At 39.9% G+C, this 56,557-nt stretch overlaps 1 protein-coding gene across 4 annotated transcripts; it reads right to left on the bottom strand.

Annotated features, from left to right (window-relative positions):
• Positions 1-6,117: 6,117 nt before the first annotated feature.
• Positions 6,118-39,457, bottom strand: RAP1B (RAP1B, member of RAS oncogene family). Of its 4 annotated transcripts, none has more exons than XM_086610846.1 (8): positions 39,383-39,457; positions 18,731-18,815; positions 17,252-17,320; positions 14,412-14,468; positions 12,856-12,996; positions 10,652-10,795; positions 8,765-8,880; positions 6,118-7,345 (listed from the first exon to the last, which is right to left on the bottom strand). In XM_086610846.1, the coding sequence occupies exons 2-7, from the start codon at positions 18,785-18,787 to the stop codon at positions 8,794-8,796; spliced, it is 555 nt and encodes a 184-aa protein (XP_086466972.1). In that variant the 5' UTR covers positions 18,788-18,815; positions 39,383-39,457; the 3' UTR covers positions 6,118-7,345; positions 8,765-8,793. The 4 variants fall into 4 exon arrangements, with proteins under 4 accessions (XP_086466972.1, XP_086466969.1, XP_086466970.1 ...); XM_086610843.1 differs by lacking the exon at positions 39,383-39,457 and adding an exon at positions 37,451-37,494; XM_086610844.1 differs by lacking the exon at positions 39,383-39,457 and adding an exon at positions 36,320-36,723.
• Between the last annotated feature and the right edge of the window lie 17,100 nt (positions 39,458-56,557).

Raw genomic sequence — 56,557 nt, 5'->3', positions numbered from 1 at the left:
CATCACCACCGTGCAGGATCACTCAGCCCTTATCTCCCTGGACAGACTAACAAAGTTACGGAACTACCTCTCCCTCCCCAAAAGGGATTTGGTGCTCTTTTTAACAGCTGGAAAATACTATGGCTACCCTGTCAGTTCAGGGTACCCTGTCAGGCTGTGCTACTGACAATAGTTCATTTAACTTGTGCTCTAGTACAAGGAAAACTGTCCAAACTGCGTTTGTAGCGAAGGCAGGCAAGTTCTGAAAAAACACTTGAAAGTACTCAGGTGTATTTATTTGGTTCTATAAAGGAGGTACTTGGAGCAAGTTAGGCATTTAAGTTCCTCATACAGAGAGATGCATCTGAAAACAGCTACAAAAGGCAGCAGAACTGCAAGACGTCATCTAAAGTCCGTGACTTGCTTAAGATGCTGATAAAACGCTGTGGCCCCCAACCTCGGTGGCTCACTGAAGCTGCTGGAAAGCCTAACCTCAGAAGGCTTCACAAGAAGAAGAAAGCTGAGAAGGCTGATGAAGATGGGGTATGCGAGAACACAAGCCAGCAGAAGACCCTTAGAGAGTAGATCAGTCACCCAGGAAATGTGGTTTTGGATTTAAAAAAAAAAATAAAGTCAGTTTTTTACGTGATAGGACATCATGAACGCTTAAGTGAAGGCAACAACTTCCATTACAGCAGAAAACTAAAAGAACGTTAAAGGAACTATTATATCCTAATTCAGTACTACATATTTAATAGACTTTACCTCTCAGCACATCCTCATGAAACTGTAGCATTGTTGTCTCTGTAGAGAGTAATGCACAAATTACTATCTGGTTCAATTCTTTGCCAACAGCTCAAGGTGTCAGGCTAGTCCTTTCTCAGGGCAGGAAAGTGTAAACAAATAAGAGATGTAATGACAGAGAAAACACTTCCTTTGTGTGCTGCCTCAAAATTATTGAAAGTAATGACAGATGAGAAGAAAGCAAAAGAAATAAAGCTGAAGAGAAATTAAGAGGACAATATACTGCTTTTGTTTTAAAACAAATTTAAAAAAAAAACCAAAACCCACACGGAAAATCCACACCAACAAACCTGTAAACGAAAAAGATTTAAGGCCCTTGAGAGAACTTGTCTTAGTATGTACAATAAACACAGGCTAGGGGAGCACCTGAGAGGCTTCAAGGTGCCTCCGGCAAGGGGGCAAGGAAGGGAACAGGGCAAATAATCTGAGGTGCATTTTCAGGCAGTATATTTTGACTATCATCCTACTTCATATTTATCCAACCGGAGGGAAAGAGGAGAAAAAAGAACTGGAACTCTCAGGCAAGCATCTTACACTTCCAAGCAGAAGGGAATGCAAATTTTTCAGTCAATTCTTACATATAATGTTCCTTTAGCATGATATAAAGGACTCAAATTTATAATTAAATATTATAAATCCATCTTAAGTTTCACATATTTGCATCAACGCTGATCTTAACTGCAGCCGTGTTTTCAGAATCTCATGAGGGGTAGTAACACTCCATGCTTGGAGGCAGGACAAGCAGAGACAACTCGGCACAACTAATACAGAAACACGGTGGGTTTATGGCCAACGCCTAAGATTGCTCTGCTCTCTACTAGCTTTCTGTGAAGTTAGTGGGGTTTACAGGATATACTCTGTTCAAAGATCAAGATATACTAGATTAAAATTAAGTAAACTAACTCAAAACTCCAGTTACCCTTTACAAAATGTGTTAATATTGACAGCTCACAAATCAAGTAAATTGCCCTAATGCATTGCTAAGCTGCATACATGACATCTGCATATACAAAATTGTTGTCTTAAATCAGAACTATCAAAAGCAAGGGCATGACAGAGTTCTTCGGCGATGTGTGACAGCAGCACAACTGCATTAAGTACAAAGAAAACCATGAAACCTGCCCTACACCTTGAATTTTTGTAAGAGAAGGAAGCAAGCTCACGCTTTAGCTCATCTTTTCTTAGTTGAAACACATTCCCCGAGTGTGTAACTTTTCACTCTTTAATGTTTAAATGTAAGGAAACTTTGTTTAAAAAACCAATCTCAATAATTTAACTCAAGTGTTTACGTGCTTGCTTAGTATTAAAACACCTGTGTTGACTCGCAAATTAATGTTTTCTGGAGGCCTTACCCTAAACAAATTGATTCCTGTGCCTAGTCTCATTGAGGAAGTTCAGTTAAAACCCCTTTTTTATTAAAAAGGAAAAAGAAAGAGACAAATTTGTTAACTCTCATTTTATTTACTTGCGCCTCAAAAATCATGACAGTAGTGCCACGGGTCTTCGTTGTACTGGGCATGTTACAAGCAGTAAACCCAGTTTATGAGAGTTGGGATTTCACATGAAGACTTTTGTACTTAGTATGGGAGTGAAGTTACTGACTCCTCCCTGTTAGATTTAGGAGTATAAGGCAAAAATGCCACAGAATATGAAAAGGTAAAGTATATGGACCAAAGAAGGAACTGCAACTTCTACTATAATTTCACTCTGTATCCAAGATTGCAGACCTGCCCCCACCTCGCAAGTTTATGGTAGCTAAAAGAACTTACATTCATTAATTACAAATTACAATGTCTTTCAAATGAAGTAGTTCATGCCTGCCACAATCACAATGAAAAAAAAAAATCCTGGTGGCAGTGAACTTTCTTGAAACATCAAACTGTAGAGCTTGTTGTTCAGCAGTAATAATATTTCTTCAGGCTGAGGTGAGTACAGTGGAATTATGAAGACATTCCTTTCTCCATTCACAAATCTCTCCCTAAAGAACATCTCACTGAAAACAGGAAGCCACCCTCTGCTCGATGATTCAGAATTCTGAGAAGTGGTGTTGGAAGGTATTTAAAAAAGAAAAGAAAAAGAAAAGCAAAAAAGAAGCAAAATCCATCTTTGAAGCCCAAATTATACAACACTAGAATCAAGACTACGAACCACCTTTGCTTAGAGTTCCAGACTACAAATGTAAAGTCTGCAGCAAATGTAAATATCATTCCAGAGTTTTACTTTCTAGAACAGAGAAGTTAAATGAGGTTTAAAGAATCTTCAAGTTGTTCATAAACCTTTCAAAAGTATAAGGTGCTTGAGACCCAGATACAACAACCTAATTTGATTAAGAGCTCTGCTTCTCTACTGGTACCTTAGAGAACTATGTCCAACTGCACTTTGTTACGCATTTGAGCAACTTTTTATTTGCTTTTATTCTCCTGCCCATACATGGGCAAAATAAAAGTTGTAAATTGAAGGATAAGCCTACTGCTGTTGGGACAGAAGTTTAACATTGGGCAAAAAGCTTTCTGTCTACGCTGATGCTTGCCTACATCTTCAGATTACAATTCAAAAAGTGAACGTTGCAGACAGCTATGTATAGACTACTATTTTTGACCATTCACACCTGGAAATAACTTTCTATTCTTCATTTGTCTAAACTGAAGTCTATCTAGAATTAGCACAGTATTGTGGCAAAATTTCTCCCCCTCTAAGTTATTCCCAAAACTGGCAAAAATTAGAAAACTTTGGAAGAAAACCCAAGAAGTTTGATTCATTTGTAGTTTGTTTAGCGTTTTAAAAGAAGAAAATTCTCATCTTTAGTGTTCACCCGCAACGAAACAGTTACACCAGACAACTCTAGTTACACCAGATAAGGAGAAAAAAAAAATGCAGTTTAATCCAAATCCAACAGGATTCTTCTCCCACCTCCCCTTTCTACCATCGCAGTATCAGTACATATTATGAAAAAAACTTAGAATCTAACTCTACAATACTTTTACAGAAATTATGTTCTCTTATGTAGAAGAGCAATACTAGTTTGAGTTTACAGTGTGTTCGTTTGGGCATCTGAAAACATCCTGCAAAGTCTCAAAATAGTCTTTGAAGTTGTGCAAGTAGACATTCATTTCACAGAATAAATTGAGAATGAAAGAGGGCATTAGTAACAAGGTAAGGTATAAGAAAAAAGTTACACTGCAAGGAAAGACTCCTAAGAGGAAGAGTGCAATTCCATTAAATAATGCTTCTATATTTCAGGACATAAATATTACTTTTTTCATAGAAAGCGCAGCCATTTAAATACTGACATCTATCAATTTCATGTTAGGGTGGAAATAAAGCAGTCACAACCTTTGCGTGCACTGTAAGCGCAAGCTAACTTTACAAGCAGTAATACATGTGTATTAAGACTGAATTTGGAAAATTACTGCATTAGTTCTCAAAATATGAATTATGCATGTTTTCATCCAGAGCTTTATGAGAAGTGTTCTGTTTCTGTACAAGTAGTTCAAGCATGAACTTCTTAAGCGCTGGTACACAAAGCAGTTATAAAGATATGTAAAAGTTCATTCAAAAATTTCAGACAGGATTCTTTTCTAGAATTGGTAACTGCTTACATAGTTCCAATTCCTGTGAGGAACTGGACGTTCACTTCCTCAGTGGGAACAGCTTCTTAAAGCTGCAATTACTTAGATATGAAGGAAGTTCTTTCATGTGTTTTTCCTCACGTTTTATGTCCATCACTTCCTCATCATTTCATCATGCATCTTCAACCACTGGGACACTGCTCCCTTGAAGCCTGCCTAAGTTTTCAAGGAGAAAAATACTGGGGTTTAGGTATTACCTAGGTTATGATGTGTTGATTTTACAAATGTGGCCTAAATTCTAAATATGCGGGGGGGGGGGAAGCGTATTTCACTTTTTTTTAGCACAATCTTTAGATGGTAAAGTCTAGAGTTTCTAAAAATTTTACTTTCCTGGGGTTTGATCAAACTGACTACCTCCAGTACTGAGGAACTGTACATATACTATTTCACAGAGCAACCAAGAATGCTTCACTACAGAGCTTCTAGGACAAAGCCTGATGTTCCCTGTGGTCAGTACTCTTTGGCTGGGCACTAAGACCAGACCAGGGCTCCTTCCCTGATGTGAGCGAAGAATTTTCTCTCCCTCCCACCCAATGCCATCTGTACAGCTGCCTGGAAAGGAAACACATTAAAAAGAGCACAGCTAAAAGGACAATTGGGACATAAAAGTGTTATAAGACCTGAACAAGCAGAGGTTGAAAGTGAAGGGAGGAAAAATACTGATTAGCTCATCAAGGAGGAAGGTAGCTAGTGAAAAAGTAACTAGAGCATTCAGTGCTCCAGTCTCGTCTGCCCTGGGGACCAATCAGCATGCAGAGTGTAGCAAAAGAGATATTTATGGGCATCATCAACCACATGCTCTGGTTTTTAATGATAAATGAAAAGGAATTTCAGTCTTAACTCCAACTCTGCACTGTGAAAGAGTGCATTACCTCCATTGAACAACAGTGATGACTGATGAAATTACCAGCAGGAAAGATCAGCTGGGCTCCTTAATTCACTTTGGGCAACATAAACTATCTCAAAGCTTACTGGTATTAGCTAACCTAATCTGATTGAATTTGCAGGAATGGATTAGAACAAGCTCTGATAATTCTGTGCCAGAGAAACAGGAGGTACCAAGTATTTGGGTGTGACATTAATTTTCAGCAGCACAGCCAAGATCAGGAAATCATCCACAGTCCACGCATTCCACTTCACAGTCCAACAGTATTAACAGATATTTAAAGTCTGCAAAACTCTACACCTAATACTGCAAGAATGCTCTTCTGTACATTTCCTTGAAACCAAACAAATACGCTTTAATCATGCAGAAAAATCATATTTTCTCTCCAGATTTTTCTTTTTTTCTTTTTTTTTTTTTTTTTTTTAGCTACACTAAGTCAATTTTAACAATGAATTCTTCCTGGAAAGAAGGAAAATAGCAGGCAACATATTTTCAAGTTTCCAAAACAGCCACTGATAGTCTAACCTTTGAAGACAGATATTTTTCTGTTAGACTCTCCCTTACGTTAGAACTTGGAATATTCCAAGTCCAAAACTGTAAGTGGAATTTCATTCAGTCAGAAATTCATCCACCCTAGCATATGGGATGCTATTAGAAGAAATATCCACGGCATGTGTTTGTCAGAAGACAAAGTCATAACGGTTCCGTTTTGTCCTAAGATGTATGAATCTGCACTGTGCAAGAGATTTAAAAATCAATATTTACTATCACTACTAAAACACAAAACATTCAAGTAGTATATAACTGTAATGCAAGCCCTTGCATGGCAATCCAAATTTATTGAACTACTGATGCTAAGTCATACAAAATTGCACCACTTTAATTAAGGCTTTTAGTTTACATTTGGCCACCTCAAAGCAGTTGTAACATTAGGTTGGTCAATTTAAATACTGTGGCTCCCTGTTGGATATACACACAATCTTTACACCCAAACGTTAATGCATACAAAGCAACAAGGCATTGTTAAATAAATCAGCAAAAGTTAATTACTGCAACTTAGGCCCTGTGACCAATTACACATGATTAAAATTACTTCCCACATTCACATCCACAGTACTCTTCCACCATTTAACATCTCAACCAAAACGTTACACATGTAAAACAATCACTAACAGGCAAAAGTACTAAACCTGTATATTTGGTATTGCAAATACACTTATGCATGAGCAAGCAAGGGAATTCACAGTGAGAATCTACAGCTGCAGAAGCCCAAAAATGATTTACAAAAAATTGTTAAATCATTAAAAAATCGTTTTAAAATATACACTTCTTGTTGTAGACCCCCACTGTACACACAACTATAAACATTGTTCCCTATGTAAACAAGGAAAAGGAAACATACAATAAAAGGTTGAAAAGTCTGGACATTTCCTTCCCAACAGATATTAAAGGCCATGTCTTTAGTCAGACGTTATACTGAAAGGACTCTTAAAGACTAGATCACTGTCTCCACAGGTTTTTCCTAAAATTAAAAAACTATATAGCTGTTGTGTTAATCAAAGCGCTTTTGTACAATACGATGATGATGATGATCCTGTATTTCTTTAAAAAAGTTACAATAAGCTACAAATACCGATGAAGCAAAGTTATCTGGAGTAGTCTATATAGGAGCTCTTTGGACTTTCTTTTATTATGCTAAAATAGTGGTGCTTTTAGGATTTACATTATTGTACTCTCCAATAGAAAGTGGGGATTGTTGAAGTATACAGTACACAGTTTTCATACATGTACAACATTGGTGGATGAACAATGTCTCTTATCAGTAATACTGGATGTAGGCTCTGGTTTTACCAGTTGCATACACTTAGAATATTTATAAGTAAAAATCTCTCGTGACACTGGAAAGTGATTAGAATGTGCAAACTGATGTAGTAGCTTTCATCCATTTCTTAAAGGGTACCACCACAGGAAAGTCCATTTAAGATGTTGGTAGGTTTAATAAAGTTGGAATGCTGGCACTGTTGAATTGGGCAACAGTTCTTCAGACCTGTAACAACAAAACAAGAGGTTAGTATTAGTAACAGCTATTTGTCATTGCTCTTCAGTTAAAACAACTACAGCAGGAATTACTGAAGTTCTTGGCAAACAGAAAATAACCTTATCGCTTCTCCTCAACTAATATAATTTCTACTGTACACACACAAATAACAGATTATCTCAATTAGTAAAACTGAATTTGGATATATATGGTAATCCAAGCTGAACTGTGGAAATAGTATTTGATGGATGGGACTAGTTTTGCTTACAGCACGACAGTTCCAGTGGCTTGAAAAACACACATTTGGAGGATCAAAGCATCTGAATCAAAAGCCCTGTTAAGGAAACGCAGCAGCCATTTCTGCCATCCTCAGCTAATGCTTTTGGAACTCTGTTTTGCTTTCAACTGATTCAAATGTTCAATTAAGTAAGTTTTAATATTGATACCAAAAAGAGTTAAACATAGCACTATCTGCATATTAATGAAAGCCATCAATTTTTGACAGTGAAATGTCCTACCAGGATCCTCCAGTATGTCAAATAGGTCTATTGGATGACAAAATAATGTATCATGGCACTGAAGCACCCAAATCACCATATGCCCAGTAAAACTGAAGGGAATCAACATGAACAGGCAACTTGCATGATGTCAGGTCAATCAAGAGAGACCTCTATCCATACTAAGGCTCAGAGGTAGAAAGGGGGAAACAAACTTCCCAAGAACCAGTTGCAGAAAAAAAAAAATTCATGCCTGCTAACTTCTGAAAAGGCTTGCTAAAGAGCAGGCTGGAGCTTGCTTGAGCCTTCAGCAGCATTCTTAAAGCATGGATTTAGTCAAGTAGAACATTAGATGACTACCGATGAGTAAGAAATGGATCTAGTAACCAATAGCTCCAGGTCAAATATTTGGAGTGTGACAATGATCACTTCACTGTTCTCTTCCAAATGTACTAATTACAATGCAGCCTATAAAATACCCCTAATGCCCAAAGAAAGCAAGCTAAATTCCTAAGAAATCATGCAAATATATGCAGGAGTTCAAAGCAGGAACTAACATTTTAGCATGCAAACTGCAGTATTTTACAATGTGTATTCCTGGTAATTGAGCTCTTGCAGTATATTCTATCAGCCTTTAAAAAAGAAAATCCTGTTTCCAAAAGCTGAAGTTTTTAAGTATCAGAACGAACATCCTTAATTTGAGTTCTATCAACACCTTAAAGCTTGGAAAAAAAAAATCACACTAGTGTGAACAGTGTATCTTGCACATATTTGTAGTTTTGACTTTGGAACAGCAAAATAAAGACCATAAAAATTTCTATGGTAAGGTAAATCAAGAATTATCAAAGCTGTTCTGCATCAACAGCTACCACAGTTGTTGTTTTGTTTGTATTTAATAGTCACAATACACAGAAAATTTTAAAATATTTACCTGGCTCAGAGCTACAGTACAGCTATGTATTAAAGTAGCTGACATGATGACTTTTTGCGTGCTTTTCCAGGCACTGGAGTTTTTCTGTTAATTTGTCGCACAAGGTCATAAAAGATCTGGGAATATAAAAATCAGTTGGTTATTGGAATTAAGAAGCTTCTCTCCTTAACCTTAAGCTTTGAATCTTCAAACATAAGGTACTCACATACTCAAGAACCCCTGTAAATAGTTATCACAAATCCAGAAAGTTAAATTGTGTACTTAATACCTGTTTATTTTCTAAGATAATTGTCTCTTGAGGCTTTTCTGCTTTCAATGAAGCAAACTGGAAAGGCATCTATAATCTGCAGCTGTTTAATCTCTGGGTCAAATTTATCTGAACATATATGATACATGTCACAAGGATCAACTACTATACGCTATTACTTTGCAATTTAGCACCACGGTCAAGAAACAGGCCACAGCTTTCTAACTCAGATCACTCTAAAAATATTCTTTTTAAAAGACTTCTAGTAAGTTTTAAGTTTTTCGTGCTAACTCAAGTACACCGCATATTCTACAATAGTCTCTTGTATTCAAATGCAATCATGCATTTCCAGATACTTTGAAAATACTAAAGTCTAGAGAATGAATTCAGCAGCCTTTCTAGGACTACAGCATGACATAAGTGTAACGTTTCCTAGAAAAGTAAGTTATGTATGAGACTCTCACACTTTGAATCTCCTAAAATTCTAATTAGAACATGATTTTGTTGAAAGGCTAATTTGAGACAAGTCTACATACTACAATTAAACAGCATCTGTTTCGTTCGTAAGTGACACTGTTCCAATTATTTCTGCGTCTCCTAAATCAAGGAAGTCCTCACACTAAAGCCATTCTAGCAGTTTCCTAAGCACTGGCTGCAAAGCAGCAAATATTCCAACAAGGGCTTTTAGTATTTGATGAAAGTAAGTTCTAGTTTATTAAACATATGACTTTTATATAGTTAAGCTGATTAATATGTATTTGAGAAAAAAGGAATAGTTTCCAGAAATTCCCAACTAATTAAACACACATTACTCATTTTTAAAATCAGCTGTTCTTAAAACCCCTGTACTAATTTGATTACATGCAGGTCTTGCACAGAGACCCTTTCAGCTTGACTGATGCTGCCAACAATGTTTTCCAGAAGACACAATGAATTGCCAGATTTATAACAATACTCAAGCTGTTCCAGAAATGTAAACACTTACACAGCTTCTTTTCCTAAAAATTTTTGCATTCCTTTCTTCATGCTGGCAACCCCACTGGATAAGGAGGCATGTGCTATGGCCAAGTCCCAAAAATGCATGTGTTTGATCACCTAGCTCCTGCTAAATAAATAGGTAGCTAGATAGTAGAGAGGCTTTTGCCTCACTTTTCCTTTACAGAGCACCTATTTAGGTCTCTTCTCTGATCAGCTGCTAATTTGGACAAAACCCTTAAGAGTTTTTGTCCTTACCATCTCAAATAATTAACACTAAATAACTTAAATCAATTAGTTTTAAGGACTTAAATCTTTCAAAGGTTTTTTAAAAAAGCGGTCTAGCAGTGCATTCTCAGTGGATAGAGATTATATCAACCAGGGAATGTAACATGAAACAAGTATTTATCTCAAACTCATATGAATATATTAATTTTAGTACAATTAGTTTGCAAATTATAATTTTAAAAAGTCCTAAGCCAAAGCTAACTACATCCCTTAATAGAAACATCTCACAAATTCTCACAATAGTTTTGTCCATTATCGTGAATGTTAGTCATAATTTTGTTAGTTTTTCTTGACAAATGGTAATGTTTGGCTACCAGAACACAGTGTCCCATCCTTCTCTCCCTGCCACCCCCTCCCCCATAGGTGGTATGCCTTACCTCATTAACATTTATCTTTGATTTTGCAGAAGACTCTAAGAACGCACAGTTATTCCATTGCCTTGCTAGGTTCTGACCTTGTTCCTTTCCCACAACTCTTTCATCTTCCAAGTCACACTTATTGCCAACCAGAATCATAGGCACCTAAAAGCGATTTAATACCAGCAAAGAATTAATTACAATTTTGGGAAGGCACAATGTGAATGCACACTTAAACCCCTATCTGAATCCTTAGCGGATCCTGACCTCCAGAAGAATCAACCTCTGGTATAACAGAGACTTAAGTTTACAGTTGTGTGAGACTTTAATCTTCAAACCAAAGTGCCTGCGTTTTTTTGCCTGCTGTTTGGCAGAGTGCTGGGGGGAATGGTTTGAGGAGTCAGTATGCTGCCAATTTAGAAAATTTTACATCTTCTAGAAGACCTAATGAGATTTCATTTTCAGATGTTTAAGGAATCAAGAAGTCCACTGAAGAATCTGCTACAAAAGCCTTACATATTCAGAAATCCTGGAAAAAGTGGCCTGTACTGGGCAGCATGATGAAGGACACTAAAGCTCCTTTCCACCATTCCTCTGCTTCCAGCATATCTGCAGTCATTTCAAGAGCAGTTTGTTCACCCAGTTCTTATTAGTAAGCTGATGCACACAGAGGAAAGAAACATGCTAGCTTATCAAAATTACTAACTACAGAAAACACTGAATTGACCTTTGTGGCAAGAAAAGGCAATCATATGAAGTTTATTTTTTTTTTCCTTTCTTTCTTTTCTTCCTTTTACTAATTTAAGGACATAGCTAAGTTTCTCCCAAATTCAAGTGTTGGAAAAGGTTTATAATGTTTTGATCATTTAATTTCCCCCTACTGAGAAAGCAGGTCATGCCTAAGCTTTGGCATAGAAAAAGCTTTATATAAATTTTGTTGAGAACTAAAGTTACGACTTGAAGCTCACTATCTTTCTCCTGATACTATGGAATGGCTTTCAAGACTGAGGGAAGTGTTCTAAAGAGAAATACAATTCCAAGGAAATACTTCCAAAGTAAGCTTATGCAAATCAGCATAAATATACCATGTAAACTAAGGTTTCAAATATAGTCACATTTACCTCGATTTTAGGCTACAAAATAAACTTGATGCTAAACAAGGCTATAATTTGGGAGGTTCTGGATGGGTAAGGCACATGCAACTTAAATGCTACCCTTTTGAGACATGTTTGTGATAACGAGTAATAAAATCACTTCTAGAAGAAATCTACAGAACATAAGACCTGCAAATGCTTACGCTTAAGAGAGTGCAAGGTGGTTTGTATTACAAGAGTCACAGTGAACTGCCTTGAAATTGAAACATTTAATACATTCTGTGTCTGCTGACAACAGAAGCATACACGGGTACATGCAGTAAAGAATGGATCAAAGTTTCCATAAGCACTGTTTAAATGAGATGAGCATACGTAAGAAAAACTGTTCATTGCTAACATTTTTTTTTTTTCCCAAGGAAGGTTTTCTGTCAGATGGCTACCACCTACAAGGTGTTTCTGTTAAAAAAAAAAACCACACTGTTGCTGCTGTTTCACACTTGAAAGACCTTTCTTCCCTTCATTAAGGGACTAAGTAGTCACTTGCTACAACCTAAGGTGTTTTTTTAGTCAATTATAAACTGGAATGTTTTAGCCTCTCTTTCTAGCTTTAATAATGCTAAAAGGGACATATTGAAATTGTGTAGAAACAGTATGATCAAACTTACTTGCAAGCACACACACAATATACAAAAGCTACATAACACACAAGTTTAAAGCTTAGAGAACTGTCTTCCGTAGGAATTTAGAATTTTGTGCTTTTAAAATACCATAAACAGTAAGCATATTGAAGAGAAAAAATGAACTGTAGGTTTTTTTAAACCTTCATTGATAGTAATTGAGGTAGAGTTACTTTAGAAATATCTTCTGCAGTACTAGTGAATAAGGTTATATACAGTTTCAAATAGGGTATTTTAAAGGAAGAGATCAAAAAAGATAATTATCCTTCTATACCATGTGACAATTTACAATTTCTCCAGTTTGTCTTAAGAGTTCCATTTCTGTACTATGCATCTACTCGTTGATTTGTCTCATAATTTAAAGCTTGGATGCTATCTGATCACAGTGTATGGATTACAACATCTATAATGAAAACTGTAAATATAAGCATTAAGCATTTTTAGAGATGCTTACATCATCAGTGTCTTTGACTCGAAGAATCTGTTCTCTTAGATCCTGTAAATCATTAAACGTGGACTGTGCTGTGATGGAATATACTAATGCAAAACCTTGTCCATTTTTCATGTATAGGTCTCTCATTGCTGTAAACTGTTCCTGTAATTAAAGAAGAGATATAGATGTTGGATTCAGTTTGCACTTTTCTTACACAAACTGCCATACACTCCAGGTCACAAGTGGATCACAACTACAATGCATTTGTGCTCTCCCCGTCTGTTTAAACTGACCAGTATTTTACTGTTTGACTATATGCATTACAGTAAACTGAGCCGCTTTTAAATAAATCTGGTTTGGAATATTATCTGGGGTGGCTGAACAATATCTAGATATTTCCAAGGGGTATACCTTGGGGAAAAAAAGAAATATAAATCACAGAAACTAAAGTAATTTCAAAAGAGACGCAGTACAGTAGAAGGTACAGTGTAATCTGCAGATTACTTAAGTTACACTCCTCTCGAATCCTTCCTTACATACGAACTTTTTCCCATCTCCTGACCATTCTTTAAAACGCATCGCGAAGTAAATGCATCCCTTTTCAGCCTCCATTTTGTAATCTAGGCACTTTACTATGTTAAACTCTACTTTCATTTTCCAGGAGACTGACTAGAGGATGGAGACACTCAAAAGACTTGTCATATTTCCTAGACTTCAGTGACAGCTGTGATATTGCATATGAAGACTCACTGGCGCACTGCACAGCAGCATTAGGACTTCTCTGCTCCCTGTTTGAAAACTCCCACCAGTGTGACTGTGGAACAGCATTTGCCTTTCTTGCATTGGTGACTTTGCCATCTTGTGACTGATCAATCACTCACCAAGTCCCTTGCTGTATGTTGGATGAAAAGTGCAATATATTTTGAGAGAACAGCCACTCCATCTTTGTGTGGTTTTATACGGCCTCACTCTAATATTGGACCAGATTACTATTATAGCTCAGAGAACACATGCTACGCTCCAAGGGTCTTGAGCTTGCACTTACTGGAATCAATGACGGAAATTACTGGTTTCAGTAGATTTCAGAACAAGTCACAAAAAAAATCTGACCAGTATGCAAAGGGTCAGCACAATCCCTGCACTTTGAGTTCACGTAAGCTGACTAAAGCGATACTATTTTTATCCCAATGTCAGAGTACATCTCATACACAAAAGAAAAAGGAGAAGAAAGCACGTATTCTCTACAGCAACAGAAATCAAACCCAAGTAACTATTGGGCCTAAATTTTCCTCTGGGCAATATAAACTTAAAACAGCAGCACAACTTCTTTTAAAATTCTCAATCTCATGTTTCCCCTATTACAGAACATGAGCTCACAGGAAACTTGCAATTCATTTTCTGCTGCAATACTCAAGTTTTGCTTAAATACTAGTACATTAAGGAACATCCTTTAATCCGACGCACTGACTACAGTTACTCTTTAGAGAATTAGGAAGGAAATGTGTCATTTGCATCCCTACAGCTTTTGATAGTTTTAACACTGTACATCAGTATTTAGGAAAGATGGGTTTACATACCGTTCCTGCAGTATCTAAGATTTCAAGCATACACTGTTGTGCATCTACTTCAACTTGCTGTCAAGAGAGAAAGATGTGGTTAGAATTTTTCCTCTTGCAACTCCCCCCTCTGAAGACACCAGGAATTGTGTGATTTTATAAACAAATTCATAATGCATAAAGCAACATAATGGCTTAAGAAGTTTATACGGATATACACTTTGAAAACAGCAGGAAGAAGCCTTTCGAAGAGCCCTAGTGACATTTTCAAAAGCAGCACTAGCAGCCAAGTACCACTTTGCAAAGTGATTAGGGATTTTTGATTATTAAAAAGGAGGCTGCTAAATTTGTAATGATGGTTATCAGCAACTGGCACAACTAATTTCTACCTGTTTCAGGGATCATTCACAGATTGAAAGAAAAGTACACGTGAAAGCTAGAAAGTTGATTGGCACCCTAATGCTCATTTAATACTAATTTAAATCAACAAGAGAATACGTAGTACACAGCAAACCGTAAACCAAGCAAACTATGAACAGTAGTGTCCCCAAAACAAGCTTTTCATGACAGTAATTAGGAAACTGATCTAACTTAGAAAAATTTGCAAAAAAAATAGGTTTAAGAAGCCGAATCAGTTTCTGTATCTATTTCAGAGTTGCTCTATCTAGTTTCTACCTCAAAAAAAAACTCACCAACAAAAAAAAAAACAGCCTTGAGGGCACTAAAGGACATGGATGTGTCCTCAAGCTGTTTCAAGCAGGCAACAAGCATTTTTTTTTCTCTCCTTTCAAGCTATTGGTACACTTCCCTGTTTCCATTTGCACGTAAAATTCCTAGTTGGCAGATCAACACTCAGAACTTCATGTCCCCTATTCCCAATATATGGATTATCACTAGTTTAACTTTAAGCTTTTCTTTTGTTACTTGATTTGAGCTTTAGGGGCAGGCAAGAGGAGTATTTCCTCTCCTCTCACATCTCCTCCATGTCCCCTAGGGATGGAGATTCTTTCAGTAGCCACTATTGTAGCAAGTATTGCTGACAAAGTTATTCAGCTAATTAAGCAGCATCTATTCTCTTTATGAAGAAATATTTGGGGATTAAACCAAGGTGTTAAGTTTCAAGACTTCATGCTCAAATTATTTAGTTCCAGACAAGCTTAAAATATTTCAAGCCACATCCTCTCAACTTCAATTATTATACAATTAGATTTAAGATTAATAGTACAGAACTGCAACTGCCAAACCAATACATTTTAAAGTCACCCAAGTCAAGCAGCAAGTTAGAACTGTAACTAGCAGTGAGGGGAAAAAAATCACTGCATAAAGTGTACAGACTTCAGCAAAACTTCAACAATTCGTCTAATTCGAAAAGAATACACAGATATATTCCTAGTCATTTCAGGACCAAACCCTGAATGAAACATTGCAAGATCTTTGCTTAAAAAATGAATTAGCAAAAGGCAAAATTTCTTGAGATGGCTTTACTTTTTCAGGCTCCATGGAAACAGTTTTTGGAAAAATTCGCCCAGCAAACATCATGAATCTAGTACGACCTGAAGAATGTAAATACATAACAAAGGAAATGTTTCCCTTTAGTACAGCTTATGAATATTTTTGGAGTCGTTTATTGGGCCTGACCCAGCAAAGGCCTGCACCAAACATCAGGATAGGATCCAAAATTCCTGTTCCTCTAATAAAAAAAGAAATAAGTGGCTATATAGAATTTTTTTGTGGCTGTTGTCTCTTTTATTAAAGTTCTAGCTTTGGCTGGAAGCCCACACGCTTAAGACAGACTAGGATTCTTCCATTATACAAGGTCAAAGAAAACAAGTATGAAATTATAGTTTTGCTCTCACTAATTCCTCTTCTGTTCAGAAGAGATTTTGGTAACTATAGGCTGCAACAGTTAATGCAGCCTCTTTATTCCAATATAAATGTAGCCCAGTGCTGAAAGAGGGGGTTTCTGCCCACTCCCTAGGGTCTGTCCATCTTTCCTCCCTTGTGTAGACACCGGCATTTTTGTGGCCACATGGTGAGCTACACATAGAATCAACGAATTTGAAAAGTAATTCAGCTAAAAAAAGAAAGAAGGATTAAGAAACTGACAGAGCCAAAAACTCATCTGCTTCACTAAATGGTTAACTCTTCTGGTAGCAGTCCAGAGGTAAACTGTCTTAGCCTGGAATATTAATCATGGTCTCAGCTGAAACTGAAAAGTGAGCAATACGGAGATTCAAGATGATGCAAGCAGAGTCAGACCTTTCAGCCTGTCACGCTGAAGATGGGAAGAGAGAAACTAACAGGCCACTGTGTTTGTTCATTTATGATAGGTTTGTGTTAACTTGTTAATAAAACAACAACCCATCTAATGGAAGCATATCAAGCTATCAGTTAAATTGTTAGGAATACAATATGATGCCTCCAGTGTTCTAAAGGTGAGCGTGAAGTTGTTTTTAGCAGACATTCCTAGTAGCAAAGCAGCTTACCCTCCAATATGCAAGTCCAAATCTATCTGAGATACTAACACATACACAAACTATTAATAGATATTATAAAATGTGGTAGCATTTTTAAAAAACAAAACAAAAAACAAACAAAACAACAGTGTTCCCAATTCTCACAACGAAATTAACCATTTTTTACTGACTAGCTAGTAAGGTATTATGCTTAATTAAAAAGCTAGTCTTGAATTATTCCTTTTAGACAGAGTTTAAGAGCACCTTTTATATTTCAAACTTGTTAAGTTACCGGTATTATGTGGCATGACCAGGCATACCCTTTTCAAGCAATGACTCAAATATTTGACAGTATGTAGTGCAGTCTTAAGTTTCGGTAACACTAGAGAGGTGTTTTGCATATACCTTTCTGTAGGAGTCTTCTATCGTAGGATCGTATTTTTCAACAAATATTCCTTGAACAAACTGTACAGTCTGCAACACAAAAGTTCTTGTAAGATTCTTCTTGTATAGTGACATTTTGTAAACACTGTAGACAAATTACTGTTCTAGGTGTATACTCAGTTATCCATTACATTTCTGAAGGCAAAGTAAGTGACTGACATAACTATAAATTATAAGAAACAACAGGAAGTTAGATAGATGTGTACGCCTATTTGACTAAGTATTGTTAGATGAAGCAATGCTACATCCTCCTTTATCTACTCTCGCTTGGAGCGTAAGAATTAAAACATGCATTCATTTAAGGTTTGTCTAACTGTTAGAATCATTATTAGTTTCTAGTTGAATAGGATACTGTACAGCTGCATGGCTTTTACATTTGTATTTAGAACTACTGCAGCTTCTGCTACTTATCTGCCAGGACAGGAATTAGTCAAAAAACAACTGCCAGCATTTACTAGTCTTAACTAGACTCAGTAGGGATATTCCTGTGTACCTAGCACGTAGGACGTTTTTAGCACAAGTCAAGTGGAACTTTAAGACTCAATGGCCAAGTCTGAGAAGACAGGTTCAAATCCAGAAACGCTGCAGTAAGATAAAGAATTCAGAGGTGAAGGAAAAAGTTCTTTCACAATCTAAGATGATTTGTCATTCAAGTTTCCCTTTATGAACCGCTTTGTAAGAGAATAGTTCTTACCTGACAGAGCGGACTTCTAGACCTTACTTTATGATAAGGTACGCAATTAAACTGAAAAACGTAAAGTTCTTAGGTGGGCTGAGAACATCCTATTCTGTGAGCTTTCTCAGTACTAGTCTAGGTCAGACTAAACTTTTCCGTCACCATTTAACTAAAATGCATGAGCTCTTTGGTATACAAGCACCTACCTGCTGTGGCTACTTGCAGGCAGAGATATAGAAAACATGCTAAACTTTCTACAAACATGCAAACATATATTTGCATTAAAAAAAAAAAAATAGTGCTTTAGAGACTGCTATCAAGCACTGAGCAAACAGCACCCTGAAGACCTTTCTAGAGCCAGGAGTTACCAAGGCCAGACACAGGCAAACCAGTTCATTGTGCGAGTTTCATGAAGCAGCTTGATCTCCCACAGACCTATAGCTGGGTTAGCCAGTGAAGCCATAGACTTTCATAATGCTGTGGCTATGCGCTTCTCTGTGTTGGACAGACAGAGATCTGACCAAGCACCATCCATCAGGCCCATACAAAAATATCAGCATCTGAGAGCGCATCAACAGATGTGGATACACCAGTAAAGGATGTACCTATTCCAGCCAGGAAGTCTCAGTAGTCAGTAATTATATTTATGTTTATTTGTGCACAGTTACATAAATGAAAGATGGGTTAGTAGAGAGTGTATTAGAGAGAAAAAAAAGACATGAGAAGCCTAAGAAAACATACTTGAACTGCCTCAGAGTACTTACCAGAGCAGACTTTCCAACACCTCCAGAACCAAGAACCACTAGCTTGTATTCACGCATGATGCAAGAGATAAATCACCCTCAATACCTAAAACACACAATAAATTATTCACCATTTTGATCAACAGGACAACTGTTTTAGTATTACTACAGCCACTGTTAAGATTGCATATATAACAAGACATGAAGAGTTAAACATTGGTATCAACTGATAAATGCAGGAGATATACCATTATAATCAGGCATAACCTAAGCAGGATGTCACTTTAACTATTACACAATATGGAAACTATGGATATTTATTCAAGACACAGTGACTGCTGAACGATGCCACTTTTTCATCTAGCACACATAAAGTACCTTTAAGGTTTTCTTGTTACCAGGATTTTAACAATTAAAGAACCATTTTCATGTGTTATCTAACCTAACTTCATAGTCAAGGTAGTATAGACTTGGAAAGTTTTTTAAATGGAGATTTTTATATCCCATGAAACAGTAATTTAGAAAAAAGGCAAGAACAGATTAAGACTCTGTAATAAAGACCTCAGTATCACAATCTTGCCAAAATATCATAGGTGTTTCAAAGAAAGCACGCATGTATCTGGAAGGAACTGCTCACACCCATGTGTATGTATCACTTCCTTAGAGACCTCTGGATGGATTCATGTCCTTTAACTTACAGCAAGGAAGAATCAGGCATAGAAATTAATTTACTCCAAATGATAGGCCAATTACTGGGATTACAGCGTACCATCCAGTCAGGTGTTCATCTCATAACATCTTCCAGAAACTGACAAAATCTCTTCTAGTCATGCAAACAAGTCCATAGCATCTCTCAGCTATAGACACAGTAGGCATTAAAGTATTTCACAGATTTCTCAAGACCTTTCACTCACTCACAACAAGTTGCTTGCACTATGTATTTTGCAACAAGAGCTTGCAGTTTTACAACCCCTATGTTCACAGTATTGAATAGGTTTATCAGGTAAACAGCTGCTACCATTTGTTACCTACGGTACCGATACAGTAATTCTAAGAACATGTCTCAAATGTCACAAACTACTACATCCTCTCCTGATCCACCCCTCAAATTTATTTCATATCACACAAAAGTTTTTGTAATTTCATATATACACACACATAAATGATTTTGCTTATACAAGCTGACATGCATGAAATATCTCCACTCTACCCTGATGAGCTGAAAGCATCAGCATGTTGACAAAAAAACCCAGAAACTTCTTTAGGCAACAGCATCTCTTTATTTGTATTGTCATTTACTTGAAATAACATCAAAAGTTTGTATCTACTGTCTCAAAGTTTGATCTAAATGCAGAAAGTACAAGCATGGCACTACAATGTCATTCACTAAACAGCGTTTGATAGAAGGACTTAGTTGGTTTTTTTTTTTAATATAGTGGCCATTTTCAAACTATCAACTCTTAATGCAGCTACAATAAAATGCTGCAAACCATCAGATACAGTATTTCCTCTACCTCACTACTGTTACCCCGTAAAGAAATATTGAATAAATACTACTATAGTAAAGCTAACAGTTACTACTGATAAGAAACAATTATCCAAGAGGATATAGCATGCATTTTCTCATTCTGAAACACTTAAATGCTAAATAAAGAATCAGAGACTTGTGTAAGAAAATTAAACCTACCTCTTCCCAGCAAACAAACATTTCTCAAAAAGAACAGCAGGATCCCAGAAGTCAGTTTTAAAAAAAAACCCTGCTTAAGTCTGAAAGTTGTGTAGTGTTTTGCTAGATATCTAACTGCAGTTATAATGACTGTAGTTTCATGAATAACTAGGGGCAACTAAAATATTCTTTTGAGACCATTCCTCTCCAAGCTAGATCTGTTCCCCTGTTCCATGCTAGCTAGTGTGGCTGCCTATAGCAGTCTGTCAGATCTGCTTGCTCATCTTTGTCGAAAACTGACCAAGCAAAACCAAAACAAGGCCACAGATTTTTAGGACGTGTCTTTAGGTGACGCTTCTCAAGAAAACACACCTCTTACAGTCCTGTGACTGACCGAGCTAACAGGACTATTACTGCTGCCCTGGGAGGAAGGGCTCCCTTCCTTTCCTGCACTGGCTCCAGTACTTGTCAGATTGAGTTACATTTTCTCCCCTCTCTGTTCCCTCAGAAAGATGAAACCCTTCCCAACTGACAAATAATTTGAGGGTTAGGAAAGAGGGGAAGTGCAGGGAATCCAACACAGGCACTTGTACAAGGTAAGCAGCTGAAGCAAGGTAAGAAAGACCCGTCTCATCAGCAGTAATCTCACAGCATCTCTGGGAGTCACACCATCTGTCAAGTGTTTAGCACAAAACGCTACGATGATTTACATAGAAATTAGAGCACCTCCATGTTAGTGTCCATCGTTGCCATCACTGATTAACTGCACATTGTCAAAAGGCTGAGAAATGAAGAGGCCAGGTTCTATTTAATTGTCTTCTTGCAAACACATAATGAGCAATCTTTCACTTATCTAAACCATTTCTTGCACTTTAAGCAAGCATGCAAGAGGAAAGCCATGAGCAAATAACATTGATCTGATGCCTAGCAAAGCAGGTCTCTCCACAGGCTTTTGTTGCCAATAAATGTAGAGACTATTCAGTGATTTTCACATCTAATAGAACATCTTTTCACTCCTGGCTTTAGAAACTACATTTCCCTCCCTGCACAGATTTTTTTTTTTTAAAAAAAAACAAACACCATGGACCACCAGAATCATTCACATCACGAGTTTAATCTATTTGGCACCACCGTAAGTGTTCAATTAGATCCACAAACCTGTACGTTGTCCAGTTTTTCTACAAACAATAGGAAAAAGGATTGTCTCTAACTGTACTGAAATGCAACTTTCAAACTCATGACAAGTTAAGCCTGTAACTACATCATCTGTCATTTCTTTAAAACAAACGTTCAGTTATGCCTTTATTTTCGGAAAGGTGTCACTAGAATGACATAAACATAGTGGGCGTAGGGGAAATCCCAGTAAAGTAATCTGAGTGAACTGCAGCAATTTCACTGTCTTGAAAAGAACAGTTTAAGCTGAATTTTTCAGTCTTCAGTTTGAAGTTAACAACTAAATATGGAGATGTCAATAATGAAGGCTGACAGTAATTTAGAAGTAACAGAACTTAAGCAGAAGCTACGAAGTGTCTGCTGTTTTACCTACTGTTTTGAGTCACTTGTGACTTTTTCTTACCAAATGATCTACAATTCCTTAGAGAAAATTCCAAATCCTGAAATAAAGAGTCAACAACTTGATTTCAGTGAGAAACTGGCAATTCCATTTTGGCTCTCAAACAGGGATTCAGGAATTTAACACAAGTCAAAGCTTCTTTCAGCATCCAAATTTTGAAGTTCAGCCCTAAATATCCAGTCGCTGTAACACATTCTGGAGCCGATTTCACTACTTTAAGTGGTGGTACATAATTAAAGCATATATATACACACACTATTACGGCTTGGTTAGCCAGTCGTCTGAAGCACCTAAGGAAAAAGCTTTTTTTAAGATCTCTGAAGGTGACAAAGCCAGACTGCAGCACACTCAAACGTTTCTCTGACCTTCCCTCCAAACTCTGGCAATGATCAACGTAAGTACTAACTTCCTCTTTCTGCTTGACATCTGTTTTGTCTTTTGTAGAGTTACTCCTTAACTCACCAAGAGCACACACTAATCCTTTATATATACACACACCTCTGCAGCAAAGAGGTAGCTTGGCATCTGATCCTGCCTGAACTTGACTTTCCAGTGATTCCAAACTGGCCTGACCTGACTGCTCTAGCTCAAACCTATTCTTCCACATCACATGTTGTACAGACTGCTTCCATTCTAAACCTCGATCTTACTCTTACTTTTCAGATTGACACAGCGCTTGACTCTGGAAATAATATCATATTCAGCTCCATCCAGTGCCAACACAAATTCCTTTTGACTCATTTAGGACAAATGAGTGGGGGCACAGGAGGAAGATGACAAAGTATAAAAGAGGAGGTATAAGCCATAAAGCACGCTATACTTCAGTTACCTGATAGTATTTGAAACAACAGAAGCCATTAAGCTTCAAGCAAGACATTAAAGTTCAACTGCTGAAAGAGAGACAAACTGTAAAACCTGAGACGGAAGCTCAAACTTCTGGTGTATTTCCTTTGCTGCCTGAATGCACTTCTCTAGCTATTCTGAAACAGACTGGACTTAGTGCATGCAATCATAGATTCATAGAACGGTTTGGGTTGGAAGGGACCTTAAAGATCATCTAGATCCAACCTCCCTGCCATGGGCCAAGGGACACCTTCCACTAGATCAAGTTGCTCAAAACTTCATCCAACCTGGCCTTGAACACTTCCAGGGATGGGGCATCCACAACTCTGGGCAACCTGTTCCACTGCTTCACTACCCTCAGAGTAAGGAATTTTTTCCTTAGGTCTAATCAAAATCTACCCTGTTTCAGTTTAAAGTCATTACTCCTTGTCCTATCACTACACACTCATGTAAAAAGTCCCTCCGGCAGCTTTTCTGTAGGCTCCCTTTAAGTACTGGAAGGCTGTGATAAGATCATCCTCCAGTCTTCTCTTCTCCAGGCTGAACAACAACTCTCTCAGCCTGTCTTCATAACAGAGGTGCTCCAGCCCTCGGATCGTCTTTGCGGCCCTCCTCTGGACCCGCTCCAACAGCTCCAATGTCTCTTTATGAAGTCTGTGCCTTGCATTTCACATTGTCTTCCCCTCTCACCTCCCAAAAAAAAGAAGTTACTAGAAGAATATGTAATTATGTAACCATTTGTACAGTCAAGAGAGTCCAACGTAGCACCTTAAGAATAATTTTCAGCAGTCTACACTACCCAGTCATTTCAATGATACTCTTCAGTTCTAAAGCTATCAGAAAGTAATCGTATTAACCAGAACGGAGGAAAACGGGTCATTAGATTGCACGATCTCAGTCATTCAAAAAAGCAGACAGGTTTACATGTTTCCTTGTCTTGTCCCCCCGATTCATTGGACAGTTGATGAGAAGCATCCACCCAAGAATTACACGCAACTACCTTTAAACTTATTCCTACCAAATAAACCAAGTAACCTGTTTGAATCCCTCTTCATTTAGTGGAGTCTGTTTTAAGAGACAAATTTTGCTTTGGAGGCCAGCTACCTTTAAGGTGACAGACCTGCAAGGAGTGCAAGCAATGCCAACTTCCTTTGCTTTTCAGGAAAAAGTTTCTGCTCCTCCATCTTTGGGCAAGCAAATACTGTAAACTGTGGTCTCTATGTGGGTGGTAAAGAACAAGAAGATAGGAAGCATGCAAAAAGTAAGGCCTTTTTTTCCCCTCTTAATTGGAGCGGGTGCTGGCTTTAAACAGCTGAGTCAAGTATTTATATGCACAGATACTTGACATAACTGTGAACTCTGGAAATATCTAATGCAAGATGTAGCTAGAAAGATTAAAACAAGGGAAGCTACTCTTAAGAAATAGCGTTTTCACATAAATCGAATTCCAATGCTGTCCCAAGTATACAATCTCTCAGAAGTACAGAGCTCACTTTCAGATTATCTGCCTCCATTAACTGTGAGTGGCACTTCAGTAACTGCCTGGCATGCTTCCTGAAATGTAGTAGTCCATAAAACCACCATGTCCGTGCAGCCTTTCTCACTAACCTGTTCATACTACCTTTTCTAATTAATGCATGTATTAATGTATTAGTGCAGTGTACCAAAGTAACTGGTTAATTCTACTTTTTCATGGCACACTTCCTAAAATTAAAGTATTTGACAAAACTAGGAGCAAGAGCTTTATATGCACATGGGCACTTTTTCCAATAAAGATTCTCCTTGAAGGATGAGCAGATCTTTGAATAAACACCATTTGAACAGAAGGAAAGAAAGGTTAACTAAGACAACACACTAGAAATTAAGTATTTTAAAAGCTTCCGATCTGTCAAGACCACGAACACAGATGGAACTTGCTTCCCACTTCTGCCCTTTTCAGATGAACCGGGAAAAGGTGCCTCCTGGACATTTTCTTGAACCATGTCTCCAGAAAAAGGCAAATCAAAGTGATGATGCTATGACAGTTGAGGAATAAGAAACCCTATTTTGGCAGTGAATGAGGAAACTGCACACTCACTGTAAGGCTTTCCTGAAAAGCAACCAGGCAATGAAGAATTCCGGAAAGTTCAAATACCATTGGTAATTGGGTTGACAGGACAGTTACGAAAGTGGTCTTTTTTTTTTTTTTTGGTAGAATTTACTTGTCTTTCAACTCCTTCAGCTTCAAATTTTGTTTTCTAATTCAACTTTCTTACCTGTCTGAGGAATGGGAAAGCTAATAATCCAGTCTTTCCAAGTGATATGAAACCAAATGAAGCTGTAACTGAGGCTCAGCCTCAGGCCAAAGACATGAACTAAATACAGTCACTACTTGAAGATATCCCCGAGACCTGCTTATGTGAACTAGTTGTTCAGGTATGGAATTAAATAAATACTCGCTCCCAGAAGCATAATAATTTTCAGAAGGGATCATGATTATTCAGCACTTTATAGACACTGTAATTATTGTTCAGACCCTGACATTCTGGTTGTATTGTGAAGTTGCAGTGTATTCACTAAAATTTTCATAATGCTTCTGCCCCAGCACATTTACCTCTCTGGGAGAGAAGCTTTGTTAGCACCACCTTGGCAATAACACTCCTAAATTAATATCAACTGTTCGCATGAGAAAAAAAAAGTTTCAAACATTAGAATGACATATCAAGCAAATTAACTGACTGGTTTACCTGCTTTACAATTAGCAGTAGAGGGGGAAAAAAGTCAAAAAAAACACCCTGCTTCTCAGAGAAGGGATACTATCCTTGAGGTGGAACAAGACAATGATGGTCAGACATTTAGAAAAAGAGCTCTAGTTCAATCACAGGACCAACCAATGTCAGAGGATTAAGTCTTCCCTGACAAGATGTTTTCCACTTCTGGTACTGGAACAGTCTCAGATGGCCAAACCTAAATCTTTCTAATTGTCTGTACCATCCAGATTCCACTAAGTTTTGAATCTCTTGGTTTAGAGCCCCTCCTTCAGGGAAGCAGCTAATTACAGAGGATGTGCGCTGTTCTTAATATTCCCCAAATGCAAGGGGAAGTCCTAAGTTCTATCCCTCAACTCTAAGGATTTGTTTGGGTGGTTTTTTTTTTTTCCAGAATCGTTTCAGTGCCTAAGCAGCCCCTTGATAACACACCTAAAGTGGAAGCCTGTTCATTTTCACCAACTTTTAGATGCTTTAGGAATTAAAGCAACTCAGATAATCCTTACTCAACAGGGTAAGCGGTATCTCTTACAAAAGAGAAATTAAAACACTCCAGAGCTGACTTTCACACTTATTTATAGAAAACATTATTCAGAAATCAATTCTGAAGATAAGATACACTGAAAAGCTGATCAGGTCTAATTACAGACTTTTATACTCAAGACTCCTGGAAGTAGAGCTATTTCATGACTAATGTAGACTCTTTGGAAGCAAGTCAACTGTTCCGTAAACAAAGCTGAAAGCAATTTTATTTCTAGTTTTCACCTGGTTTTGATACCTTCTCGTCTTGACAAACAAGTATTTTTTCAGTTGGACAGCTAGTTCTTCTGGGCACTAATACAGTAATTTTTCTTGGACAGAAATACTTCTTCAATTATGTTCAAATACTTTAACTGATGCCAGAGAATCTTCAGAGGATTTTCAGAAAGTTGTCTGGGTGATTAATCTTATCCAGTGACATGAAATCATACTAACCACCTGAGAAAAAGGCAGAGACCTGAGAACAAGTTACTGCAGCACAAACAGGGCATCGAAGTTTAAGTTCCTCCTTGAATTGCCCACAGGGACACTTACCCACAGAGATAGCTTAACCAAGTTTTCCTCCTTTCATTGAAGGGAGCCACCTTGATTAATACTGCACACAGGGACAATTTCTGCGAAGCAGCAAAGATGAGCTTACCTTGTGAGACTAGTTCCACTGTCTATAATTAGCATAGCTACGGAAAATATTTTTTTTTCCCTGAAGTCAAAGTTAACTCCCAGCTAGATCTTAGATCCAAACACAAACTTATTGCATGTTCTAAGGATGAAAACTGGCCTGCTTGAGGCCACTGATACCTCAAGATGAAAGCTTCCTAATGTGAGAGACTAACAAGCATGTGCAACTTGCAGTAGTTTCATACAAAGTGTAAAAAGTAATTTCAAAGCAAGCGATGTAATGAACATTCTTAAGCTACTACAAAATATACTATGCTTCCACACTTACTGAGTTCAAGTTTCAACTTCGTGCAGAAATTCAAATATATCAATTCAAATCTGGAGTCTCTTATAAAACCTAAGCTATAGAATCTATTTAAGCCTTAATTGGAGTTTGTAACATCTACCAGACTTATTCCTATTTTTGGTGACTGTTTGCTATGGTTTTGCATTTTCTCCCTATTTTCGTAAAATAGTCACCACTCTCCATGAAAGTTGTTTGCGCATGTTCTACCAGTCAGACTTCCAGCTAAAATGATGATCTGAATTCCTGAAGAAACTGAATTCCAAATGTTTTTTATGCTTGCAAAGAAAATCCAGACAGAAAATAAATAGAAAGAACAACACTCAGATTTTTAAAAATACAAGTATATTACATTCAGAGAATGCATAACTACCACGTTATGACATCTTGCTAGGCATAAGCTAAGTATTCAACCAAACAGCAAGTTTTAGAACTGAGACCACAATTTTCTGCTGTGAGTTTGGCTCTACCGTCATTGCAGAGAAGGACCAGTATTTAGCTCCAAAACTTTTATCAATTAATGGATTGTCACATCACGGTACACCAAACATACTCTACCTGATATGCATCCTTCCGATTAAAAGCAGACATAAGTATTTGCTTCTCTCCACAGTTGTTACAGTAAATTTTACCTTTCAAGCTACACAACCAGTTTAAAATCAGATATTTCTCTTGTAAAAATGCACTCGTGCAGTTTGAAAGTTACTTCACAAATAAACTTGCCAGTTGGCTTAAGATATTCTCCTTCGGAAAAAGGCAGCTTAACTTCTGTTGTAGAAGCAAGACTTGGCCTCAAATTCCATGTGTTATCTGCTTAACATCTGGCAATCCTAGCTCTACTCTGATTGTGACACTGGCTGCTGAACCAGTAAAGCCTTATATCGAGTTTCCTTCTACCGACATAAGGCAACGCTCAGTTCAACTGTAATTCCAATACCACCTGAATTTTTGTCCCTCCTGTCTATTTTTCTCTATAACCTGCACATCATATACATCCCTGGCAATGTCAGAGCTTGCATACCAAGGTATCATTACTTGCACTGTCTTCGTTATTAAAAGTTTGGTTTCAATTCGAGTTTGTTCAGATTACTAACACATTGTCAAGGCACAGATATACATACTTCCTTTGTTATATGACCTTTCATTAATGGCCATTTAAGACTGGCTGCTTTAGGCCCTTTACACACAAAGTATCCTTCTACAGTATGATTTACAGTAATTCTATTACAAATCAGGTTGGTAGCCTGCAAGCAGTCTTACAAATTCCCATACGCCATTTTAATTAAGATTAGAAGTTTTATCTGTTGAAAGGACACCGATTCTATGCAAATTGAGAATACGAGCTACGAGCATTCATTAACAGGAATAAAATTCATTCTTCCATGATAAACGAATCATACCAGCCAAGTCCCAAATAATTGTAACTTGTCTCTGTTTTGACCTCTCAATCAATACTTCCCTAATAGAAACATGGTATTTGAACATGAGCAGCAAACATCACTCAAATAATACACAATTTCACAAACAGTTCTTTTGTTAAAAGCTTGCGACATCTGTGCTTAGGTTAAGGTGGAAAAAAGCATACACACCAACAACCAGCAGTAACTACCATCTTCTGCCACATGGTTTTTCTACCTCTGCAATAATGGAGGCGCAACCTCAACTGCTTCTTTTCAGTTAACTTTATTAAGTGAATCCACTGATGAAGGTGGGTTTGTAAAAGGTCTGAAATGCTTAACTGAAGTGGCTGAAACTTGGGCAGAACATCCTGTGCTGTTTCTGGCAGCAGCATCTTGAACCTAGGGATGGTAGCTCCTGAGGGAATGTCCAACTCACAAACATACCTTGAGTAGAAGATGACATTTGTAGAAGCTGACCTCTGCACCTCTGCCCATATGCAGATGCACTTAACTTGGTTGTTTCTGAGGCAACTGCTAAGTTGTCACATGCTTCAGATGAGAGTATTTAAAATCAAAAATGGATAAATAAAAAAAAAACCAAAACACAACACTAAAATAAATGCTGGCTTATCTTAACATGCCAAGCTGTGAACTGCTGTAGTTCTGCATCGGCTTTGTGAGCAGCTGATGCATCCTAGACCCAAAAAAGTCTCATTTAATGGGTCAGGAATTTCCAAGAGAGGAAAAAACCTGACAGTTATGAGCAGGAACCCAAAGGTAAGCAATTCACGCTTGCAAGCCTGAGCTCATAGACACAATGACACTTATTCAAAAAGCTGAATAATTTTAACCAAATGAATCTGAATCACACTCATCCCCACACCACTTTCCATTACACGGACTAGATCTTTTAATAGAGAGTTACCAAATTAATGACAGTTAAACTTGTTTAATCAAGTCTCCACAAGAGACTATTAGAATTTTCTTAAGATCACTCCAGTTCTTGTTTAGACCATACTTTTTGGTTCCTCTGCATCTTCAAAGCTTTCCATTTTCAGGTGAAACCTGTCATAACAGCAAAGTGAGTCTTAAGGTAAGTAAAATCAAATGCGTACTTTGATAAGGTAGCAGAAGATGTCCAAAGCATACTGAAATTTAAAATCTGCTCCAGAGGTTTGGATAGGAAGACCTTTCTAAATACAAGTCAACATGTCTAGTCATATAAGAGTCATCTATTATTTAGACTATAATAATCATCACAGCATTTGAACAAGTGTTACTACTACAGCCTAAATCTCTTACTGAAGAAGAGTTTTCCTTCCAGCAAGTTAAATATACGCATCTTAAAACAAGCTATATTTTGGGCAAAGCCTGAGTGGGAGAATTACTTTTCAGTCCACTCAGTGAAGCAAGTTTATCCCTCATGAAACCAGTCTTGTATTTGCATATTGCTTAGGGTGCTCCCAGTTTATCCAGTGCGTCCTCTGTTTAGGTTCTTGGGATCTATGACTTCAACCTTCTGTAGATAAGGCTATGAATGGTTCCTTATTTTCACTTCTACTATCAGAGCAAATTCAGCATTCAGCTTGGAAAAGAGGTTTTAGCTTTCTTCTGTGAAACTTACAGCACCAAATTTCATTTAAAAAGTAGTCCACAATAAGATTAAGTAATGGAAGAATTACATTACCTGAAAATACAAATATTTTCAAGTTGATATATCTGTCTTTGAAAAAAGTATTTGCACACTGCGTTTTAAGATCTTGCCTCTGGCTAGAAGCAGGATGTACTTTCAGTCAGCAAGACTGCACATTGTTCAAAATATCGGTTACTGTAGTTAAATTAAGTTCAAACTAACGTGCACTTAATGCTGCTTCTTCATCAGTTTCCTAGCTAGACAGGACCCAGATTTTTAGCAGAAAAGGAAGTGGTAGCATCAGGACTTGTTTACTCATCAAGAATAAAACTGTACCACCTACTTGATCTTTTCATTCTAGGCTTTACATGAAATACTCTTATTTTCTCACTCTAATTCCTACTGACATATATACAGCACTTTTCTTCTGAGACTACTCTTAAGACTTGGACGCAAAGCAACACAGATCAAAAGGATGCCAAACACCAGCACATATAGTGGCCTAAAGCACTTAATTGTAAAACGTTGTTTTCAGCTACTCAGTTTTTGCAGAACTTCAGCTATCACACTCAAGTCTTCTATGCAAGATCTCTGGCTGAACCTCAGTTTAGCTTAGGGCGTTTCCTGAAATTAAAGGTTTAGGGAGACCAGAAAAAAAACCACCAGAGGATCATTAAAAAAAATCAATAGACTTGTTCAAATATAAAGAAAGGTGAAAAGGTAACAATAAACTGTAAGAACATACAATGAGCAGAAATAGGTATCATTCAGAAATGCTTGTTTCACTCTAGTATTCTGATATAAGAAGCAAGTAGAAAATTGTATCTGAAAAGTAAGAACATTTTAATACCAAGCATTCAGTTAAAAAATGAGTTATGAATGCCCATTTACTATAGTATCGCAAACTTCTCTCTATTGGCCTCCAAACTTACTCAATGCTCAGGATGATCTATATCAAGTAACAGGGTGTCTCTTCTTTGGTGAGATCCTACCTAATCTGCTACTTAAATCAAAAAAAGATATACCAGAAAAATGAAAGAATGATTCTTCAGCATGACAATCGGCTATTCTTGCCTCTTCCAGTGCTCCTTCTTGATGCCACAGGGCTACTACACGGCCTCTTATGTCCACCCAGTGCTAAGATGACAATTTGACATCAATTTCTAGAAGCATGGCATATTCTCATATAACTAATGTCAGCAGAAGTTGGATTTTGAACACAGCATTTCGCAGCACACCAAGAACGCAAGTCCAATGCATTTCAAATTGTATACTCACATTCAGTGAATACTGTTGATATAAATCTACCTTGGAAATTAATCTATGGACTGGTATAAGAACTCCAAAGGTGAAATCACACTTGCCAAGAACTCATTTCTGATGCCACTCATCATAAAATCCACTAAAACACATAGCATTTTCTGTACACTTGCATGAATACAAACAAAAGGCAGTAAATAACAACAGGACTGTTCCCTGAGCGAGGATAAAACCACCACACTCACAGAATGCCTATTGCCCATCAATTCTCCATTTTAAACAAGTCAGAAGAGTCACGGAAAGACAGTACAACATATCCTCATGCATACTAACTACATAAATATAACTCTAGAAGCCTAAGAGTCAAGATTTTGCATGCAGTGTTAATTTATACACTTTCACCCCAAGAAAATCATTCAACAATATTGTATGCAAAAAGCAGTCACATGGAGCCAAGTAGGCTATGCTTATGGATCTTCTTGTACATCAAGCTTTCAGAATGTTATCTTCTAAGTAGCTTCACAATGAAAGATCAGAGGAGGGTTACTGACTGCATCTTACAACATCTAACAATTCACCTTAACCACTTCACATTTGTAAGATTTTAATATGAGATTCCTGTACTGCATGTCGCTGAGCTGTCCCCACACTTAACCAACCACATAAGCCTGGACACAAAGCCACGCACAGCTCAGTCTCAACTCTAAGTATCACATTATAAATTATTAACCTAGTCCTAAGTACTGTATTGCAGAGAATAAGATTCTTAGAGAACTTTCACTTACTAGATTACTTCCATTCCACATTCCAGTTTACCCTCTTCACATTCAGAACAACAAAAAAAAGCATGTTGCAACTTTCCACTAGTCCTCTAATGAATCACTTTTCAGTGAAGAATCAGATCAGATGTTATACAAGTTTGATTAACTGCAAGCAAGGATTGTACAACTGCATGACAGCTATCAGTATTGTCTGGGTTCTGAAGCAGACCAAGCACTATTCAGCACACTAGCTTCACCTTAAATAAAAAATACTGACCATACATGAAATCTTTAAAAAACCCACAAGTAGCTGGTCTGGCCCTGCAACTACCAAAACCACTTTGACTTCAGTAGCGCTGAAGTGTCACACCTAGCAACGTACAGGTCCTCCTTCTGCCTCCTGTACCTCCCATCTTGAAAGCCACACAGGTAACTCACACACATCCACAGTTCATCTTTAATACAGACGTGGTGGTACTCTTTTTGCTTCTTCCTGATAAACAAAGAATGCTTTTAAGACATTTCCCTTCATTGCAGACACAAAAAAAAATGAAGGCACAACTGGTTAGGTTGTTTCTGCAGAAACAGACTGGGAGTGGAAAAAACAGGACAAGACTTCAAAAGCTAATACAGAGAAACAAACAGTTACAGGGACAATGGGTGTTCACAAGTTATTTTAGATTAACTGAAGAGGGGGCTAGCCAACATACACTCTTTGGGATATAGATAGCAAATTAATTTAAGAAAAAACTTTCACCATCTAATTTCACATAAAGTTATGAAGTAAGCCACACTAAAGGAAATACTGTTAAACTACATCTTTTCCTTTAACCCAGATTACCCACTGAAATCAAGGTTTAATAATAACTGTTACAATTAAAGAAAGTAAGAGTAACATTCACCTCAATGTCAGCAAATTCTGATGCAAAGAGCACATTCTACTCTGAGTTTCTATGAAAAAAGACAAGAATTGTAACTACAGATCCTTGCTTTAAGTTTGTCTTCAGTTATGAAAACAAACTGTTCTCCTGTTCCAGTTCTTCAATACTGTCCAGAAATTTAAGGATATAAAGTTTCTCACAGCTCTATGATTAGTTATATCGAAAATTATTTCACGAATGAGTAACAGTTGCACACAATATCCTTTTTGCAGAGGACCTGGTCAGGTCATTCAGATTTAGGACACTTTCCTGTGTTGCAACAGCTGCAGGAATGATACAAAATGATCTAAGAACCTAGGGGTTCCCTGAAGAGAATCTCAGGCTAGAGAGAAACAAGAGATGCTGCTTCTCTGCCACACGATGCAAACAACAGTCCATTAGAAGGGCTAGGCTGTCTCACTCTGGCACTATGGTCTGGCGTTCCTCCCTTGGCCAAGAATGAACCAACCATGTGCACTGTAATTAGCAGCCTCTTTTCATAGTTGCATAGCAAGGATTGACTTCAAATAACATCAAGTCCTTAGATTAAGAACTAGAAAGCTGAGTGGGATAGTGTACAAGATATCGTTGAATGCCTTCTCTTCCTGGTTCAACTCTAAAAAGTTCCTTTAACTCTGCTACACGCACTCCTGAAGGTCTTACAGTAACTTTCACTCTACTGCTTCAGTAGTGAAAATTACTATTAAAATATTGCTCTTGAAAAAAGAGCGTCTTGAAATCCAAAATTATTTCAGGGCCCGCTAGCTATTCAAAAGTTGCCTAACAGGCAGATTTCCAATCTGCTGTTTACAGCCTTCCTCCCTTTCCTTGCTGCTAAAGGAGAGAGACACGTATTATGTCAGGAGCTCACAGCAGCAGACGAACAGGCACACACAATAACTAAAAAACCTTTCTTCACTTTTAGTTGTCCAGTGTTCCTTTAGGTTTCCTAAAGCTTGAGAGACAAGAGCTTTAAGTCAGAACCTATCACTGCTTTTGAAGGCAGTCTCATTCAATTGTTCCATGAAGAAACAGTTTGTGCCAGCAGATAAGGTCTTTGACTTTCTCCAAATACTGCTTGCCTACTACAAGCAAACTGCCATAAACTTCATCAGAACACTGCTTCTACTATGCCTGTCTCACTTGGCTTTCTCATGGTTGTCAGGCCCCAAGAAGAAAGTGATACATTAGATGCTCTAAGTGAGATACTACAGCTCTACTGCAGCCAACTGCTGAACAACTTGGAAAACTCAATCAACGTGAAAACAGGTCCCTATTAACAGCATTCAAGCAACAAAAAAACCCTTCCTTTTTCCCTGCTTTATGCAAGAATAGAAACAGGCCATCTTAACCACATCTGAGCAGGAAAACGAAGTCTGCCTTCGAATATGAAGGTGTAATTACTGCAGATACTCCTTCAATCTCCGAACAAGGAGGCTGTCTAAAATATCCCTCTACCTGACCTAGATGCAACAGAACACAGAAGTCTACCCCAACTCAGCAGGGATTCAACACACTGACATTACACAGTGCACATCAGTCTGCCTTCATATTTGTTGTGAGGCAAAAGAGTGGCATGGCAGCACTTGCAACCATAAGCTGAATCTGAACTTCTGTTGCACAGGGTAGGCTTAGTGATCTGTTTACTAAGAGAGCAATTCTGATTAAAACAACTTGAGCTTAACCTGAAGAACGCTCTCAAACATCAGTCAGGTTATCTGAAAGTCATCTAAGGGTTACTTAGATAGGACACTTCATAAAGGACCTGCCTATCCTCTTATCATACACCCAAGGACAAGAGAGTGCCTGTTTTTATCTGTAAGATATTCTTACCCTTAAGAGCACCTCTCCGTACCTAACACCAAGCAACTAGCAGAGCTCTGCAGATGACAGGATTGGCACTACAGCAGTAAGCACTAGGTACTCAAGCACTTCTGTGACTCTTGCACTTCCCACATCCCAGATGATAGGTGGACAACTGTTTATTTCAGTTCCCAGTCACATTTACTAACTGTTAGATCTCAAGCTACAGCGTAGTCTTCAGCACACTTCCTTCCTCAGCTATACAAGTAATTTCTCCTTTTGTAGGCCCTCACCTAGATTCCCATCTGTTTGCCTCTGCTCCAGAAAGGCTCTCAATTAAAAAGTCAGTCAGTTTTACTCTGCAAAACTGGCACAGCACAAAGAGAACTGTCAAGGCTCACTTCAGATTTATTTTTGACGAACTGTCCTACAGAAGAGCTTCCGAAGAAAATAGCACAATTTCAAATCCACTCAGAAAACTTATCTGGTGCACGTATGTGGTAATACAAGCAAGACACACAGTTACAGACAGTAAAAAGACTACAGTCTGGGGTTTTTTTCCCCTCATACAAGTGCTAGTTTTACACTTAAGAGTCTTTTAACTCTGTTTTGCAGACTATTTCACCCCTGGGCAGACAGGTGCTCCAAGGATGATCAGCTTTGCTGAAAAAAAAATACAAGACATTTATATCGTACAGTGCAACTCAAAACTCAGCTATTTAGCTACAGACAATCATAAAGCTTTACGCTACAGTTGCATGTTGAACCTGAAGTAGTTCATACCACTACAAGAAGCATCCTTCAAAATATACAGGTATCAAGGAATAAAACACTGCATCTAATTAGTTGGAAAGTTTATTTGCAAAGCCTTTGATCTGAACAGCCAAGGTAACCTCCACTCTTCACTCAGCATATTTTTAGCTAGAATGAAGTCTACAGGACAGTCTTTGAGCAAGACTGAAAAAAGATGCGATGAATAAAGAAAGTGAAAACACTTGACTGTAGCAAGATTTTTTTTTTTCCCCAAAAAGCTTGTGATTTTAACACAGAGGCAAGTCATCCAAAAGATGATAATTTGATTCATTTTTCAAGTTTTCCATAGAGGAGAAAAGAAGTCTCTTTCCAAAGCGAAATACATTTGGTTTTGAATGGTCACTATATAAGACAATGTGATTGTTTCTTTGCCTTTAAATTATAATTTATTAAAAAGAAGCGTTCCATGTTTTCTTTTTTATAGCAGTAATTTCAATGTATATTTTACCATGCAAGAGTACTGAAAAGTCTTTCCCACACGCTATCTACACATTTCATATTGAAGTAAGATGCAGCTATTATATGCTGGAAATAACACATTACACTAATCAAAACATCTAAATGTAAGAACACACACACGACCTGTGCAATTTTCAAGCTAGGCATCTCTGAAATACCCTCTCTTGGAACTGTACTACCTTACTATCATATCCCACAACAGCACAGAAAAATTTTGTTTGTTTGTTTTACCCTGAGCAGCACAATCCATCCCTTAAAGATGAAAATGGGAGTAAAAGCACACCGATCTCTTTTTTTGCAGGAAACCTTGGTTTATTATCCTCTTTTTGTAATCCGAGGCCAGTGCAAAACCACTAGGATTTGGTTTTATGTTCCCATCTGCAAACTTCGCTTTCCTTCCACCACTTCTTCGTCAATACACGCAGAAGGGTACGAGGGATCTCGGGGTTATTAGATGGCTTTGGCGCAGGAAGCGTCAGTCAAATTCTTCCATTTGCTTTGACACGGGCGGTGGGGTGTTTAGAAGAGATGAACAACCCTGTCATCCTCTCTTCCTCTTTATTTCGTGACAAGCAGGAGGGGAACTTGCTGGCCACGGCGTTGTCTACTTGTCTCTCACTCCGTGGCTACCCCAGGCACAAGCACCGGTGGCCGGCGGGTTGCCCGGCCGGTCTCGGGGCGCTGCAGCGCCCCGAGACCGGCCGGGCAACCCGCCGGCCGCACCCGCCTTGTCTCCCCCTCGCTTCGCCCCCACACACCGGCCGGAAAGAGCCAGCAGCTTCTCTCCGATGACCGGACTAGGTGGGGCTCCGGCTCGGACTTCCCGCTGACAACGACGGCGGCAGCCGGGGACCGTCCCCCTCCCCGCCCGCGGCAGGGCCGAGCCGGGCGTCACCCGCCCCTCCCCGCACCCGGCCGGGCCCCACGTCGCGGCCCCGAGCCGCGGGGTTACAACTTTCCGCTTCCGCTCCAACTTCTGCTCCAGAGACCGGCGGGAGGGGGGTGGCGGAGAAGGGCAGGGCCGGGCCCTCGGCCCGGCTGGCGGCGGCTGCCCCTCAGCGCTCCGCTCCCCCCACCCCCCCCAACCCCACACGGTGTCCCCCCGCGCTTGAGGCCGGACGAGGCGGCGGCTCCCAGTTCCTCCTCCGCCATGTTTCAGGCTCCTGCCCCTTCCCTCACAGCGCGCCGCTCCCCGCCGTCGCTTCCCCCCCCCCCCCCCGCCCCTCCACCTCAAGCCGCCGCCGCCGCCGCCCCCACCGGCCCGTCCCCGCCCCGCCGCGCCACCTGTACCAGACACACCGCTCCCCACCCCACCGCCACACAACGACAGCGACCCAGCCCGGGCTCCCCGCCGCGACCTACCGGACAGCGCCTCCGCTCCCCGCCGCCTCGCCGGCCGAGCCCGCTGCGCGCCGCCCGCTCCGCTCCGCTCGCTGCCTGTGCCGGGGCGCGGCTTGGGGCCGTCGCCGTGACGCCGCACGCCCAGCCTCGCTCTGGCGCGGCGGGGGCGGCGCGGGAGGAGGGGTGACCTCGCCGCTCCGCTCCTCCTGCGCAGGCGCGCGGTACGGCGCCGCGCCACCGCCCCTCCCCCCATCACCCCCCGCCCGCCCGCCGGGCCGCATGTTGGTGCGGCTGCCCGGGCGGCGAGGGGTGGTCTCGCCTCCGCGGGGCGGCTGACACTCCCTCCCCCCTGCCCCCGGGCACACACCCCCGGCGCGGGGCTGCTGGTGGCGGAGGCGGGGGTGCGGGCGGGGAGGAAGGGATGGCTGCCGCTCCGGCGGCGCTGCCCTGACTGGAAACCCCACTGGGGAGGGGAGGGCCGCCCGCCGTGCAGCTCCGCGGCCTCCCCCGGCCTGCCTCCACCGCCTGTGGCGGCAGCCGGGGCGGGAGGGAGGCCTCCCCGGGCCCGGGGTGCGTGGGGACAGGGGGCGGGCGGGCAGGCAGGACGCGAGAGGCCTCGTCCGCACGCTACTGCTTTGGACTTGGGAGATACTTAGTCGGGGATGGAGCGCAAGCAAAGCGTCCTGTTCCAGGAATTGGAGAAATGTGTTAGAGCTGAAGTCCGGGAGCCCAGGGTTGCCTGTGATCCGTGCTCTTGTCTCCATCCCTGTCAGATACTCCTGAAGACGACTCATGCCCATCCGTCAGGATAACTCAAGTCCCTCTCTCTCCAGGTTCTTGTAAGCCCCAAGTAGGAGCCATGGGTTAGTTACAGCTCAAAAATGGGTCAAAAGCACAGTATGGTTGCTTTAAGTTAATTTCGAAAGTCAAGAGCTGGAAACATAAATGCCAGGGCAGTATTACTTACATTTCTAAAAGGGTTTTGAGATCCACTGATGAAGGGTGTTTTAGAAATGCAATATACTATTAGTTTTATGTGGATTATTACGCCTCTGGATGTGAACAGCCTATCATTAGCCCTGCTGATACAAAGCAGAATGCCCACTGTCTGCAAATAATCACTATATTTCTTAGCCTTTCTCTTATTTTAGTCCTAAATAAGTTTTTTTCGGTGTCACTAATATTTTCCAATTGCGAAGAGTTTTAAGTGATAAGGTTTAAAAATAAATGAGGATTTACGTTTCTAGGAAACACTTAGTAAGCAAATAGTTAACATGTTACATTCAGATAAAACTTTTGCTCAGAGGAAGTCCACAGCAGAGTGTGTAAAACTGACAGGAAGTTGCAGTGAGGCTTCTGGCAAGCGGAGTGGGTGTGGAGGAAACACAGGCTTTCTGTTTGTAGCACAGAGATAGAAAAGGGATTTAAAAAAAAAATAAAATTACATTTCCCAAGTCGCATGCTGGGGAGTTCCTTGCTATGAATGTTTGGAGACTATACAGCTTCGAATGAATGTGTGGGAGACACTAGAGCTCAGAGCAAACAGAGCCGAAGAATGACCGGAGAAATGAACTGCCCTTGGAAAGAGAAGCTTCATCTAGATTCAAGGCATCCAGAAAGTGACGCATTTAAAAAGTATTTTTCTTTAGAATGTCGCTCCCAAATCTCAAACGTCATAAAATCTCTTCCAAAGTCCAGACAAATCTCTTGGTGTTTTACAGCTTAAACCCTTGTGCAGTACTTTGATAATGAATCCCTGTAAATGACAGATAATGCAAGAGAGCTCAGGTTGTGGGAAATCAAGTACATAGAAATCAGTCCTTTCTCAGCTGGGCATCCGATGCAGGGCAAAAATCATTAATGAGAGATGTCAAAATAGATAAAATACAATTTCTCAAGTAAAAATCATAAGAGTCTCTCATGTAATTATTAGCCGTATAGTATTTTACTCACCAGATGGAAAAACGTCTCCATTTCTTGAGTCTTTTCTGTCAGTAGATGTTATTATCAGCTCCCAGCAATATTCTTTGTATGGATGAAAAGAGCGAACAGAAAGATACGTCCTCTGCCCTCACAACTTTTTTCTTTAGTGAGCTACATTAATCGCAAATAACAAGCAGTGTTCTGGGAACAGATGTGTGTCATTACTATAATAATATTTTCCAGTGTGCCTTTAATTGCCGTGTGCTTTATAGGCAGTGGGGCAGATACTGCTCTTCGCTACACAATGAGAAAACAGGAAGGGGCCTTTGGGAGTCCAAGTGAATCTCCTGTGAGCGGTGTTTTGAGTTTCATACAGGGGAATCTGAAACTCAGCACTTTAAAAGAAGTGTATATACATGTATATATACATATGGTTTACTTAATATAGACATACTTGGAGATTGATCACTGTAACTGGAAGAAATTTAGGCAATTAGGATCCATTCTGAGCAAGAGGCGGAGTGTTCCCTTTTCCCAACTCTCTCAGCTACATACTTTGCATGTAAATCGGGCCCTTAAGTTTGGATTTTCCTATGAATCATCTAGCTAATCCTCAGGGCAATTCTTAAACCAGCTTTACTCACATTGGTGTGACTGGCGAACAGAAATCGGTGTGCTCGTTAAGCATACTCACCCAGTACTCCACGCAGCTCGCTCTGCTCAGCTCGTTAAGCGTTTCACACGTGCCTGAGCCGCTCGCTGATGGTCACTCTGCCAGTGCGGAGGTGCCCCTATGGCAGAGCAACTCCCCAAAGAAGTGGGAATATGGAAGAAAAGGGGGAAGCGGGGCTGAAGTGCTGTTGTGTGGAATAGGAACACAGGTGCCTCAGCTTTTCTTAGCGGGTCTGCCTCTGCCCAGCATCAGCCTGAAGTTTTTAAAAGAAGGAGTTTGCATACCAGCCGCCAGCTCTCCAAACGAAAGAGCAGAAGAGGCCTGCTTATGCCCATAAACCTTAATGACAGATAGACCTTTCCAAAGCACTGTACCTGCCTGTCCTTTGGGCTGTAACTTCTGTCTCCCAATTTACCAGTTGCCTGTCTGTACTTCAAAAATCTCTTGTTTCAATGACCAGTGCTTAGATGGAGCTAATTCAGCCTGCTCATTAGTAACACAGTGAGCTGTCTGATGGTGTCGTGGCTGTTGTGAGGAACAGCTAACAAGGGAACATAGAAGATCCTGTTTGGTGGAACAAGAGGAGAAAAATACTGACAAATCTTGTTAAAAAGTTCTGTGGCATTATTGAGGGGAGGGGGGGAGTTGATAGATTATTTGGGGAAAGCAAAAGAATATTTTTTTAAACGATGCTTTCATAAAAGCGTGACAGGGTGGCCTTTGGTCACCTCCATATAGTTTTTCTAACTTTGCCTGCATTGTTTTCACTGGGGCTGCATGGGTGTTGGAGCGAAGAATGTGGCTCTATGTGTACTGCAGTTTCATTACTGCTGAAATACAGCCATCTCCGGGACAGAATGCAGAGCTGGCTTGTGCCAGCAAACTCTGAAGTTTAATGGGCGTGTGGTGCCAGGGAATGTTGTGCTGGCTGCATGCCAACTAGCTGTGAACCTTTTTAGAAATTTGTCCTGAAGGGAAAAGAAATGTCATTTGGTTAATCTAGGAGGATGCTTTGCTTTCAGAGAAGAAGCAAAGTGCTCGTCTTTTCTGGTGAATGGACTGAAAGGGGTCAGTTCTTAGCTCGAAGTTGCGGTTGTTCCAGCGAGGGAGTCTTTACTGGATCAGAATGTGCTCTGGATTGTGAGAGCAACAAGGAGACAACATCACCAACACTAAAGATAAATGTCTGTTATTTTTGAGACATAGATGTGTGAGATATCTTTATCATTCTTTATCCTTTAACATGATATTTGTTTGGTATTTCTGCATACTCAGAAGATGTAGCCATGTAGAGTGGGAATACCTGCCTGCCTGAATAGCTCCTTGAGACTTTTCAGAGACGTGTCTTCCCCCGCAAACTCGATGCAATTTCTCTGTGTCTTCGTATCTGTTGATAGATCTTCAGCCTGAGATTTTTGCACTGATAATTATCAGTTCTACCAGTTCATCTTCACTTCTGACATAGCTTCTGTTATGCAGTTCTGCATCTTAACTGCTCTTCATTGCATCTTCTTGATGTATTGCCATTTACTAATTCAAGTTGTTTAAATAGGGATGTAATCACAAGCTTGACTGAAACTTAACTCCAAGATTTTTTTCCCCCAAGTCTTTTTCACTTTCCGTATGTTTACCTCATTGAGGAAAATCCTATCACTGCTCCTTTTCCTCCTCCAGACTATCATGAATTAATGCTTTTTCCTATCTCTTAGGGACGTTCCATGACTCTTCCTATTTATCTGCCAGTATCTTACTGGGCTAACTGTTTTTCCTGCCATTGGCCCAAATCCTACTATTTGTTCATATAGTAGAGCCCTCCCTTTATCTTGTGGTTTACCTCCCTCCCCACCCCATGACAACTGCTTTGAGGAGCAAAATTTGTCTTTGTTTTTCTAAGCTGGGGAAGAATAGGCAATGGACACTACTGCAATCTGAATTGTAAATGTCAACATTTACTTACAGGAGTCTCATTTTAAAATCTATTTTCTCCTGTCTTTGAGAGACTACGTTTTATATCACTGCAGTTACTTCAGATAAAGCAAGGAATAGCTGTTTCACAACATGGCTGTTGTGAAAGCACAGTACTCTGAGTTGCAGAGACATTCAAGAAAATGCCCTGAGCTCTGGAAGTTAAACTCTTAAAAATAAGGATTAATTTGGTAAAAGGAAAAGCCTACTTTATTTATTCTGTGTTGAAAAGATCTTTCAAACTGCATTGGACAACCAGCTGATCAGATGAGGAACAAGATTGTCACAGCACCATAAGTGTTTTAAAAGAGTAAATGAAGAATAATGTATCCAATTAGAACGAGAGAGGGAATGTAATTACCTAGAGCAGAATCCGTCCAGGATATGGGTGAACACTTCCCTTAAAAAAAAAAAAAAAGTCACACACGTTTCAACAATTTCAAATCTTCAGAAGTTTTACTTCCCTCCTTTTCTAGAAGAATGCTTTTAGCAGCACATGATGCAGAAAGGAGGTTACTACCTTCTGAGTCACCAACTCCTGTGATACCTGGATAGTTCTTCAAAGTCTTCCATAAAAGGACTGGGTGCATTGGCAGTTAACTGATGATGACGGATACATTCACGGTTTAGATAACAGAGCAGTATAAAGTTCTAAACTAACGCTTAGTTTCCTACGTTTATAATTCTGCACTGTTCCTGAGAATGTCCTTCTTCACCGTCTTACCAGATACTTTAGAATAATGCATTGAGCAGGACAGAATAGCCTGAGCAAAGACAGCACTGGGACCTTAGTGCTAGTCCCAATCAACTACATGGGAAGTGGGCGCTTTTGAATCTGCTTTGCCAGAACATGAAAGTACAGAATTCTGACTTGGGAAAGGAGTGTTTATAATTATAACTGAGTGTCAGTACCAACATTTTAACTATCGTACCTTTCTTTTGTTCTTTGATTTTTTCTTTTTCATTGTTACTCATTTTTAGAATACTCATTTATATCCAGAATCAGACTCTGCTGGAGACAGAGGAAAAGTTACTGTGGATTTTAATGAGCTTTATACCAAGACTTTAATTCAGCCTGTAAGGGATGTGCATTATTTAGCAATACTTGCATTTAAAACATATATTTACTTCTGGTTTGCATCGATATTAAGACAGGAGCAAGTATATTTAATGATGACAGGTCTAAAAATACTCAGTGTTTTTTTGTCCTGCTTCCCCTAGCAGCAGAATTATATCCCAATTAATATAGCCATTTACACGGAAATACAGGTTTAGATATGATTTTTCTTTGCTTCCTTTCGTTTCTGTCCATTTCAGGATCAAGCCTTAATTAACACAATGGGCCAAAAGCATTCACAGGGAAATCATTAGTTACATTAGCAGTTGATTAGTTTTGGTACTCAGTTTGGTTAGAAGAACAAAATGTACAGCACAGAAAGGAGAATTTATTTCATAACTTTGTTAGATTATGTTCTCCTAAGTTTCTTTGTAGATATGGCCTTGTTCTGCCGTATCTTTCCTCCGGCCATGGAAGCTGTTGCTGAAACTGCAATCAGGAGAGAGGTCTTAATGAGGATTGTTAAAGTCTACACCAAGGAATACACATATTCCTTGCTTTTTAAAGCTAGCCAAAATGCAAGGCAAATTTTTTTCCCCTCATTAATCTTTTTTTTTTTTTCCAAACAGAATGCATTGTGGGTTTTTTAGCTGATAAAAATTTCTTTGTTTTGCTTTTTTCTTAACAAGTCCATAAGTGGCAAACCCCTCAAACAGTTGGAAGGTAATGTTTTGGTGAAACTGCCAATAACCGATGTAAACGCAGGAAGATGTTGACAAGCATGCTGATTTTGGACGAGTGCTTATATTCAAACTATCTTCAGATAAGTTGCTACATTTGCCACAGACCACGACTCATAGTCTGGTCTGGAAAAGTTTTGTCATTTTTTTGTGTCGTATGGGTGCTCTGATAATCGATGGCATCAGAGCTGTGCAGAGATGTGTTGATGCCCCGCTCTGCCTCCTCTCACTCCCTTTCGTCATACTCTTTGCAGCTTGCTTGTTTCATTTTAGCCCGTCTTTTAGGGTGGTTTATCAGCTAGTAGGCATGCAACCTATTTGGCCCTTTCTGCTGTCACTTTCAGAAGGACTCGGGGGTCAAATCCCTTCTTGTTCCTTAACTGGCCTGTGGTTCTGAATAGATTATTTGAGTAATAGATTTATTTTATGAATCCTTTCATTTTAGTACTGTTATGCTATGCAGTGCTGCTGAACTTCAAATTGAAGATTCATAATATCCTATTCCTATGAGATGTCTGTGTTGTTATATTCAATTTTTATCAATAAAAGTATGCACTTGGAATGAAAATGCTGTCCTCTCCAAATCTTTCTTACAATTTCAGAATTGCTCCAAGGTCCCAAGCGTTTTACGTACCTCTGTGCTACACAGAATCTTCTATTACAACCTCAAGCAGCATAAAATCTATTCTAATTTGAGCTCTAGACAATATTTTAACATTCAGAGGAGTCTGGGTGAAGAGGAGCTCTGTGAATCACTACCAAAGATAGGGATGGAGGGAAGTTGTAGCCCTGGCTTTGCGTTTCCTTGCATGAAGGCGATACTCCTGGTGCCCTGGTGCTGTGTTTCACATGCTAAGGTGATACTCCACTGGCTATGCTAGTTGTGCAGCCGGTTTGTGTGTGCTGTGTGGCATTTCCAAATTCATTTCAAGTGAAAGAAGACATAGGACCATGATTTTAATGATGTGACGTAAAATAAAACTTCTAGTCCTTTTTTTTTTTGTCTTGTTGCCACTTGAGTTTTTATTTTTTCTCGCTGCTTTTCCTAACTCTTGTTATTTTCTACATTCTTCTTTTTCCTTCTATTCCTCCTTTTCCTTAAAAAATTAACAAATTATGGCAGTTGCAGACTCCAGTGAGGACACAATGAATTGCGGTAACGGATTTCATGCCGTCTTTCTCTAACTCATATAATTTCATCTAAGCTTTATTATATATCATTCCATTATTTTATAAAACAGCAACTTTTCCCCTCCCCCTCTCTTCTGCTCATTATCTTTTATCTTGTCTCCCTTTTTGCTTTAACACAGCAGTTTAAAGATTGCAAGTTAGTTCTGGGGTGGGGTTGTGTGATATAATCAAGATAGTCTTTACATTTCCTTTCATCCACTACAATACTGAAATTTATGCTCAGAGATCAGCATTTACTCTTTTCTTTGTGCTCCTTCAATGATACAAAAAGAGAGGACTGTAGCTTTTTTCCTGAAAACAGTCTTAGATTAGCATCATGTTATTTAACAATTTTGGTACATAACAGTGGATTCAGAGTACCTCAAAGATAACAGTCATTTATAGCCGGTTCTTGCAAATAGCTTTTTATCGTTTAAGTGAATTTTTTTTTGTCTATCTTTGGGCATTCAGTAATGGAGGAAAAGCCCTCAGGAGGGAATCCTTCCTTTTATAGAAGAAGTTCTGAGGCGCTTCAGGCTTTCCCAGGTTGGCCCGTGTCCTGCTCTCCCTGTATTTGCCCTGTTCCAGACATAACATCGTATTTTAGTTCCCAGGAACATTCTGTGCATGGTTTAGGTTGTTCGTGAAGGCTGCATGTGTGGGGATTGCAGTATATGGGGGATGTGTGCTCCAGAAGATGAACGGAGCTGCCCACGTTATTTACTCTACAGAGAACACCGAGTGTCATCAGTTCACTGGGCCAGTAATTCTCAGCGTTTTCCATACCTGGGATTTCTGCTCTTCTAGCCAGGGTGCGAATAGATGTCTCTCTCAGATAGTGGGGGAGGATGGTGTCATGACTCCTCGCCACAGACATACATTCATGACACCTGTGTTGAAAAGCTGTGCATGTACCAGTCCAGTTTACACTCTGGAGATGTGTTTTTTCAAATGCTCTGTAATAAGCTACCTATTCACAACAGAGTCATGAACCACTCCGTCATGTAGATGCCTGTCAGCTCCTTCCAGCTCATTTCAGGTTTATTAGTATATTTCCAAGGCGGCTTGGCCCATAATTAGGAATCCTAAACACCACTAATAAATCTCAACCCAATTTTCTTTCGGAGTATATCAGTGGCAAAAAGCTTGCCAGCTGAACCTATATGGAAACTGTCATTTTCCTGAAGGACAATTAAAAACATATTATACAGCCGGTGTCCTGTGGTTTGGTACCAGTATCACATAATATAGATTCCATGTAGTTACATGGAAATATTTACCATTCCTTTGTAAGATCAAACTTAATTCTGCCCTCCTATGTATACAATCACATAATATATAAACAAATTGCAAAATCCATGAAAGAGTATTGTTAAATACACGTTCAAAGTGAAACTGAAGTTATTTGCTTACCCACACATTTCATAAGCACACACATGGAGGCAAATAAGCAAACAACCAATTTTTGAGACATCGGTTTCCTAACCAGGTTAACATCCAGGTTTCTAACAAGTTTTGAGTGACAATAGTAATAATATTTGGGAAAATGTGCTGTATCTATATACATGTAAACATACAGTTAGGATTGCTCTGGGAATCCTATTTTTGAATTTCCACACTTCTTTACCATGAAATGTTTGACCTTCATGATGTATTAACATACAGTTGTTTTTTTTTTTTTAATTTGATATACCGATGAAATTGGGGCAGAGAACACAGATGACTGCCTCTGAGCCCTCAGGCTCCTGATTATCTCAGGATAGCTGTGCCTTCCTGGAGTTGCTCAACCGCTGCATTAACAGTCTTTACTGTGAAGAAAGCAGCGTTAGATAAACATCATTCAGAAGGATATCTCTAATTGTTTGAGTCTACAGAAATAATTTGCCCCAAGCACCAGCAGTAGATAGGTGCGGTTTTCAGATCATCAAGAATTATCCTTGGCTAGTATCAACTCAGTGCTCTGTCATCCTCTTGTTTTAATTGACACTGAGTGCATCACTTACTAGTTCTAACATATTTACAAATCTTGATTAAGTCACAATAGTTAAATGTCAATATATTCATAGTGATTTTATAGGCCAGGGGGATTATCTGCCTTTTTGTGTTTGAATACCTCATCCAGAGACAGTAAAGGACATTTATTTATGCCTGGGTGTTGGCTAGTGCCAGCAACAGCTGCCAGCAGCTGAGGGTGGCACTGGGAAGATGCAGTGCTTAACAGAGGCATCTCAGAAGGTATCTTCACTCCCTGATTAAGGAGCTTTTCGAAACAAGCCGCCATCCTTGTGCTTGCAGTCATGACAGAGAGTATATCTAGGGAGTGAGGAGATTCTAAGCCTCACAAGGCCACCACACAGATAACTCCGCTGGAGCAGGAGACCTTGCAGTTGTCCTCTCCGTGTGTTGTTTTGGGGTGTTTTTGAAGGGGTGTTTTGAAGATGACCCTCTTGGCCTCTCAGCTTCATATCTTCAGTGTGCATTTGCTCTGTTTTACACACCCATTTTGTCCTCCTGCATATGTCACCCAGATCTTTGTATAAATGTCCTGCAGTTTCCCCCCTGCTCAAGTGCAGAGGCTATGCACCCAGTGTCACTACACCTGGAGTTCATAGCTCACGTAACTGCCAGCACAGAAAATGTATATATATATTCTACAGGAAGCTTGGCAAAGTAGAAGTGTTGGGGTGCTTGGAAGCTCCAACTGGAAGGTCTGTCCCACATGAGTGAGGCCACTATTTCAGTAAATGACACCTATTTCTGCTGCATAAAACTAGGGAAGAATTGGTTTCCTGGGACCTTACTGTGTTTCCAGATTAATTGCATCCAAATTAAATAGAAGGTGGTGATATTATACTGGCAATATCAGATGTTCCTGTTTCATTTACTGAAAAACAAGTTCTGTTGTATTTCCCCATGTGGCCTGATGGAAGTTCCTGCATGTTGGGATCTATTTGAATATAGTGAAAATAAAAGTTATTCTATGAGGGAAGGAAAAGGAAATAGAATTTGATTGTTGATTAATTTTTTTCTTATTGAGTAGCTTTATGTTAATTTGTCTTCAGAAATACTTTTATCACTAACAATTTGGATATTGATAGAATATCTATAGCACTGACTTTCCATCAGAATCTATGTCTAGGCTATGATTTATACACTGCTTTTATTTAGATCTTCTCTCTTATCTCCAGGGAATTTAGTTTGAACTAACAGAGCTCCCTTTTTTTATTTCTCAAGTTTTTATTCATATGTGACGCAAAATATCATACCCTATGTCAAAGTATTCATCTCTCCCTTCTTCATATATGTACAAAATCATGTACATATACACTAACATATGCCATTTATTTATACAACACACATTATTTTAACAGCATAATACATATACTTACCCATACCTTTAGCATATATAATTATTATATAGGGCTATGTAATAATAATTACAATTGTGTATAAATGTATGTGATGAGAAAGATTTTAAGAGGATTGTAACAACATGCTAGCTATTACTAGTGGTACTTATTTGCAGAGAGAAAATTAACCAAAATAACTGTAGTGGATTATGCATGCCTGAAAAAGTAGCTGTTCTGGAATTGTCGTTATAATTAAAATACATACCTTACTTTAATCCAGAGAAACGTTACAAGGTACAGAAACCTCATTATTATTACTAATAGATTTCCCACAAGTTGAGAGATGCACGTTGTGAGCATTTATCTGTAGGCAGAAGTTACTGTACTTTTACAAAGACGCATTGCCACAGAAAGGCGTTGACGGTTCTGCTCTAATATTGTGGTTTGTGAACACTGACGGCTTCTGAAGCCTCTCCTCTTTCCAGAGCGAGCACTCACAAATCTGCTGTAGGAAGAGATAAATAGCTAGACTTCAATCCCAGCCTGCTTCCACTCCTCTGAACAGCTCATTCAGAAGCACTCGGCTTTACAATCATTTTATCCTGGGGCTTTTATCACTGAAAGGAAGTGGGGACACGACTTCCCTGTTCCCAGTGCCAGATCTCCAGGTTGCGCTGTAGTTGTGTTTCAACAGCAAACACAAAACAGGCCAGAGCTACAATAGAGAAAGGAATAATAATACTAACCTCAGCTCTTTTCAAGCTGAGATAGACCTATGAAGCGCCAATGGTATTTTAGTTCCAAGATGACAATAGGTGAAGTTATTTAAATGATACAAAGCAATCCATTATAATTATACTGATTAAAATGAGAAGGATGGCAGACCAAGTGCTTTTGCATCATAGATATTGGCTGTGAGGTTTTAAGGTCTGAAAATAATTTGTTCAGTCTTTAAAAAAGTGTTACTATCAGTGCAAAGTTCAGCAGTTTAACGATACCTGCATTCTATGCAACACATATTCCTCCATTTAAACAAGTCGAGGGTCTGATCTCATATTTACGACCAAGCTAAAACTTTCAGATCTCTGAGTGCACAAGGAATGCATAATCAGATTTTAAAAGACTCAAACCTTCAGCTCACAGCTGCCTTGAATATCCCTTAACAACATCAATTGCTAAGGCTTCCTCTGAGCTCGAAGGGAGAGAAAAAGCTACTAATTAAGGGTGCTATGCCAGTTCATACCAGTCACAGATCCAACCTAATAGTTATAGTCCACAATAGAAAGAGTCTTGATGGAGATCTCCAGGATACATATGCTAATTATCCCAAAGATAATTACTGGGTGCAATGGTAGGAGATGATGAATACTCTATACTCACACTGGAACCTGTAGGCCGAGTGTAAAAGGGTGCTGGCTCCTTCACACTGGCAGATAAAGTAGTAACATAAGAATCAAAGATACTCAGCAATGCTAAGGAAAAAGCTCTATATGAAAACTGCATATATATTAACCAGCAGCTCTTTTGAGCAGAGTAGAAATTTTCGGATTTATATTGATATGCCAAGAAGGGTGCAGGAAACTGGCTGCTAGATTTCAAGTAATGAAAACTTTTAATCACATTATCCTGATCTGTCACAGTAATCTAATATTTCTTCTGGGTTTCTCTAGTCCATATGTTCTATATTGTGCCTGTGAGGTTTTCACTACGATCTGAGATGTCATTCTGCTGAAAGGATTCCTCTGGACCAGAAGACAGCTTACCAATGTGGCGTGTTGTGGGCATCCTGCAAATCTTTTGCCCAAGTATGACAGAAGCTTTCCTGAATGCCCTTAATATGTTTATAGCATAGGACACTACGGCAGCGAGAGTGGGGCTGTCAGCTGAAATTGACGTTTACTTTGTCATCTAGTACAATGTTTCTGCAAGGATTTAAGAGCAGAAGCATGTAAGAAATCCCCTAAAGGTCAGACCAACAATCTGTCTGCTCCTGTATTCTGCCTTTGAGACAGATGGGAGACATTGTCCAGGTAGAAGAGCAAGTGAGCCCTGATCTTTTGTGTGGTCCACTCCTCGCATATACCCCCAGCACCCAGAACTGTTGTATTAAGGGTGTTGGAGGGTACCTGGTCCTTTTGATATTTATTTATGGACCCGTTGTCTGTGCATGTGTTAAAGTTGTTCAACTGTTGTTCAGCTGAAATCTGACTACATGTCTGAAAACACTTGAAAGCTCAGAGTAAGGTTTGCAGTAATGCTATGCACTAAATAGTTGCAGTTTTATCAGCATGAAGACAAGTCATAGGAAGAGACAAAGAAATCAATTTCTCTCTTGCTTCTTGGATTATGTCTTTTCCCTTTAAATTCCTTGGTTCCATCTCTTATTTGTAGCATTTCATCATATTACTGTTGCTATTTGAGTCCCGCAAGATTCCCAGTCTACCTCTTTGTACACATTTCCTTCTTTCCAGTTCCTAAATGTTTTTTGCATATTAGAGGTTCACTATTTCTTTACTGTTCTTTTCTGGTTCTTGTACTCATATTTCCTTTCACACCACTCGCGCATCTTGTAGTGCAAACAGCTTAGTGTCATCTACTTCATTGCATTATTCTGCATTTATTTCACAAAGATTTTTCAAAGTAATTGTCAGAAAAAAATGCTGTGACCCTTTGTGTTTAAACTGGGTATCATATGTGACTTCTCAGGTGGTTTTCTCAACTGAAAGCTGTGGGAAAGCATTCACAAATAGTGGTGGCTTCTAATACATGGGAGAGTTGAGATAGATGCATACCAGCCTGCATTTCGGTTACAGTTGTCAGTGGAAACATCATGTAATATACAGAGTTATGGGGAAGGGCAAGGTCAAAATTCAGAGGCAATCTGTTGATCCTCATCTGGCACTGTGGTCTCTTTTGGACCTTTAAGCATTATTAAGTCTCAGTGGCCAAGTGAGGAAACACCAGATCGGGCCAAAGGCTGATCTGGTGCCTTAAGTGATCCCAGGATTTAGTGCCACATATCTACCTCTCATTTGTAGACAAGTTGTGCTCACTGCAAGATGAAACTGGTGAGACTTTCACCCCTACTGTTCTGCTGGAGATCATACCAGGAACTCTCCAGGGAGGACCAGGGCAGTGTGTGGGGCGTGTGTCCAGAGACATTGCTGTGATGGCCACAAGGCCATAGAGGTCCACCTGGTTGCCTTCCTCAGTGCCCAGGAAAGTGCGAGGCATGGTGGGGGTTTTCCCAGGCTGGGCACCCAAAGCCAGACATAAGGGTACAAACCAGCTGGGGTAGCCCAATGGGATCAGAGCCAGCAGTTACAGAGTGTGCTGTGCTACAGCATTTCCTTCTCCCCAGCCTTATGGTTGCGCCTGCTCTGCTGCTGAGATATAGTCAGTAGTTTTAAAGCTGCTTGAAAGCTGGCTGTTGGTGATCGTGAGGGGTGGGAGGGACAGAGCTCTAACTTCCCATCAGGTTTTCCACTAAGTAGAGTCTGGCCATATCTACAAGTTAGCAGTCCTTCTTAACGAATGTCCACATAAATCACAACCTTAATTTACTAGGTGAGCTGCAGAAAACATGCTCTTTTTCTACCATGCACATTGAAAGAGTTCTGCCAGCAAATTAAAAATCGCCTCCAAAATACTTCTCATTCCTCAGGGATCACACAGCACCTTCCAAGTCTGTTTTAGTGTCATTCTCCCAGTCTGTTTTGCACTGCTGTTGAATAGAGCTCATACCTGGCAGCAGTTCTTCCAGAGTGCTACATGTGAACTATAGGTCCTCCTAGGCCTGGTGCCTATGCCTCTGTTTGTCTTGAACGTAGTCCTCCAGGGATCTAAGCAGGTTTGTCATTTAGAAGCAGAGCGAGTATAAAGTGATATCAGTACAACTGCAAGAAATTTAAAAAATAAAGATACCTGCATTGTAAGAGAAATGAAGGTCTTACTTATTCAGCATTCATCGCCTGCTTGGGACAATATAGCTTTGTGATTCATTAAAAGCTTCCTTTTATTTTGAATTTTTTTTCCAACTTTGTACAGTTATATCAACCTTCCCTATGTGCCTTTCAGCATTACAGTCTGTAAGCAGCTCTGCCTTGCAGACACAGTTTTAGAGAAGGCCACAATTTACAGGCTAGGTATTGTTGAAAGGTAAGGTTACACCTTGAGCACTATTCTTTCCTAGCTTTGCTACTGAGGGAAATATTCAAATTATATTAACTTTTCAGAATGTCCTCCAATGCAGAGGGAAGTTAGACCTGAGTCTTTGTTTTCTTTCCAGTGAAGGAGCAGACCTGCTGCTTCATGCAGTAGAAAGAAATACATTTGTCTCTACTCCCTGTACAAGACCTTCCTTTAATTTTTTACCACAGTACCATGGGAAGGTCAGATGAAATCTGGCCCTAGAGCATTTAATCTGACTCATTTTTTTGTACAGATTCTTTCATGTAAACAGTACAGTAAAGCACTTTGCAGAACAAAGGAGTATTTGAGAAGCCTGCTAAAGATGTTGGGTTCATTAGATTCACATAAGGCCAAATTCTGTCCTTCAGGACACACCTTTCATTAGGAGTTAGATCATGCATCCAGGGAATGGAAATTATCCTTTAATGCAGTCGTATCAAAGAGATTCCACTTGACAGTTTTCTCATTTCTTTCCACAATTAGAAATGCTAGCAAAAGCCCTAGAACAATAGTTATTTTTCCTTTGATTTATTCCATGTCTCAGGCTTGTTGCTTAATTTTTTAAAATTCTGTATGACCATAGGAGAGCCCTGTTTCTGTTGGCAAGTTGCAAATGGCTAACTTTCCTCGCCTGCCTTTGCTCTCCCACAGAAACCAGCTCTTCAGTTTCAAGCTATTTCTTGGCTTCTGTAGAATGAGAAGGAATATATTCCAGGAAGGGACCCACTTATTGGCGTTGATGGCCCAAGGTCTGTCTGAGTCATCTGGGCCTTCCTTTTGAAGACAGGGTAGAGAGTGGAAAGGCTATGTTGTGTTACAGAAGTGATGTGGGAGGTTGGGGAGGCAGATAGAATCAGCAGAACAAAAAGAGATGAGGCAAATTTGCAGATGAAAAGTCAGTAAACGTGCTGACAGCACTAGGCAGCCACAAACCATCTAACATCCCTAAAACAGCAATTCTGCATGTTGGGAGACTGAGAAGAATGGACCACAGAAAGTGTCTAGATTCACATGCTCTCCATGAACAACATGTTCCACTGCCAGCGTTGAAGACAGAATACTGGATGAGATGGATCATTAGTTTGACTTAGGGGGATGTTTTTGCTGCTTTTAATTAGGGCCTGATATTTGAAATTATGATTGTTTTCCAGTGAAAATTTCATAGCACTCAGATTGTAATAGCAATCATGAATCAAATTAAACAAGCAGTCATGTTTGTCCTAGATTTATTGCCACTGGATACTTTTCTAGCTTGTAGGTGTTTTTCTTTACTGTCCACTTGCAGCATGTCATACAACTAGTGGTGTCTCAGTCCGTATTTCTGAGAGGGTGAATCTGAAAGGCACTGCCTGAAGGGAGAGAGGAAGGGAAAGTGAGAGAGCTAGAAAGAGATAATGTACCAGATATGGTCTCATTCTTTTAAAATCCAAAATTTCTGTTCCAATTTTTTTAAAAAGCTAGTTTTTATTCCAGGTAGGAGAGTGATCAGGCTACATAGTGAGCTTTTTTTTTCAGAGTTCTATTCAGTTATCAATCTGATTTACCTCACTTAATCCCTTTGGAAATTGTATCTGACCTAATTTTTCCAGCAGTGACTCTTACGGCAAGAACAAATAATAGGGGTGACCCTGTGCGTTCCTGCCATATCTCTTTCTCTGTAAGGTGGATTATTCTAGTTTCAGTCCACATCCATCTGTGAAGAGACAAAGTCAAAGATCAGTTCAAAACAGCCGATACATTCCTGCAAATTCACATTTGGCAGTACTGTAAGTGGGTAAATATTGCCAACATGTATCCATTGCTTTTTCTGCTTCAGCCAACAGACCCACAGTTATCTGCCAAATACTCATTTTTTGTAAATGGCCCCTCATATTGCCTAATCTTGTATGAGCTGTATCAATTCACTGCGAACCTCACCTGCTCTGAGAGTGTTATTGCCTCTATAGGGGATTCTGCTCTTTTCAACAACAGATTTTGTGATTCCCCTTTTAGTCCAAATTTAGCAGAGAAACAGACTGCTAATAGTGAGACTTCCAGTTATGGCCATTTGCCATGTTTTAGGGAGTTGTCTGTATCTTAAAGTGCTGTGGCATGGAAAGGTGGAAACCTTATTGTATTGGGTTTGTGTGGTGGGGTTTTGGTAGCGGGGAAGGGGCTACAGGGGTGGCTCCTGTGAGAAGCTGCCAGAAGCCTCCTCAGCTCTGAGTCGGATGTGCCTCTGGCCAAGGCTGAGCCCATCAGTGATGGTGGTAGTGCCCCTGTGATAACATATTTAAGAAGGGGAAGAAAACCCCATGCCATGCAGGACCCACAGTGGAGAGAGGAGGAAAGTGGAGGCCATGCCTTCGCCCTGCCATGGGGGCTGTCTGCGCTCGGCTGCCGCTCTTGCCTGGCAGCAGGGTGCGGCAGGGGTGCCTTGCAGGTCTATGTGCAGCCCTGGGCTCAGGAGCGGTTCCCCACAGCCCGGCATTGTTGGCCAAGAGCCTTTGTTCCCCTAAATGGAGATGTGGGAAGTTCTCTGGAGTGCCTGCTGCCGGAGCACCTGCTGGGAAGAGCTTGTCCCACTGGGGCTGCCAGAGATCATTGGGTGGTTGGGCCTGGTGTGGCTGCAGTGGAGAGAGGAGTGGGATGTGAGAGAAATGACTCTGCAGACACCAAGGTCAGTGAAGAAGGGGTGGGAGGAGGTGTGTTGGAGCTGAGATTCCCCTGCAGCCCATGGTGGGGAGGAAAGCTGTTCCCCTGCAGCCCATGGAGGTCAGCAGTGGAGCAGAGATCCACTTGCAGCCTGTGGAGGACCCCATGCCAGAGTGGGTGGCTATGCTTGAAGAAGGCTGTGACACGTGGGAAGCCCACACTGGAGCAGTCTGTTCCTGAAGGACTGCACCCCACGGGAGGGACCCATGCTGGAGCAGTTCGTGAAGGACTGCAGCCTGTGGGAAGGACTCGTGTTGGAGAAGTTGATGGAGGACTGTCTCCCATGGGAGGGACCCCACACTGGAGCAGAGGAAGAGTGTGAAGAGTCCTCCCCCTGAGGAGGAAGGAGCGGCAGAGACAACATGTGATGAACTGACTGCAATCTCCATTCCCCATCTCCCTGCACTGCTTGAGGGGGAAAAGGTAGAGAAATGGGGAGCAAAGCTGAGCCTGGGAAGAAGGGAGGGGTGGGAGCAGGTGTTTTTTAAAATTCGGTCTTATTTTTCATTATCCTACCCTGATTGATTGGTAACAAATTAAATTGATTTTTTTTCGCAAGCCGTCTATTTAGCCCATGACCATAATTGGTGAGGGATCCCTCCCTGTCCTTGTCTCGACCCTTGAGCCTTTCGTTATATTTTGTCCTCCTCATCCCATTACGGGGGAGGAGTGAGTGAGCGAGCGAGTGGCCATGTGGTGCTTAGTTGCTGACTGGACCTAAACCACGACACTTATAAATCGCTTTTATCTCTGTTGGGCCATCATAATTTCTCTGTGTGTGTGTGTGTGTACTTGTGTGTGAGCATTTGTGTAACCTGATAAGATGCCGTATGGTCTAGTCTGTTACTATGTCTTCTGTATGGCTCCTGCTGCAGCCAGCAGCTGAGCTGCCCTCGCTGCTCATGGTGGGTGATAGAGAATGCTCAGAATTCAACAAGTGTCCGCTGGCTCAGCTGCTTTTTTATCCTATACAAAGGCAGGCCTGCAGTGCAGAGGAAAGCGCGCTCTGCTCCAAGCAGCAATATTCTGGGTCACTGGTGGTCTTGTGGGAGAGGCCGTTTTGGATTCGATGACGGAAAAAAAAAATGTTTCCCCAAAGAAGTTATTTCCCTTTGCCAGAAACAGACTTGTTTTATGAAAAGGACTATGGAGCTGGATGCTGTTGCGTCATCTAGGTATAGAAGCTGAGAAAAGGAAATACTTTATTGAGCGATATTGTTCTTACAAGGATTATAAAATAATTACTCCTACCATGATGAGGTCTTAATAGGTCCAATATCAATGTCCCAGGCACTATAGAAACACGGCAAAGAGATATACTCTGCTTTAAGACAGACATAGGCTATTTCAAGAAGATGTGGAAAT

This window comes from Tauraco erythrolophus, chromosome 4 (genome assembly GCF_009769465.1).
Source record: "Tauraco erythrolophus isolate bTauEry1 chromosome 4, bTauEry1.pri, whole genome shotgun sequence".
NCBI classification, from domain to species: domain Eukaryota; kingdom Metazoa; phylum Chordata; class Aves; order Musophagiformes; family Musophagidae; genus Tauraco; species Tauraco erythrolophus.
This window is presented reverse-complemented; position numbering and strand designations above follow the sequence as displayed.

What these genes read in the sequence shown, in the direction of transcription:
- RAP1B (XM_086610846.1), bottom strand. Translation starts at nt 18,787, where the DNA reads ATGCGTGAATACAAGCTAGTGGTTCTTGGTTCTGGAGGTGTTGGAAAG. An exon ending in TCTTAGATACTGCAGGAACG is followed by an intron (nt 12,997 to 14,411) that starts GTATGTAAACCC and finishes CTTTAATTACAG; the next exon opens with GAACAGTTTACAGCAATGAG. An exon ending in GAGTCAAAGACACTGATGAT is followed by an intron (nt 10,796 to 12,855) that starts GTAAGCATCTCT and finishes AATCGCTTTTAG; the next exon opens with GTGCCTATGATTCTGGTTGG.